Raw genomic sequence first — 72,089 nt, 5'->3', positions numbered from 1 at the left:
TCCTGAGGGGAAAACACATTGTAATACAAGCATCCATTCAAAAACTGGAAAGAACTCAAATACAAAAGCTAACCTTACACAAAAAGGAGCTAGAGAAAAAACAGCAGATAGATCCTACACCCAGCAGAAGAAGAGAGTTAATAAAGATTCGAGCAGAACTCAACGAAATCAAGACCAGAAGAACTGTGGAACAGATCAACAGAACCAGGAGTTGGTTCTTTGAAAGAATTAATAAGATAGATAAACCATTAGCCAGCGTTATTAAAAAGAAGAGAGAGAAGACTCAAATTAATAAAATCATGAATGAGAAAGGAGAATTCACTACCAACACCAAAGAAATACAAACGATTTTAAAAACATATTATGAACAGATATATGCCAATAAATTAGGCAATCTAGAAGAAATGGACTCATTCCTGGAAAGCCACAAACTACCAAAACTGGAACAGGAAGAAATAGAAAACCTTAACAGGCCAATAACCAGGGAGGAAATTGAAGCAGTCATCAAAAACCTCCCAAGACACAGGAGTCCAGGGCCAGATGGCTTCCCAGGGGAATTCTATCAAAAGTTTAAAGAAGAAACCATACCCATTGTACTAAAGCTGTTTGGAAAGATAGAAAGAGATGGAGTACTTCCAAATTCGTTCTATGAGGCCAGCATCACCTTAATTCCAAAATCAGACAAAGACCCCACCAAAAAGGAGAATTACAGACCAATATCCCTGATGAACACGGATGCAAAAATTCTCAACAAGATACTAGCCAATAGGATCCAACAGTACATTAAGAAAATTATTCACCATGACCAAGTAGGATTTATCCCCGGGACACAAGGCTGGTTCAACACTCGTAAAATAATCAGTGTGATTTATCATATCAGCAAGAGAAAAACAGGAACCATATGATCCTCTCATTAGATGCAGAGAAAGCATTTGACAAAATACAGCATCCATTCCTGATCAAAACTCTTCAGAGTGTAGGGATAGAGGGAACATTCCTCAGCATCTTAAAAGCCATCTATGAAAAGCCCACAGCAAATATCATTCTCAATGGGGAAACACTGGGAGCCTTTCCCCTAAGATCAGGAACAAGACAGGGATGTCCACTCTCACCACTGCTATTCAACATAGTACTGGAAGTCCTAGCCTCAGCAATCAGACAACAAAAAGAAATAAAAGGCATTCAAATTGGCAAAGAAGAAGTCAAACTCTCCCTCTTCGCCGATGACATGATACTCTACCTAGAAAACCCAAAACCCTCCCCGTGAAGATTGCTAGAACTCATACAGCAATTTGGCAGCGTGGCAGGAAACAAAATCAATGCCCAGAAATCAATGGCATTTCTATATACTAACAATGAGACTGAAGAAAGAGAAATTAAGGAGTCAATCCCATTTACAATTGCACCCAAAAGCATAAGATACCTAGGAGTAAACCTAACCAAAGAGGTAAAGGATCTATACCCTAAAAACTATGGAACACTTCTGAAAGAAATTGAGGAAGACACAAAGAGATGGAAAAATATTCCATGCTCATGGATTGGAAGAATTAATATTGTGAAAATTTCAATGCTACCCAGGGCAATGTACACGTTTAATGCAATCCCTATCAAAATACCATGGACTTTCTTCGGAGAGTTAGAACAAATTATTTTAAGATTTGTGTGGAATCAGAAAAGACCCCGAATAGCCAGGGGAATTTTAAAAGAGAAAACCACATCTGGGGGCATCACGATGCCAGATTTCAGGTTGTACTACAAAGCTGTGGTCATCAAGACAGTGTGGTCCTGGCACAAAAACAGACACATAGATCAATGGAACAGAATTGAGAACCCAGAAGTGGACCCTGAACTTTATGGTCAACTAATATTCGATAAAGGAGGAAAGACTATCCATTGGAAGAAAGACAGTCCCTTCAATAGATGGTGCTGGGAAAATGGACATCCACATGCAGAAGAATGAAACTAGACCACTCTCTTTCACCATACACAAAGATAAACTCAAAATGGATGAAAGATCTAAATGTGAGACAAGAGTCCATCAAAATCCTAGAGGAGAACCCAGGTAACACCCTTTTTGAACTTGGCCACAGTAACTTCTTGCAAGTTATAATCATGAAGGGAAAAGAAACAAAAGCAAAAATGAACTATTGGGACTTCATCAAGATAAGAAGCTTTTGCACAGCAAAGGATACAGTCAACAAAACTCAAAGACAACCTACAGAATGGGAGAAGATATTTGCAAATGACGTTATCAGATAAAGGGCTAGTTTCCAAGATCTATAAAGAACTTCTTAAACTCAACACCAAAGAAACAAACAATCCAATCATGAAATGGGCAAAAGACATGAAGAGAAATCTCACAGAGGAAGACATAGACATGGCCAACCAGCACATGAGAAAATGCTCTGCATCACTTGCCATCAGGGAAATACAAATCCAAACCACAATGAGATACCACCTCACACCAGTGAGAATGGGGAAAATTAACAAGGCAGGAAACCACAAATGTTGGAGAGGATGCAGAGAAAAGGGAACCCTCTTACACTGTTGGTGGGAATGTGAACTGGTGCAGCCACTCTGGAAAACTGTGTGAAGGTTCCTCAAAGAGTTAAAAATAGACCTGCCCTACGACCCAGCAATGGGGATTTACCCCAAAGATACAGATGCAGTGAAACGCCGGGACACCTGCACTCCTATGTTTATAGCAGCAATGTCCACAATAGCCAAACTGTGGAAGGAGCCTCGGTGTCCATCGAAAGGTGAATGGATAAAGAAGATGTGGTTTATGTATACAATGGAATATTCCTCAGCCATTAGAAACGACAAATACCCACCATTTGTTTCAACGTGGATGGAACTGGAGGGTATTATGCTGAGTGAAGTAAGTCAATCGGAAAAGGAAAAGGACATTTATATGTTCTCATTCATTTGGGGAATATAAATAATAGTGAAAGGGAATATAAGGGAAGGGAGAAGAAATGTGTGGGAAATATCAGAAAGGAAGACAGAACATAAAGACTCCTAACTCTGGGAAACGAACTAGGGGTGGTGGAAGGGGAGGAGGGCGGGGGGTGGGGGTGACTGGGTGATGGGCACTGAGGGGGCACTTGATGGGATAAGCACTGGGTGTTATTCTGTATGTTGGTAAATTGAACACCAATAAAAAATAAATTTATTATTAAAAAAAAAAAAAAGAATGTGCCATAGAATTTATGCTGCTCCTTGGTGGGGGAATCTTTTTCAGGTTTACTCAGATTTGAGTTCCTTTTCTTACTATAAGAGCAAATTTAAATTTCACCCCCTGCCAGGATCAGGCCACAGCAGCAGCAAGAGGTGTGAATGTGGAGAAAGAAAAGGCCAGAGTGTGAGGCCCACAAAAGAAACACCTTTGGGCACTGAGGACATGGCTTCAGGGATCTGACAAATGCCACGACCTCGAAGTAACATAATTCAAGAAGTAATACTGGAAACCTTAACTTTGAGTAATGACGTGTGCAATGTGAGACATCTCGATAACCAGTAATGCTGTTTTTACCAAGAAAAGACATAGTACTGGCCAGTCTCACAACGGCATATACAACATCCCAGGAAGGAGCAAGTTTATGTGGGTGTCAAGATAAAACATAGGCAACACACGATAGAATATCACCTTAGCCACGGTGGGCTAATTCTTAATGGGAAACCTTATGCTAAGAGAGGCCTACCTCCATATTGTTTTAAATGTTTGTACAGAATTACATTTAGCCAAAAAATAAACTATATCCCATTTTCATTCCAATGGCAACATTCGTGTGTATAGGCATTTTCAATTTATTCTTTGATTTTATGGTATGTGTTTATGACTATGATTGAAAACTGGCCTTAAATTAGCACAAATAATTATTTCAATAAGCATTTCCATGTATGGAGTGTGTAGACCAAATAAACACTTCTCTTTATTTTTTTAAAAAGATTTTATTTATTTATTCATGAGAGACACAGAGAGAGAGAGAGAGAAGCCAGAGAGCCTGACATGAGACTTGATCCCAGGATGGGTCCCTGGGCTGAAGGCGGCGCTTAACCGCTGAGCCACCCTGGCTGCCCAACACTTCTCTTTTTTTTTTAAGATTTATTTATTATGATAGACACAGAGGGAGAGAAAGAGAGAGGCAGAGACACAGGAGGAGGGAGAAGCAGGCTCCATGCTGAGAGCCCAACAGGGGACTCCAGGATCACGCCCTGGGCTGAAGGCAGGCACCAAACCGCTGAGCCACCCAGGGATCCCCCCAACACTTCTCTTTAAAGGTGAAATTAACCAGGCTTCTTCCCAGCTAATTGGCTACACCTGACATTAGCATGTCATACCCCATATTAACTAATTTATTCCGGAAGAGGCCCTATTAATAGGCCTCTTATGTGTGTTGACACATTAATAATAAGAGTAATAACCAGTCTGAGAAATGAGACTGCTTTTAAGACTTTATTATTTATTCATGAGAGACAGAGAGCGAGGCAGACACAGGCGGAGGGAGAAGCAGGCTCCCTCCAGGGATCCCGATGCAGGACTTGATTCCAGGACCCTGGGATCACGACCTGAGCCAAAGGTAGATGCTCAACCTGAGCCACTCAGATGCCCATGAGACTGCTCTTTCAAACAGCTACTGAGAAAGTTCCACAGGAGAAATTAATCACAAAATTACAAATCCAAATGCTGAACAAGGGTGAAAGCCGGGTCAGTTGTTTTTTTTTTTTTTAAAGAAAGCAATATGGGGGTGGGGGTGGGGAAGAGGCAACACCTGCCAAACAAAAGCACTTTATTTCCTATTTCTATGGTAATTCAGGGGGTTTGCAGAATAAAGAGCATCAACAGGGTGTTTCCCTCAGGAGAGAAAAAACACAGCCACTTCACTACCAAAAAGAAACTACAGACCCACAGAGGATAAAGACTTTTATCTTATGCAGACTTTGATGACAATATCACTTTGTATTTTAGCAAATTTTAAGTTCACAGTTGTATCCTTAATGATTTTGCTAGTGAAAATGTGCTACTCAAAGGTAATCATTCCATCATAACCTGAATTAAAACCTGCTCTCTGAATATTATTTTTTACAATGTGCCACAGTGACAAAGTCATTGGATGGTTGCATTTCAGACCTTTTGTTTCATATTAAAAATTTTTTGAAAAGGAAAAGATAGAACATTCCAATACAATGAAATTCTCTGAAGGAAAATTCTGCAGAGACAATTGATATTTAATTTAGTGAATCCTGATCATTGTTTATCTTTAAAGTTTGAACAGTAATTACAATACACCAGATACAAATTGAAATCTTAAGCAACTGCCAAAGGGAGAATAATTGACAGTTGAATGTATTAAGTGTGGTATCACCTTTGTTTCAATGAAGTAGAAATTTAAACAACTTAATCTTTAAATGTTCAAATTAGATTATTCACATATAGTATCTAACTACACGTTTACCATCCAAGTTACCAGAATGTGGAAATTCAAAATTGCTAGTCATTTGTACTTTTTTTTAATATAGTCTCTCATTTCTACTGAAAAAAACTGGTAGCAATTTAAACTAAGATTGTAGTTGGGGAAAAGCTGAGTACAATTTGCACCATAAGTAGAAAAAATGTAATTAGAGATACCCAGAGAAAAATGCTGACAGGTCATCTGTCTGTGTTAGGTTGATGTCATCTAAAGTAGTGCAACTTGAAAGCCATAGGCTATTAGTAAGATGCTTTACATCATTTGTATTGGAATAAAATAAAAAATGGAACAGACAACATAAACTCAAAGAAAGATGAACCTCCATATTGCATTATATCTGTGCTTTAACACAATAAGAACCAGTCAGGTTATGATTTCCAAACCATTAACCTTATAAAAATAAATGTCATATGTTGTGTATGAAAGATAAATCTCCATATAAGGCCCATTAATGGACTCTTCTCCCAATCCTATCACTTCTATCCTAGTACTGTGTTCTCACTTTTGTGGGATATCATATCTATAATGCTTTCAACAGCCAATAGCTTGCCATTGGCTCTCAGATCAATATTCCCACCACCGTTCAGTGTCCTGAAATCCTGGAACATACATCCAACTGCTCGGCACATGTTTCCTTGTGGATGTGATGGAAAAACCTTAAGTTTTTCTGCCCCTAAGTCAGTTCCCTGACCACTCTTTCCCAACCAGCTCTGCTTCCTTGTTCCCATCCCACCACCTACTCATTTATTCTTGAATCATCTTGGACATATCCCCCCTATTTTCCCTTCACATTTAATCTACTGCCAGTCTTTTGGATCTACCTCCAGCATATACCTCAATGACATTTTCTTCATAACACCTCCATGATCACATTCCTTGTCCTAGTCATTATCATTATTTGGCTACACAGATGTGATACAGCACTCCTGTTCCTTTCCAAGCCATTCTCCGCAATTAAGCAAGAGCAATACCTAATGAAACAATACCCTCATGAGTGCTTGAAAATCTCAGTGGCTTCTAATTAGTCTGGAATGAGATCTGGAGGATACAAGTCATTCTTAACCTTATAAAAAAAAGTCATAGTGAGTCAGATAGGATGACAAAGAAGAGCAAAAGTGTCCAGCTGGCCTCTGATCATTTTCTCTTCTCTGTTCCATGTAAATTTCCTTAAAGATTTTATTTATTTACTTGACAGAGAGAATGAGCAAAAGCAAGAGGGGAGACAGAGGGAGAAGCAGGATCTCCACCAGGGAGGAAGCCTGACACAGGGCTTCATCTCAGGATCCTGAGACCATGACCCAAGCTGAAGGCAGACGCTTAGCTAACTGAGCCACTCAGGTGCCCCTGTTTCATGTACACTTTAATCATCACCTTCTAGACTTATTGACCAAAAACAGCTCTTGATACTCCACCAGGCTCACAGAGACAATGGATTCTCATAACCCTTCCTGCAATCTTTCCTTTTTCGTCTCATCTGTAGTGGCTAAACCTGGTTGATTTCTCAGATTTTCTTATCATTCAACTACTAAAAGCCAAAATAGAGGGCAAATCTAGAAACAGCAAGGGAAAAATGAAAGATTGTAGAGGAACAATGAGCAAATTAGTTTTTTCTTATAAGAAGCCATGGATATCTGAGTATAGATCCATTCCATGCAATCCCTCTCAAAATACCATCAACTTTTTTCACAGAACTGGAACAAAGTATGGTACTAGCACAAAAACAGACACATAGATCAATGGAACAGAATAGAGAACTCAGAAGTGAACGTCAACTTTATGGTCAACTCATCTTTGACAAAGTAGGAAAAAATTTCCAATCGAAAAAAAGTCCCTTCAACAAATCGTATTGGGAAAATTGGACAGCCACATGCAGAATAGAGAAACCAGAATATTTCCTTACACCATACACAAAACTAGACTTAAAGTGAATGAAAATCTAAATGTGAGACAAGAATCTATCAAAATCCTAGAGAAAAACATAGGCAGCAACCTCATTGACCTCAGCCATGGCATCTTCTTGCTAGACATGTCTCCAAGGCAAGGGAAACAAAAGCAAAAATGAACTACTGGGACTTAATCAGGATAAAAGGCTTCTGCACAGCAAAGGAAACAGTTGACAAAATGAAAAACAACCCAGAGAATGGGAGAAGATAGTTAACAAATGTCTTATCAGATGAAGGGCTAGTATCCAAAATCTATAAAGAATTTATTAAACTCAACACCCAAAAGACAAATAATTCAATCAAGAAACAAGCAGAAGACGTGAACAGACATTTCTCCAAAGACATACAAATGGCCAATAGACACATGAAAAAATGTTCAACATAACTCATCATCAGGGGTATACAAATCAAAACCACAATGAGACACCACCTCACACCAGTCAGAATGGCTAAGATTAACAAGTCAGGAAATGACAGATGTTAGTAAGGATACAGAGAAAGGGGAGCCCTCTTACACTGTTGGTGGGAATGCAAGCTGGTGCAACCACTCTGTAAAACAGTGAGGTTCCTCAGAAAGTTGAAAATACAGCTACCCTACAACCCAGCAATTGCACATCTAGGTATTTACCCCAAATATACAAATATAGTGATCTGAAGGAGCACCTGCACCTCACTGTTTATGGTAATAATGTCCACAATAGCCAAACTATGGAAAGAGTCCAGATGTCCATCAACAAATGAATGGATAAAGAAGATGTGGTTTATCTATACAATGGAATATACTTAGCCATCAAAAAAAATAAAAATAAAAAATAAAAAAAGGAAGAAGGAAATCCTGGCATTTGCAATGATGCGGAGCTAGAGGATATTATGCTACTGAAATAAATTAATCAGAGAAAGACAATTATCTTTGTCTCACCATATGTGGAATTTAGGAAACAAAACAGAGGATCATAGGGAAAGGGAGAAAAAATAAAACAAGACAAAATCAGAGAGGGAGACAAACCATAAGAGACTTTTAATCATAAGAAACAGGTTGCTGGAGGAGAGGGGGTTGGGGGGCTGAGGTAACTGGATGATGGACAGACATTAAGGAGGTCATGAAGTAATGAGCACTGGGTACTATATAAGACTGATGAATCACTGAATTCTACTTCTGAAACCAGTGATACATTATATGTTAATTGGATTTAATTTTTTTTAAAAAGTAGAAATCGAAAAGAAGAAAAAAATAAGTCATAGGTATCAGCTTAGAGTAGAACAACAACTATAAAATACTAAAAGAGGGGTGGCTGCTGGCTCAGTTTGTAAAGCATGCAACTCGATCTCAGGGTTATGAGTTCAAACCCCACATTGGGTATGGACTGGTCCAACAGGAATGATCTGGGTCTTAATTGTAGTCAGAGGCTGTGGCTGGGGCTGGGGTGAGAGTCACTGAGCTCCGGCAACTTTTGTGAGTTTTCAGTTTCCCACCTGCACCAAAGAGGAAGCACTCAGGCTTGCTTTTCTCTAAGGAAAAAAGAAAAATTGAACATCAGTGCTCTGTTGACCACCCTAAGAAATTGGAAAGAGAAGAAAAGGTATACCCAAAGTATGTTGAAAGTATGTTGAAAAGCACAATTCTGTCAAAAAGAAAACAGAAAAATAAAGAAAATCAATGAACCCAAAATTGGTTATTTGAAAAGTTTACTAAAATTGATAAGCCACTAGCAAGACAATCTAAAAAGTAAATGGAAATAAGGCAATTTTAGGAATAAAAGGGGTACACAACTAGCTATCTTACATACATTAAAGTGATAATAAGGGAGGATTATTAAGAACATAGTACCAGTACATTTGACAATGTAGATACAATGGACATTTTCCTCAAAAGGAAAAATTATTGAAACTGACTTTAAAAAATAGAAGACTTACAAAATTCTCTATCAATAAAAAATATTCAATTCAAAATATAATATCTTCCTCAAAGAAAATTAAAATATGGCTACATTAGTGTGTTCTTTCAAATATTTTAGGCAGAATTATTACTCTTTTAATACAAACTTGCAGAAAATAAAAGTGGAAATGCTTCATAGCTCACTTAATGAGGCCATTATCACCATGATACCAAACCAGAGAGAGAAAAAAAAGAAAGCTACAGATAATTATTCTTCATGAATACAGATCAAAAAACATTTAACAGAATTTTAGTAAAGTGAATTTAACAATATGTAAAAAGAATAGTATTTCATGACCATGTAAGATTTGTTTCATAAGTTAAAGTTTTTATGACAATTAAAATCATCAAATGTAATTCTCCATATTAATGGAATAACAGAAAAAAAAAACATAACACATAATCATTGTAACTCCCGTTTAAGATCAAACCTCTCAGGAAATGAGGAATAAAAGAGAACTTCTTTCATCAAATTAAAGGCATCTGTGATACATTTGAAACTAGCATCAAAATACCAAAAAGGTTTGGTTTTCTAGTTAAGACCAGGATTAAGGCAATAATGTCTGCTTTCAATTCTTCTATTCAATACTGTACAGACGACCCTAACCAGTACAGTAAGACAAGAAAAAGATATAAAAATTTGCTAGGGAAAAGTAAAACTCTTAACTTGAAGTGACATACTCAAAGAGGTAGAAGTTCTTAATGACTCCACACAAACACACACACACACACACAAATTACTAGAATTTAAAAAATTAAGTTGGGCAAGTTCCCAGGATGTAAGATAAATGTACAAAGATAATTAGTATTCACATACAGTAGCAACGAACAATTAGAAAAGAAAATTACAATTCCGTTTATAACAACATCACAATACTTGGAAGTAAATTACTGAAAAATACAAGATAAATATACTGACAAGTATAAAATATTGCATATTTTGGAAAACTCAAAAGTGTTAAAATAGCAATTCTCCCCAAACAGATCTACAGAGTTCATGCCATTCCAGTTAAAGTACCAGCAGGATTTTACTTTTAAAGAAACAGACAAGTTGATTTTATTTTTTTTTGTTTTTTGTTTTGTTTTGTTTTTGACAAGTTGATTTTAAAATTTATATGCAAATACAAAGGACCTCAAAGAATTAAAAGGAAAAGAGGACCAGATTTGAAGAATTAACATCCTCTAATTCCTAGAGTTCTTACAAAACTACATTAATCAAGTCAATGGGGCATTAGCTTCATGAGAGAAATATAGACCAACGGAACAGAATAAGGTCAATAATAAACCCATACTTACATGATAAATTGATTTTCTCCAAAGTATAAATGTAATTCAATAGATAAATGTAGCCTTTACAACAAATGACATTAAAACAATAGGGTATGTACTTGGAAAATAATAATACTCCCTAACTGCACACCAGAAATAAAACTTAACTCAAAATGAATCATAAACTCAAATATGTTAGCTAAAACCATAAAACTTATAGAAGACAACAAATAACAAAATCTTTCTGAAATTGGGTAAGGAAAGGTTTCTTAACCACAATACACCCCCCCAAAATAAAAAAAAAAACATAAAAGAATAAACCAATTAATAAATTGAACAGTAAAAATTAAAACCACGTCCTTTGTATTAGGGTTTTCCAGATAAAACAGAACCAACAGGATATGGTTAGATATAGACAGAATGATAGATAGATGATTAGATAGATGGCTTATAAATATAGATAGATTATAGGTAGAGGATTGATAGGTAGATGATGATGAAAGATTTTTAGATGACAGAGAAGAAAGAAGGAGGAAGGTGGGAGGGAGGAAAGGAAGGAAGGAAGGAAAGAAGGAAGGAAGGAAGGAAGGAAGGAAGGAAGGAAGGAAGGAAGGAAGGAAAGAAGGAAGGAAGGGAGGAAAGAAGAAAGGAAGGAAGTTTTAAGAAATTGGCTCATGTGATTTGTGTAGGCTTGACAAGCCCAAAATCTGCTCCTAGGATAGGCCAGCAGACTGGAAACCCAGTGAGTTGCCATTCAAGTCTTTGGGCCACCAGTTGGAATGCCAGTTTAATAAAAACAAAACAAAATAAAACAAAACAAAACAACAGGCAATGTATTTCTAGAAATATTTCAAAACATGATATGCAATGCCCATTAAACACATGAAAAGATGCCCCAAATCACTACTCATTAGGAAAAAAACATTCTAAAACTACCCACTAAACAATTTCTTTAAACATAATTTTGCCATTTGACCTAGTAATCCTACTCATGGCCCTGCACAATACAACAGCCACTGGTCCAAGGGGCTGTTTAAATTTAAATGTAAAATAATTAAAATTAAATAATACCCAAATTTAGATTTCTCAGTCACATTAGCCACATTTCAAGTTCCAAAAAGTCACATGTGGCTAGGGACTATCATATTGTACAGTGTGGCTACAGGGACATCTCCGTTATCTCAAAACATCATGTTACATCATGCTTCACTAAAGAAATTATCCAAGAGAAACCCAAGAAAACATGTCTCCACAAAAACTTATCTAGTGATATTCACAGCAGTGTTATTCATAATAACACCAAGTTAGAAGCAACCCACTTGTTCATTAACTGATAAATGAATAAGCAAAATGAGGTATAACCATATTTTGGAATACCAGTCAACAATACAAAGAACCAGATATTAACAGACACAGCAGTAGGGATAACTTTCAGAAATTTCTTACACAGGACATGAAAATAAATAATCATAAATAATAACAAAAACTTTAATGAGTCAGAACATATTGTAATTAAGGACTATTATCACTAGAGAGAAAAAGACATGCCATAGAATGGGAGAAGATACCTGTGATATCTGACAAAAGACTTGTATCCATAATATAAAGGATTTTTACAAGGTGATAAGAAGTCAAGATAAAATTTAAATATTGTCAAAAACTTGTTCAGAAAATTCATACAAGTATATTCAATTGGCCAAAAGTTACATAATGTGTGCTCAACACATTATCTTAGATGTTAGAAAAATGCAAAAATCATTCCATACAATTATATTCCTATTAGAATGGATACAATCAGAAAAGAAGATGAAGGAAATGGAGAAGAAAAAAAATACCAAGCTTAGATGAAAAAGTAGTAAAACTATGACTCTCATATATTGCTGATGGTTTTATATTGATATATTCACTTTGGTTTTGCTTTGATTTTATTGTCAGTCCTAAAAACTAAAAGTTTTCTCTATCTTCTCACTGCAAATACTCAAGAAGTACACATTGGTATCAAATGGCTGATAATGTGGGAAGGTATAGGAACCTCTTTCCCTTGATAGTAACATCATGTGAATTGCAAACAAATATCTGCTTATTTATCTCTTTGTGCAAAGTGTTTTCAATTCCTTATGATATTTTTTTCAAGTTAGAATTTCCTTTCTGTAAGAGGCTGGCAAAATCTGGAAAACAGGTCTGAAACAGTATGGCTTTCAACCATTCACACCTTATACAGTAAAGAAACAAAGAAAAAATCTGCCTTAGATTGAGTCATTTGCATGATGGTATAAAGAGAAAACTCAGAATCTTATTCATGAAAAGTGAAGGATCACTGAAAATAAATGAAAAGGGCGTGTAAGTTAAATGAGCTAAAAAAACATAATGAAAACATACTAACCAAATACAATGATTCCTATAAATAGAACAAAGCCAAATGAATTCTCCCCCTGTGAAACTGATATAGCAGATTTTCCACACAAATGGGAATCACATGTATACTTTAAAGTTGATGAATAAGATAAAATATTAAAATAGGGACAATCCACAGTAAAAATCAAATGGCAATGCTATTTCTGTTAAGGTAAAATGTCTTCCAAATTGCATGTGAATTAATGATGGTAAAGAAGGGGAAAGATACACACAAAAGAAAAAGTTGCCTTGATGTCCATTACCTGCACAAGCATGGTTCCCAGTTTTTCTGTAACCAGCCTTCCTGTTAAATCATCAAACACTTGTCAGATGATACAAAGTTTAATTTGAGCACAAGTCGAGTACCTATAATTCCTATACTAATGTCTTTGGCAGAAATACTCAGATTATTCCCTCCATTTCCACCCCTTACTCACTATCCAGTACTTTGAAGCCTCCTTCAGAAACAAACTTGTAAGGGTAATTTTTTCGGAAAGATTTTCCCCATCCAAAGTTTTTCTCCATCAGATATTTAGCAATTAAATCTTAGGAAAGTAAATGTTTGGCCTACTGAAAATGAATTACACAAAACAAAGGAGCAGTGGTGCATAATTCTTGAGATCCTCAAAGGAAAAAAAAAAGCAAATAATAAAAGCAATCCCTGAGGGAAAAAAAAATCAGGGTAAGTTTCAAGGAGCCATACAAGAATTTTTAAGGTATTTTATACTATTTTTTTCCATCATGGTGATAGAATTTTTGAGAACTTAAAATTCAAGGTAAGCCCCCTCAGTTCAACTTCATCAGTTTAAACAAGTGGAAAATGGAAGACCAACAGAGGTGAATCAAGTTCTCAAATCACATAATAAGCCTGTTTGAGAGGCAGCCCTGGTCCCCAGTCTCCTGATTTTCTCATCCATGATTCATTGACTCTTTCACATCTTGTCCTTTTAAGAGTGTTCCTTCCAACGGCGAGTTCCAGCAGCTTGCTACACATGGCTGCAGGAAAATTAATGTAATTTTCCAAAACTCCCAGTGCCCTGGATTAAGCTTTGCCAGGTATAAAAATCAAATTATTCTCCCCAGGTGTTGCCTTCATGACATTAACTAGAATCACTGTGTGTTTTTTCGCTGTCATTCTTGGAAGGTCAATCTCCTTTCTTGTAAATAATTCTTTAAATATGAGAGTCCTTTATCTCCAGTATGTCAACCCACTCTATCATGTCTTCAATAATATATCTGTGAATGTCTGTGAAATCCTGTTTTTATTCCTTAAGCAGTCCTACACCAACCTGAGGACAAAAGCCGACAGGAAGGTGGAGGTTAAGTACCAGTGTTTGAGTTTAGGCTAATTGAACAAGAAAGCCATCTACTGGATGAAGCATTGCATTAGAGATCTAGCCCCTTCTTGCCAATGAGTGACAGTCCCCTGAAGCAGCTCTCTTTCCCTCCTTTCTTCCCCAGATAAATAAGATTCACTAATAACATATGAGAGCATAATAGCAAGGAGTAAAGAAGCAAGCAGTTCCTTTTATGTACTTCTCATTTATCAAAGATATAGGGAAGCTGGCATAAATAGTACAATTTCGGGATTCCTTCCACATGAAATGAGCAGGAATAAATAACAAATAGAATCTGTGTTCACCCTCAATTCTTTAATCTCTTCTCTAGATACCTGGAACACCCCAGAAGTATGTCTCAAACTCTCAAACTACCTTTCTGTTGATGGTGACTATTCTGCCATTCCCCTCCTAAGTGTAGATACTGCTGACTGCTCTCCCCTAAACAGTCCCATGTTATAAGGACCAATAGAAATATATCATCGAAAAGAAAAAAAAAAAAAGAAAGAAATATATAATCGCCGTGCTCTAAGATTATTGAAAGTCTGCTCATGGTAAAATACAGAACAAAGTCATTGGTGTGGCTTTCAAAGCTGTCTACTGTTGTGCCCAAGATTACATATCCAGGAAACCACCAAGTAGCTGACACCGATGCAAACACACGAGGACTTATATACAAGCTCGAGCTTGGGTCCAAGTGTACCCGACACAGCCACAGCGGAGCAGGGACTTGGACCCTGAGGTGGGTTCCAGCTGAGTTTTATGGGCTGGTCTAGGGGACCTCCAGAAGGGCTGGAGCAATTCCTCAAGTTCTGTTTACATTCTGGTATGAGGCTTTCAAGGGCATTGAGCTCTGTTCTCATTCTAATATGGGGCTTTCTAGGGCATTAAGCTGTAAACTATTTTTTTGTTTTTTTCCTATAACTGAAGTAATGTAAAGTTCAGCTCTTCTTCACAGGGGCCTGGGATGGCTGGGCGTGTGCTAACGCTGAACTTAAAGTGGAATGGCCTTAATTTTCTCGGCCTCCACATTTCCCCCTCTCAGAGGAACCTAAGGAAGGACCCATGATTGGGTCCAGGTTGCTCTCAGAGTGAGCCGGGGGGAATGATTAAACCAGGATTCCAACCAACCTTGTTGCTGTTCTTGCTCCCGTTTACATCCCAGTGAAGAAGCAACATCCTACCTTTAAGGCAGCACATAACCCCCCCCCCCCACACACACACACAACCTTTGTTGTAAGAAGACTAAGTCTAATCCCCTTCTATTTTGAAGGACAACCTCAGACTAGGGAGGCTTGGAGGTGGGAAATAAGTGAGAACGGCGCAGTCTTAGCTTTAGGGGATTGTCCTTGACCGGTTGGCTTTTCCATTCTGGAACAAAGTTCTTGAGAACGGTGTGTGGGTCACCTGGCTGATCGTGGGCGTAGTGGACCCAGGGAGTAATCCCGTCGACCTTGAGAGCGGTGGGAGTGGTCAGGTTCACGGTGTAAGGTCCCTTGCAGCGAGGTTGAAGTGTCTGGTGTTGGTATCTCCACACGTACACACGTACACCCAGTCACCCGGCCGATATCGATGGGGGTCCGGGGGTGGCCCAGTCTCATAGAGGGCCCTCAGCTTAGGCCACACCTGCTCATGGGTTCGTTGTAACATTTTCAGGGAGAAAAGAAGTTGGTGATCATCAAATTCAGGAAGCCCCTCAGGTTTTAAATTGGGGATAACAGGTGGAGGGAGACCGAACATGATCTCGTAGGGAGTCAGTCCCATCTTATATGGGGAGTTCCTCACCCTATATAGGGCGAAGGGGAGGAGAGTCACCCAGTCCCCGCCAGTCTCCAGGGCTAATTTAGTTAAGGTCTCCTTTACTGTTCTGCTCATCCTCTCTACCTGTCCTGAGCTCTGGGGCCTATATGCACAATGTCATTTCCAATCTGCCCCAAGTACTAGGGCCACTCCCTGTGTTACCTTAGAGAAGAATCCTGGGCCCTTGTCTGACCCAATCTTAACAGGAAAACCATACCTCGGTGCGATGTCTTCCAGCAGATTCTTCTTGGTCACGGTCTGTGCCGTTTCATGTTTGGTGGGAAATGCCTCTGTGCATCCTGAAAAAGTATCTACAAACACTAATAAATACCTGTATCCGTATTTTCCAGGTTTTACCTCAGTGAAGTCCACTTCCCAGTAGGCTCCTGGGCGGTCCCCCCGGAGCCAGGTGCCTGGGTTAGATCCATGGGCGGTGGCATTAGTTAACTGGCATGAGTGGCAGCTTGCCACGATCTGCTCGATCTTTGCTCGAGAGTCTTTAATAGTGATCTTTGCATGTCGTAGGAGGTCTTCCATCTTCCTTGTTCCCGTGTGAGTACTCCGATGTGTTTTGGATAGGACTCGCCGTCCCAGTTCCTCTGGCAAGATGATGCTGGAGTCTGTGGCCCTCCACCAGCCACACAATCACTGGGTCATAGGCAAGTGTTTGATCCAGTGTAAGTCAGCATCACTATAGTTGGGGGTGTCCGGCAGGTTCCGTTCCCCCAGATCAGGTAGCGTGGTTGCTAAGACCTGGGTCACCAAAAGGGACACCTCCTTTGCTTTTAAATCGGCTAGCCGGTTTCCCCTGGCTACTGGTGTGTCTGCCTTTTGGTGCCCCGGACAGTGGATGATGGCTAGGGCCTTGGGCAGCCAGAGGGTCCTCAGGAGTTCAAGAATCTCCGTTTTGTTTTTAACAGTCTTTGTCTCTGCTGTCAGAAGCTCTCTCTCTCTCTGTAAAGGGCTCCGTGAATGTGAGCGGTGGCAAAGGCGTACCTGCTGTCGGTGTAGATGTTTATTCGTTTACCTTCCTCCATGGTCAGTGCCTTGGCCAGTGGGATCAGTTCTGCCCATTGAGCCAACATTCAGGCTGTCAATGGCTCCGCCCAGACGGTCTCTGTCTCCGTGGTTATGGTATGGCTGCCCCCGCAATTCGGACTCCTTCTCGGACAAAACTGCTGCCGTCCGTGTACCAGGTGGCATCGGCGTTCGGCAGTGGCTGGTCCTGGAGATCAGCTCTGATTCCGTACACCTGTGCCCAAATTTCTTGCTAGTCGTGCAGAGGGGGGTCCCAGTCTGGGTTAGGGAGTAGCGTTGCCAGATTCAGGGTTGTCGGTGGCTTAAATAAAATTCTGGTGGAGTTTAGCAGTAGGCTCTGATAATGGGTCAGATGGGCATTGCTGATCCAGCTGTCTGGGGGCTGTTTGAGGACCCCTTTAATAGCGTGTGGGGTGGTACCATGCAGTTCCTGCCCCATGGCCAGCTTGTCTGCGTCCTTGACCATAGTGGCCGCCGCGGCAATAATTTTTAAGCCTGGGGGCCATCCAGCGGCCACCGTGTCCAGCTCTTCGGAGAGATAGTCTATGGGTCTCTTCCAGGGACCTATATACTAGACAAGGACCCCTTTTGCCACCATGTCTTTCTCATCCACATACAGATAGAAGGGCTTGGCTAGGTCGGGCAACCCGAGAGCCGGGACAGACAGCAAGGCCTGTTAATGGTCATTAAAGGCTCTGTTCATGGCCTCTGTCCCTTCAAAATTTTGCTGGTGCCTGGTGGCCTCATAGAGGGGTCTGGCCATCTCGGCAAAACCCGGAATCCATAATCGACAGAACCCTGCTGACCCCAGGAATTCACGTACCTGGTGGACGGTTTGCGGCTGTGGATTCTTAAGACAGTTTCCTTCCGTGCATCCGTCAACCATCTCTGTCCATCCTTTAATTTGTACCCAAGGTAGCTCACCTCTGCTCTGCAGATCTGGGCTTTTTTAGCTGAGGCCCAGTATCCTAGAGCTGCTATGGTCTGGAGCAAGTCCCTGGTGCCTCGCAGTCATGTGTCCTGGTCCTCCACCACCAATAGGATATCATGTACATATTGTAATAAGGTCAAATGAGGGTGCTTGGAATGGAACTCACCCAACTCTTTGTGTAAGGCCTCATCAAAGATGGTCGGTGAATTTTTGAATCCTTGTGGCAGTCGAGTCCAGGTGAGCTGGCCATTGATGCCTTTCTCTGGGTCCGTCCATTCAAAGGCGAAGAGGTCATGGCTCTTGGGTGCTAAAGGCAGGCTGAAAAAGCCATCTTTTAAATCTAATACTGTATACCAAGTTTTGTCTGGAGGCAGGGTGGAGAGGAGGGTGTATGGGTTTGGGACCATAGGGTGCATATCCTCTACTCGCCGGTTGACTTCCCTTAAGTCCTGGACTGGCCTGTAATCGTTAAGAGTGTGGTTTCCGAACCGGCAGCAAGGGAGTGTTCCATGCCGATTGGCAAGGCCTCAATAGAGTCCAGTAGTTGCCATATGTTGGGTGTGATTCCCGTATGCGCTACGAGAGGCATAGGGTATTGGGGGACCCTGACAGGGTCTGCCCCCGGCTTTAGTTCTATGTATATGGCCAGTCGGGGCCAGGCCAGCCCAATTACCCCAGTTTCTGCCCAGGCTTGAGGAAATTCCCACAGCCAATGGTCAGTGTCAGCCATTGGGGCTGAGGGCATTTGGTGGAGACAATATTCATCTTCTAAACTCAGGATAAGCACCTGAATAGGGTGCCCCTCCTTGTTTAGGATTTTTGCCCCTTCGGGGTGGAAGCAAATTTGTGCCCCCATCTTGGTGAGCAAATCCCGACCTAACAATGGGTAGGGACACTCAGGGATGCATGAAGGAATGGGATACCCGGCTCATGCCGAGATCCACAGTTCTTCGGGTAGTCCAAGAGTACTGTTTGGTGCCCGTGGCCCCTTGCACCCATGAAGTCTTGTTTGCCAATTTCCCTTGGGGTTGTAATAAAACCTAATGTTGTACCCCAGTGTCCACTAGGAATTCAACAGGTTGCCCCTCCACTCTGAGAGTTACCCTGGGCTCAGGGAGGGGTGCCAAACCCCGACTCCCCTAATCGTCCAGGTCCTCCATTTCCAAGATCTTGGCAGGGGCCTTGGATCTTTTGTTAGAGCAGTCTTTTACCCAGTGGCCCTTTTCTTTGCAAAAAGCACATTGGTTTTTGTTCAGCTTAGGGTGCTCCCGAGGGGACCAGGGCCATCCTCCTTACCTGTCCCTGAAGCCAGCTTCTTGAGGTGCCTTCATCTTTCCTGTGGGTCATCCATGGTTGTAGCCAGCAGGATCTTGGCCAGGTTTCCAGTCTGCAGGTCACGGAGTTTGGTTTGTTGTTCTTCTGGACTTTCTCTATTATTATAAACTCTTTCTGCTACTATCACTAAGTCCTGCAAGCTCTTCTCTCCTAGTCTCTCTACTCTTTGCAATTTCTTTTTAATGTTCAGAGCGGCCTGGTTAACAAAAGCCATGATAATTGCAGCCTTTGTTTCCAGGGCTTCTGGGTTCATAGGGGTGTACTGCCTAAAAGCCTCTATGACTCCCTCTAAGAAGGCTGCTGGACTCTCATCCTTACCCTGCCTCACATCATAGACCTTGGCCAGATTGGGAGGCTTGTGCGTGGCAGCCTTGGGACCTGCCATTAGAGTCTGGCGGTGGACCCGGAGTCTCTCCTTACCTTCAGCTGAGTTGTAGTCCCAGGTGGGGCGGGATAAAGGGAAGGCAGCATTTATGAGGTCTGGGTTTTCAGTGAGCTGTCTGTCCTCTCCCAGGACAGACTTCGGGCTTCCACCTGAATTCGTTCTCTCTCTTCAGTGGTGAAGAGAACCTGCAAGAGCTGTTGGCAGTCATCCCAAGTAGGCTGGTGGGTAAAGAGAACAGTATCTAAAAGCTTGATTAGATCTCTCGGATTATCAGAGAACTTTGCATGTTGGGTTTTCCAATTATATAAATCACTGGTGGAGAATGGCCAATATAACATTAGCTGTCCACCAGTCTCGTCGGTGGAGCCCCATGGCAGAGAGGAAGGGCGATGGAGTCCGTGGGCCCTGCATTTGGAAGTGAGGCCATCTGGTGGGTCCCACCACTGTCCCCACTGCTGGCCCATGCACAGGGACTCCCTCGTCAGGGAGGGCAGACACCCCTTCTGCAGCCCCCAACGCCTCCAATGGAGGGGTGGAAGGGGGAGGGGGTGCCTGGTAGGACGGCGGGAGGATCAGGTCCTCTGGGGAGGAATCCTGGAAGACTGGATAAAGGGGCACTTGGGGCATAAAGTCAGTCTCCTTCTCGGCTTTCTGCAGGGCTAGAATCTTGGTAGGTCCTGCTTTGGGGGGAAAATGGTTTTAGCCAAGGGGGGGGATTCTTGATCATGTCCTGCCAGATCAGGATGTAGGGCACCTGGTCAGAGTGGCCATCCAGTTTGTCCCTGAAGATCATGACCTTAACCTGTAAGATCATGGCCGTCCAGTTTGTCCCTGAAGATCATGGTCTTAACCTGTAAGATAATAGAAGGTAAGAACCTGGCCCCTTCTTGGGGCCATCCCACGTCAAAGGTTGGCCATTCTGATATGCAATAAATTTGAAATCTCTCTCTCCCTATGTCTGTGCTCAGATTACGAGCTCTTTCCCTAACATCCGAGAAGTGAGAGAGCATAAGAGACAGGGGAGTGGTTTGTGTCTCCCCCATTACATCCCCAATCCACACAAAGACACAGATAGTAAAGATGATTAACAAGGACCCAACAACACAGACAAACATTCCAATGCGGCCGCAGAGACAAAACAGAAAGTAACCCAAAGGGCTGGCAGTCAGCCCTCCTTACAGACGAGGACTTCCGTCCTCCTTACAGCTGAGATCCCCGTCCTCCTTACAGACGAGGACTGACTCCCATCCTCCTTACAGATGAGGAGTCCTCCGGGCGGGAGCAAGGGATGTCTCTTCAAAACCCCTGGTCGAAGGCTCGCTGGCACGTCTACCTAAGCCAATGTCGAGCCAATACAGATTGGAATTCCTACAGGTAAAAGTACAGTTTAGAGCTCTCAGAAAATATGCACACAAAAGGTGGGAAAAGTTGAGTGCACTCACTACGCATGAAACCCTCCGGATGGGGGTCCTGGGGGTTTCTTGGATCCCGGACAAGCCCCCAAATGTTGTGCCCAAGCTTACATATCCCAGAAACCACCAAGGAGCTGACACCAATGCAAACACATGAGGGTTTATTTACAAGCTCAAGCTTGGGTCCAAGTATACCCGACACAGCCACAGCAGAGCAGGGACTTGGACCCCGAGGTGGGTTCCAGCTGAGTTTTATGGACTGGTCTCGGGGACCTCCAGGAGGGCTGGAGCAATTCCTCAACTTCTATTTACATTCTGGTATGAGGCTTTCAAGGGCATTGAGCTCTGTTCTCATTTTAATATGGGGCTTTCTAGGGCATTAAGCTGTAAACTGTTTTTTGTTTTTGTTTTTGTTTTTTCTGTAACTGAAGTAATGTAAATTTCAGCTCTTATTCACAGGGGCCTGGGATGGCTGGACTTGTGCTAACGCTGAACTTAAAGTGGAATGGCCTTAATTTTCTCAACCTCCACATCTACCAACTGGTCCCAATGTCTTTCTTTCTGCCAATATATCATCAAACCACCAAGAAAATTCAAATTATTTTATGAGTATTTCAAACACTTCTATAACACTATCCTATTGAATTCTTTTTATTTTATTTATTTTATTTTTTTAAGGTAGGATCTATACTGGGCATAGAACAACATGGGGCTTGAACTCATGACCCTGTGATCAAGATCTGAGCTGAGATCAAGAATTAGATATTTAACCAACTGAGCCAACCAGGCACCCCCTTCCTTTTCTTGAATTCTAACTATATCCCTTGGTCAGCTTCTTAACAAATAAATTCTATGTTCCTTATGAAACGTTCCCATACCTCCCTCATTCCAGTATTTTAAATTTGTATTTGTATTCCCTCTATTTTGCTTCTCAGATCATGTCAGAGTCTATCTTATACAAGCTGTGTGCTTTTTCTCTTTCAGCATGAATTCCTAAAGCTACTGAATCTTATTTATCTTCATGCTTGAACTGTACCACAGGCAATTCTCTTCATAATAGTACACACACACTATGGCAACTGGAGAGGTGTGTATGTCACACTAAATTGAGAAGTGAGGGCAGTCCGGGTGGCTCAGGGGTTGAGCGCCGCCTTCAGCCCAGGGTGTGGCCTGGAGACCTGGGATTGAGTCCCACGTCAGGCTCCCTGCAGGGAATGGAGCCTGCTTCTCCCTCTGCCTGTGTCTGTGTTTCTCATGAATACATACAAAAAATCTTTTTTAGAAAGAAAGAAAGAAAGAAAGAAAGAAAGAAAGAAAGAAAGAAAGAAAGAAAGAAAGAAGAAAGAAAGAAAGAAAGAAAGAAAGAAAGAAAGAAAGAAAGAAAGAAGAAAGAAAGAAAGAAAGAAAGAAAGAAAGAAAGAAAGAAAGAAAAAAAGAAAGAAAGAGAATACAATGAGGCCTCATCTGACCTGGCAAACATAGAATGATTTACTCTAGAATAATATTTGAGGTCAGTTTTTTTTTTTCAGAAATGGAGAAAATGAGTGTATCACTGTTTCATTAGGGAAACAGACATAACAGCAGCTATTTCAATAAGGTAGGTATTCAATGCAGAAAATTAGCAGCTCTCAAAACCATTTGGAGACTTAAGCAAGGGCTGGAAAAAAATCTATTGACGTTCAAGAAATCAGGAACTGCAGGAGACCCGCCAGAGAGCTCAGCTACGTGCCGCCCTGCTCGAGTAGTTCACTCAGAGGAGGATGCCCAAAATCACTGGAAATGCCTCCTGGCTTTGAAGGCCAAGGTCCACACTCCTGCCCCAACCTGCGAAGGGCAGCATGCCTTCTGTTTGTTTTCTGCCTCTCAAATTTCATACAAGTGTTTCTAATTGATGCCTCCGAGTGCTGGCAGAGGTTCTGAGAAATGTAGTTACAGGATTCTAGGCCCTATTATGTAAGAGGCAATATTGAAAAGGAAAAAATATTGTTAAATATTTAATGGCTAATTTGGCACACAAAGACCCACAGGTCACCATGAGTCAGGACTGTTTTTCTGAGCTGTGGAATTTAGATCCAAACATCCATGAATAAGTGAGAGAATTATATGCGACTATCCAGAACCTTAACCTAGTTTGGCTAAATGAGTTGACCCAAGGTATCAAAGTATACTTATTTAGCTGACAGAGACCAAATTAAAGACTCAAATAATAATACATTATGTATTTCTTGAAATGTATCTTATTGCAAATTCTAAGTGATACCATTGTAAAAGAGGGAAAATAAGATTAATTGATAAAAAGAAAATAAAACTTAAAATTTCATCATTTTCATTTGAAAGAAAAATCGTTTTTACCATAACAGGGATCTTGATATTTTAAGAGGCTGAAAAAGTTGCCAAATCGGTAGTAAAAACTATGACTTCTATGTGGAAGAAAAAATAGAGCCCCTGGCATAAACTCCACTAGGAAGCTACCAATGTTGCATAATTGGCTAGAAGGAACCAACATTTTCCATGCTTCTTTCTCTCACGCACATTACTTTTATATTTTTAATGCTGCAACTTCTGAAACATTAAAATTCTGTCAGTTTTCACTCCTTTCCTTAGCCTGCCTTTTAAGTTCTCTGTTCTTCAGTATTTGCATATGAGTGTGTTTTAGAAACAAATAAGACCTGGATTATAGGAGGAGCATGAAACCCACAGCTGTGAAGTTAGGCAGGAGTAAAATTGGAAGCAAATACTGCCAACATATAGGATGGCAATTTTTTAGGAAAATTGTCCCCTTGCCAAATAGAATCAGGATGATAAAGGCATAGAGAGAGAAAAAATGAGAAAGTATATATATGGTGTACATAAATCTGTAAAGCATTATAGGATGTTGTGGTTATGTTGCTAAGAGCTATGTGATGTTTGATGAATTGTATAATATCTCTGTTCCTCCACGTTGTTTGTTCCTTAACCATATCAGTGATGTGAAAATTGTGTTGCTAATAGCCCACTCAGGCATTTCTCTGACTGGGAGGACCCCAAACTTTGAGGTTTGTGGCCTCCAGTCTGTTTCAACCTGAGCAATCACTCTCCCTAGGAAGTCTGCAACAGATTCCATTGGAGCAGAGGATTGCTAAACCACAGAACAATCTGGGATCCACTGGTTTAGTGAACTACAAAAGGTGATGCCTTAGGAATGTGATGTTTTCTTTCAGTCAGGTGGCATTTGATGAAACCTCTCCAAGGATATAAACATCTATCTATTTTAACAAGTGTCCAGGAAGGAAGACTTCACTATGGCTTTCAAGCTATATTCCTCAGATTTACTTTCATCTTAAATTCCTCTTTGGGGGATTTAGTTCAGCTTCACCAGTAATCAAAGAAATCAATTAATGCCCATATAAAAGACCATTGTCTATCAGGTTAGAAAAAACTCAAAAAGAGTAGTCTTTTTAAGATGTGTATAGGTGACAATTTCTTATGTTTCCAAAGAGGCTCTAAATTGAGATGGACTTGGGGGAAAGAAAAGGAATTGGCAGTATATGTCAAAAGCATAACATGTTTCTGCACTTTGAATCCATAATGTCACTTCTACAAATGAAATCTAAAAAGAGTCCAATGAATAAAATTATTAATCTACCCAGATATTCCTTTCTGCACTATTCTCCAGCAGGTATATCAGACCCAATATAGATTAACAACAAATAAGTAACAAATACAGGTTTTTGAGAATTATTATTGACACAGGAGACTCTTTTGTGATATAATGTTAATTGTAAGAAAACAAAAAATGTATAGCAGAAATACTACACTATATTAACAGGGGCTAACTAAGGATGGTAAATATACATAGGATTTTCCATTTATAATATGTTCTGTATTTTCCAAAGGAAAAATATTAAGTTCATCATAAACAAAGACTATTTACATAGAAAGCTGAGCAATGTTATATGCAGTGGAGTTGCAGAAAAAAATGTTTGCTGAGATAACATTTTATGTAACAAATGTATTTTAGACTGTGTCTATCCATGCAAGTAAAACTGATGAACATTGGTGGTATACTTTATATTATCTCAATTTCAATATGGTGCAAATCATTCAGCAATCTATTATTTTACATGACAGTTGACATTTCACCTCATGGTACTGACTAATCTAGATTCAGTTTCCCTGTATCTGAGTTTAAAGATGATCATGTGTTTGCTAAACTATTGTCAAAGATAAATAAAGCCAGACACCAGTAAAAATGATAAGAACAGATTTTAATCAGTAATAACTATTGCAATGGGGAAAAGAATGGATCTTGCACTGAATTCCACTTTGATTTGTTGAGGTGACTGGACATTTTGAAGGAAGAATGAAGGAGTAGAGAGGGGTGCTCAGTAGACTCTGGGAAGTGAAGAATCACCAAGGGTTGGTCAATGTAAATGCGACTCAGCCAGCTATGTCTGCTAGCTGGCAATTATGAAAGTTAGGATTTTATCCTCCCACAGAGATTGGGAGACAGAGGCCATATTCTTCTTGATGATTACATCTGAAACGGTGGCTTCCAGATCCTTGAGAAAGACACTCAAGTAGTAGATACAGTAGAGACAATGAAGTAGTAGATACACATATATCTCAAGCAGTCAAATGAAGTGTTCCCTTTTGAATAAATGCTTCAAGAAAACATGGTCAGAGGTGTATTCTCATGTGTGGCTAGTGTTCTAGTGTCAATTATTCTGCTGGTTTGGAGCTTTCTCAGGCAGACACTTCATGGAGGCTGGGGTCAGTCTAGGGATGCGACCTCGAGCTATTAGAAACTATGTCCGTGTTTGTTCAAGTCACTGTATGGTAGACTTCAGACCTAGTGGAGACAAGAGCTCAGAGAACCCTGGCTAGAATTTGCTCAAAGAGAGAATCAGTACCAACATCTTCCAAGTGAAATCCAACCACCTCAAGTACATCATACAAGAAAGAAGAAAGTTTTTGCCATTTAGTTCTTGCCATGTATTTATTCCCTTATCCTTATAACTAGCAGTAGTGTTTTTTTAGCTCCCCATGATCTGACATATATGCTAGTTGAGTAATGTTGAGAGCTTGAGTATGATCTATTTAAGAAATTATTACTCTTTGTTTTTACTAGAGAAGCCCGGATAAAGTACTTCAAGCAATCAATAACATATATTAATTAAGTTCATACTACAAGTTCAGCTATGTAAGGGCAGTATTTATATATAAAAAAGTGATTTGGGGAAAATAGCCAAAGTTCTAAATCACATCCCTCTGTGTAATTCATCCATTAGATTCAATTCAATAATAATTTCTTGAGGATCTGCTTATAACAAGCAACATGTTTCATAACTCACTCACTACTCATTTCAACAAGCTCTTCTTGCCAGCCAAGACAGTAATTGAAAATGAACGTTTTCATGGAAGATTTTTCAGGAATCTTTTAGAAATAAAATTAGTTGTGGAACAGGCTTCATCTTGATCTTTAGTGTGAATATTCCCATACATATCTGTATTTTCAATAAAGATAAATTAGAAACTGACTAAAGGCATGTGTAACATCTAATATTGTGTTTAGAAGAAAGGTCTTTGGGGTCAGGTAAACCAGGGATTGATTCCTCAACTATTCTCTAGCTGTGTGACCTTGGACATGTCACTAGGCTTCTCTGGAGCTCCATTTCATCTGCGAATTAAGGATAATTCTTATCACATAGAATGTTGATTTAAGGTTAGATAATATAATGTAAATACAACTACTAATACAAAATAAACTCTCAGTAATAATTGCTATGTAAAGTCTCTTTTTATCATTACAAGGCATGCCTTGGAGATATGCTGGGTTCAATACCAAACCACCAAAATAAAGCAAATATTGCAATCAAGTGATTCAAATTATTATTTTTTGTTTCTCGGTACATATAAAAGTTATATTTAAAATACACTGTATAGTCTACTAAGTGTACAATAGCATTATGTCTAAAAAAGCAATGTACATAACTTAATTTTTAAAAGACATTTTACTGCTAACAATGCTAACCATTATCTGAGCATTCAGGCAGTTGTAATCTTTTTGCTGGTGGAGGATCAGTCCTTGATGTTGATGGCTGCTACTGATCAGGCCAGTGGTTGCTAAAGTTTGGGATGGCTATGGCAATTTCATAAAATAAGACAACAGTGAAGTTTGCCACACTCATCGACCCTGCCTTGCATGAACAATTTCTTCGTAGCATGGGATGCTGTTTGACAGCATTTTACTCACAGTAGAACTTCTTTCAAAATTGGAGTCAATTCTCTGAAACTCCACCGCTGCTTTATCAACTAAATTTATATCAGATTCTAAATCTTCTGTTGTCATTTCAGTAATTTTCACAGCATCTTGACTAAGAGTAGATTCCACCTCAAGAAATTGCTTTCTTTGCTTATCCATAAGAAGCAACTCCTCCGTTACAGTTTTAGCATAACATTGCAACAATTCAAGTATAACAATAATGAAAGAAACTGAAATATTGTGAGAATTACTGAAGCATGACTCAGAGACAAAAAGGGAGCAAACGCTGTCAGAAAAATTGAGCTGATAGACTTACTAGACACTGGGTTGCCACAAACCTTCAATTTGTACAAAACACAATTTCTGCAAAATGTATTAAAGTAAAGCAGAATAAAATAAGGTATACCTGCAATTGGGCTTTTTTTTTTTTTAATGTAGGCTCCAACATAGGGCTTGAACTCATGACCCTGAGATCAAGACCTGAGCTGAGATCAACGGTGAAACACTTCCTTAACTGACTGAGCCACCCAGATACCCTTGTAATTAGATTTCTGTGGGACCCCTGAATTAGAAGCATACCATGAAGTAGAATAGACAGACCAACTGAACAATTAATATAAATATATGAAAACACAAATGTGCTAAGTGTTCAAATGGAAAACAAAATATTACAAGATAATATTTAATTTAAATCTAACCCCACCAGGGATGTCTGGGTGGCTCAGTGGTTGAGTGTCTGCCTTAGCTCAAGGTGTGATCCCGTAATCAAATCCCACATGGGGCTCCTCGGGAGCCTGCTTCTGTCTCTGCCTCTCTGTCTCTCATGAATAAATAAGTAAAATCTTAAAAAAAAATCTAACACTACCCAAAGAAATTCCAGAAAGATCAGAGGAAACATAATAATTAAATTTAGTCTCAAAGAATAAATCTTCAGAAATGGTGGAATCTATTCCCTGGCTGATTCCAGCTGGGGTGGAATTTGTTCTAACAGGCATGGTCCCAAGACTTCTGATAATTATCCTGTCCATATTTATGTTTTGGTTGTTTTTTGTTTTTGTTTTTGTTTACTACAGTTTACTGTGTTTTTTCCTGATTCTTAAATGTTTCTGCACAGATACTCACTCAACTGATGACCAAAATCCAACTTATAATGACAGAAGTCTCAAGAAGCCCTGACAGTAGTCATGCCCCCTAGTCTGGGGTCACACTGGACAAAAGTGAGGTAGCTATTTCAGAGATCAGATTAGAGCAACAGTTTCCCTGTTGACCAAGAAGAGCCCATAAGAGACCTTGAAAGACTAAAACTTTCTACTGTGGCACTAGTATTACTTCGACCCCTGGAGCTTTCACTTTCCACCATTTTTATATATGACTTTGGTCCCTGCTACATTTCCTACTCCACCTTCTTGCTTAACCTAAACTGTGTAACCAGCAACTGCCAAATGTAAGAGTAATTCCTCCCTTTTCCAAAAACCATTTTGACCTACTCTTCCTTAAGCTAGCTGAATTTCCGCTTATGTCTCTGGCTAACACTCTAAAAACTCCACCTTTCTTTCCCAAGATAGAACACTATTTCAGAGTTCTCATGCCAGAGTATTACAAATAAAGTCTTAGGTTCAGTGTGCCCTTGTTCATCTTCTTCCATATTACCTTGCTCAAATCAAATAAGAACTACCTGTCAGAGCCCCAGCTCACTCAGGTCTTCTGCCGACCAACATACTCCTCTATATATGACACTGACTCACACTCACAACTGTCACATGAACACAAAGAGAGAGATTTTTTTCCTGGTGATATGTGATGGCATGGATGCTTAGGAAAATACAAAAATCAAGCCTTATGCTCTGGAGCTAGCCTTCTTAAAGACATGTATGAAACAAACGGGAAATTGAAAATTTTTACGAAGCAAACTATGGATATTTCACAACACCGTGTCCTTATTTACACTCATGGAGGAGGAACACTATCTCTTAATGATATCTTCCATTTAAGAATTCTGCTTCTTTGTTTTTCACCTGTAGAGATAAGGAAGAACTTTGCCTTTAGTGTTCAAAATAAGCCAAAACAATGTTGACATTTCATGTCTTCAGGGATCAACAATTTATGCTCAAAGCAATGGAAATAAAGGTTAGGACAGTCTTGCAACTTGCTGAGATGGTCACTGGCTACTCTAAACAGGAACTCAGAGGAAGCTTCTGTCTAGAATATTCTATTGTCTCTCCCATTCCCTATCACCATCACTACGATCAAGTTAAAAAGTACCAACTGTAGAGCTCAGGGGTGAGGACAATTAAAGTTTTCTACCTTCAGGATAATCACTAGAAAAAAAAGGATAATCACTAGAAGCAGAACAGGATAAGCATTAGTGTGATGGAATAGATGCTCTTTATTAGCTGATGCATTGCTTTTAATGTAGAAAGACCTTTGATTTTCTAGCTTTTGGTACCCTTGTATTTTAATTAAAGAACCAAAGCACAGCAAAGTTCAGAGAAATAGGAAGTACTAATCAACAGACTAAAGATGTGGTTAGAAAGAAAGCATATACAGAGATGAGAATGATGCCTGAGCCTTTGGCAGACTGTAAGGAATAGTTAGTTAAGCAGGGCAGTTTTTCACAGTTGGATATAGAGTAACATCTCTGGAATGAAGAGACACACAAGAGCATAAGTGCTATTTATCACCTCTGCTTAAAATTACGACTCAGTGAGCAGCTGTGTTGGCTGTTGTGCTGCCTGGATTCCCTCCTTGGGACCAAGACACTCCTTCTCCAGCTGGTGAATCCCTCTCTAGGTAAGGTCTTCAGGCCAAACAGAGCTGCCTTGATGGAGATTCTAACTTTGTCCAGGACACTCAGCATCCATTGACTAGTGGATACAGAGTATGAGGGCCACATCTTATCTCCAATCAGAGCAAGTCTGAAATTGCTGGGAACTTTGCTCTCATTTTGGTATAGGTCAGTGTCTCCATCAGTCTAATCCTTTGTCCTTTACTACCTTATGTTAAAGCACCTATAGAGTACCCCACAATAAACCTCCTGCACACACCACTTCTCAGGAAATCTGGCCTAAGACAACAGCTTTCCTGGGGACAAATTTCTCAAATGACCAATTCCTTCATAGATGTTATAAAACCACCAGGGACAGAACCTTTGATTTTAAAGAAAAGACAATTGGATGCATCATCAGAATACATTTAACTCCAATAGAAAAATTTGTGACTAATTTTCTTGATCTTACTTAGGACATTCTGGGACTCTTGCTTCTATTTTTAGAGCCCAATGATTTAGACAAATGTGAATAATTTGGAGAGGTTTCAAAGGCAAGTCAAATGATTAAGTAATGAGAATGAAATTAGTATAAAATTGCTAGGAATATCTGGCCTTTTGAAAGAAAAGGGAAGGGGCTATCTTAACAATAGCCTTCAAATAATGGTTATTTATTCAAGTGAATAAGATTGTGATTTCCAACTGGAGGAACAGGCAAAGATGAGGATTATCATTGATCCAGATTTTTGCACTGGCCTTAGGACACATCACCCAGTCTCCAGTCTTGACCCCTCATATTTCATTCTCATCCAGAGTGATCCTCTAGAAAGCATCATGACAAATCATGTCATTCTTCCCCTCAAATCTGTCTCTTTGCTCCCCATCACACCTAGAATAAAATTCTAGGTCCTTATCATGACTTAGAGATGTTCAGCGATCATACCCTGGCTATGTGTGTGGCCTGTTTCCTCCCATTGGCACTACACTACCTCCCCTGCACTGGGGCTTCGTGTGGTCCTCAAACAGACCAGCACCAGTTGGGCTCAGGGATGTTCCCATGGCTGTGCCCACAGACCAGGTATTCTTCCCACAGCCACCATAAACCTGCCACCCTGCCACATTCTCCCTGCAGAGTGTCTCCTTAGAAGGAATTGAAAGTAGGACTGCTACTTAGACTTTATTCTCTTACCCTGCTTTACAATTCTTCAGAGAATGTATTAGTTCTCTAATAAACCCATTTATTACTTCTTGATCTTCTAATATGTATTTATATATTTCTTTTATATATCATTATAGATTAACGTGTATATATTTTAACTGCATATATATGTATATATGAGTATATATGCTCATATATACATTTGATGCCCGCACCAAAATATAAGTTTCCTAAGGGTAGAGTCTCTGACTCTTACTTAACTACCGTGTGACCAGTGTCTAGAAACATGCCACACATTTGGTAGATAATAAATAATTGGTGCTGGATGAATGCATAAATGTGATTGGTATAGTCTGTATCCTTATTGTACCAACTCCCTTAATTATCCAGTAGATAATTAACCCAAGTTCTTTTTATTTACTCAAGTTGGGTGTAGGGCCTGGTCTTTCTCTCCTCTTCAATCTAGTACCATGGATAGCCAAACAGTGGTCCTACACTGCCGGCCTCCTTTTCTGTTTGCTGGAATAGAAAGATTATTTATAAAAATGACCTAGTCCTAGCATCTTTTGAAAGGTATAGTACTAAGGGTGAGATTTTATAAAATTTAAAACTATATTCAATCTATAGTTAGGAACACCTTATCATGTGTTTGTTTATTTTTACCATCTGTTTTCCCCCTTCCTTCATTAGAATTTTTATCTATCAGGGCATCTGAGTGGCTCGATTGGTTAAGCTTCTGACTCTTGGTTTTGGTTCAGGTCATGATCTTATGGGTCCTGAGACTGAGCTGGGCACTGGGCTCCACACTCAGCTGGAAGTCTGCTTGAGATTCTCTCCCTCTGCCCCTTCCTCAACTCATGCTCACTATCTCTTTCTTAAATAAATAAATCCTTTTAAGGAAGAATTTTTATCATTTATATTATTTGGGGGTTTTAGAAGATTTTATTTATTTATTTGAAAGAGAAAGTAAACGAGCATGAAGAGGGGAGGGGCGGTAGGAGAGGGAAAGAGAGACTCTCAAGCTGACTCCCTGCTGAGCACAGAGCCCAACTCAAGGTTCCATCCCATGACCCTGATATTATGACCTGAGCTGAAATCAAGAGTCGGCTGCTTAACCAACTAAGCCACCCAGGCACCCCTGGTTTTGTTCTTTATGTTCTTTTCTCATTTCCATTCTAGTGTAGAGTTTATTTTTGGTTTTCTAACTTCTTGAATGGAACACTTCATTAATATTTGTATATATATATATATATATATATGCTCTCATATATATTATACATACTTATGCTTATGAGAGTCTATGTTATTTAAGTGTACATAATATATATTCTCTTAGATGAAAGATAAAGATATATATTATATTTCATATATCTTGGTAATTTTTAATATAGTTAATTTTTTTAAATGTCTTGTATTTTTCAAAAGAATATACAATTGTTATTTATTGGGAGCAAGTCTCTGTGTATAGTTATTAGATCAAGCTTTTTAATTGTGTTTTGCAATTCAATTATGCACTTAACATTTTGTGTTTACTTCATCAGTCTCCAGTAGACTAATGTTAAAATCAATACTGTAAGAAAATATGTTCTCAGGTGTCTGCAAAGTTGATCATTTAAAAAAAAAAATACTTACACAGTATTTATTATGGCCCAGACACTCTTCCAGAACTTTGCAAATATTAATTCACTTAAGGCCATGATCATTGCATTTCCTTGAACAATTTTTCCAGTTGTTATTAAGTACTTTTCCTATCAGGATTGAAATTGTTAGATATTTTTTTATGTGATGCTTAAAGTATACTATTATCTCACACATGATGCCTTTATTTTAGCAGTAGCTGTAGTTTTAAAGTGAAGATGTTTGAGTATGTTGGTGTCTTTTGCTCTGCCTGCATTATTAAAGGGTATTTTACCTGCATATACATTTCTAGACTAAAGATATAATTTTGTTGCCTTTTAATGTTAAGTCTACTAGCACTATAATTGCTGTGGATCTGAAGATAATCCTTTTTCCTGGAAGCTTTTGAGAATTTTCTTTTCTTATCCTTGATATTGTAAATTTCACTGTATTATGTATGTGTGGGTTCATTTTATCTATCCTATGTGACACTTGTATTACTCAGTTACCATTATATAACAACGACTCAGTGGTTTCAAAACATCACTCATTGATAATCATGCAGCTACAGCTAGGCTTGGGATTAGCTGACCTAATGGGATTTGGCAAGATGGAGCACCCAGCTACAGGCTGGGCCCACATAGTACACTCTCACTGCTGCCCACATTCTGTGCTGAAGCCAGACACATGACCAAAAAAGAGTTTCAATTAGAAGACGAAAATTCATTCAACCTACCTAATCCTGTAGGTTATTACGAAACTGAAAACTCTCCTACCAATTTATTATAAATATTCTCAGACTTCATCCTTTAGAATATTGTTTCCAACTATTCCTTCTGTTTTCATCTTCTATAGCTTTCTTCAGAAATGTGCTGCAGGCTGACAAGCTATCCTCTAAGTTTCTATTTTATTTTTTGCAATTTTTTCTATTGACTGTATATCCCTTTTCTATTCCTGTCAAGAAAATTGCATTCTATCAAGTATTTTTTTCTATTATTTGGATACCTAAAAATATGTTTTATTTCAATTACATTAATTACACAGTAATATATGTTCATTCTACAGAAATCTTATGATACATATATAATGTTACATCCTAAAACATCTTCTACCTCTACATAGACTCTGAATGTTAATTCCCAACTCCAAAAATATTCATTTTTGTGTATTTAGAGTATATTCTTCCTAATCTCTTTGTTAGGAGAATGTATATATACATGAATATGTAAAAATACATCTTTGTTTTATGAAAGCCTTTTTTTACACATTTGATATTATAAGGTACATATTTTGGGGGGCAGATCCAGGAGTTGGACAGGCCTCATGCAAGTGAAGTGCTCTGCTTCTCATGCTTCCTTTGCTTTGTTGTAAATCTGCCCATCCATATATACAACAACTTGCTTTTTTTTCACTGAAACATTTACTTGGATATATTTTCATTGCAAAATAATACATAGCTTACATAGTCTATTTTAAATACTGCATCTAATTTTTATTTTAATTTTATTTTTTTTTACCAGTAAACTCTTGATTTTCTTTTCTTTTTTTTTACCAGTAAACTCTTGATTTTCTTTTCTTTTTTTAAATAATAAATTTATTTTTATTGGTGTTCAATTTGCCAACATACAGAATAACACCCAGTGCTCATCCCGTCAAGTGCCCCCTTCAGTGCCCATCACACATTCACCCCCACCCCCCGCCCTCCTCCCCTTCCACCACCCTTAGTTGGTTTCCCAGAGTTAGGAGTTTTCATGTTTATCTAATTTTTATATTAAATCATATTGTAGCATTAATCAAAATGTTCACCAGCCTTGGTGTTAATGGGTAAATATTTCTCTGGGATGCAGAGCAAAAACCCTAGTCTTTGCATAAGAGATACACATATTTTTAACCTGAGTATGTATTGTGAAATTATCCTCCAAAGAAACTGTTATAATTTGTACACTTTTTAAATAAGTGGTATTATTAATCATTTTGCCCATTTGTAAGCATTGTCTTCTTTGGTATATCTTAATGTTTTGTATTTCATATTGATGAGTTTGAATTTTTAAAATGTGTGTTTTTCATTGTTAAAGAGGATGAAACTCTTGAGGGATCATATGGAGAATAAAAATTAAATATCACTTAATGAATTTAAAAAACAAAACACCAAATGAGACAAGCCCCATTCTACTACATCAAAGAAAATATGAATCAATGGAAACAGCTTTACATACACTTTGAAATAATAATCTGGCATTATTTGCAGACCTGATGATGCATGTAATCATAGGTTCCCCAAATAGCCCTAATTACCTGTTGCTCCAGCATCCTGTTCCATTTAGTACTAATGGTTGGAGTGCCATTGTTTCCCTTGCCAGCCACTTGCCTTACCAGCCAATTGTTCCTATACCAGCACACAGTCTGCAAGATGTGAAAGCTTCCAGGCCACCAATTAGGGGTTCAGTAGAAATGTAAGAAATTAGAGTTAAAATAGATGTGAAATATATGTTTTTTTAAAAAAAAGGTTGAGCCATCATGCCATAGAATTTTTTTAAAAGACTTATTTATTTTAGAGAAAGAGAGTGTATGCATGCAAGCAGGGGGAGGGGCAGAAGGAGAGGGAGCAAGAATCTCAAGCAGACTCCCCTGCTATACACCAAGCCTGACACGGGACTCCATCTCAGGATCCTGAGATCATGACCTGAGCCAAAATCAAGAGTTGGATACTTAACTGAGTGACTCAGCTGCCCCAAGAATTTCTAAATAAAAATCTGAATATTTTTGCCATAGTACTTTTGGTATTTATCATAAACTGCAAAATTATTTTATTTATTCTGATGCTTGATAATATTCCTTTTGTTTTGTAATAACCTCTTTCAGAATAAATGGCTCAAAAGTCAAAAGCTACATACAAAATGCAAGTAATGTAAACTGAAAAAATGAACTATAGGAATTTCATTTCTTAGAAAGCTGAAATGGACAAACATTTCACAAAATGCTTATGACATTTATGATATTCTTATGTATTAAAGTGATACTCTTGTCAATATTTTTTAAGAAATAAATAAGACACAGTCCTGTGGAAGGATACTCAACATCCACTTTAAAAGTTAGTAAGTTAACACAACTACCCCCCAAATAGTGATTTAACACACAAAACTGAAGGAAATGCATTTTCCATTTGAGAGAGAGAGAGAGAGTGCACATGTGTGGGGACCCAGGGGTTTGTAGAGGAAGAGAGAACCTTAAGCAGGCTCCATACCCAGCATGGAGCCCAGCATTGGGCTCAATTTCATGACCCTGAAATCAGTACCTGAGCCAAAATCAAGTGGGTCGCTTAACAAAAAGCCACCCAGGAGCCCCAGAAGAACCCTTTCCATGTGAAACACGTAAGCCTATGAAGCATGATTTTTCATTTAGATCAGATGACTAATCTCTTAGTAAATTTTTCTCACATAAATGAGTTATTTTGAATAATTACAAAATAAGTTGACACCTGTTAATTAATATGGTGACTCCAACAGTTTCATCAGATGCTTCAAATAGAAATCATTAATTCCAAAAACATTTTTTCATTGAAATTAAGGAGTCAAAGTGTTTAGAAATTCATTCTGACAAAGGTAAAACATACTTTATAATAAATGTTTTGTGAATTTATTAAAAAGTTTAAGATTAAAGACAAAACTGTTTGCTTTATGATGATAATAGAAGTACAATTTTTTAAAAATTTTATTTATTTATTCATGAGAGACACAGAAAGAGAGAGTCAGAGACACAGGCAGAGGGACAAGCATGCTCCATGCAGGGAGCCCAATGTGGGACTTGATCCTGGGACTCCAGGATCATGCCCTGAGCTAAAGGCAGACGCTTAACCACAGAGCCACCCAGGCACCCAGAAATACAAATTATTAGGGAACATAGCATCATGCTGAACACAAAGTTTTCACAAAATTAAACAAATCTGGGTCACAGAAATGTACTCAGATGTATGCTGCATACAAAAATTCATAACTGCATCTAAATCAAATTGTAATATCCCAATGACCTAGACAGAGGCTGTAGTTGTCAAGTTTTACAATACACATGATTTGAGTACATAAACTATAAAGTTTTTATAATAAAGTTATGTTGAAAACAAACCAAAAAATCTTTCAGCACCATAGTATTTTAGAAATGTCTGAGCCTTTGGGGCACCTGGGGGGCTCAGTCAATTAAGTATCTGACTCTTGATTTTGACTTTTGACAGCGGTCATGATCTTCTCAGGGGTTGTGAGATGAAGCTCCATGTCAGGCTCTGCACTGGGCATGGAGCCTACTTAAGATTCTTTGTCTCCTTCTCTCTCTGCCCCTCCCTCCCCACTCTGTCTTCCTTCCTCTCTAAAAATATAAATAAATAAAATTTAAAAAAAAAGAGAAAAATGTCTGAGCCTTTGAAGAATTATTTGGTAAATCAACCTAAATGTATTATAATTGTATTGAATTTTTTTTTGTAAATGGGTCCTCTGAAGTTATGGAGCTGTTGTTTCTCTAACACTAGTAAAAATATTCCATCAAATTATTTAATAAACACTATCAAAAATCTTAAAGATTTCACTGAGTTAGTTATGGGGAAAAAAAGTATATAGATAGTCCACAATTTATAGTAGTTGGATTTAAGATTTCTGTCTTTACAATGGTGTGGAAGTGATATGCATTCAGTAGAAAACATTCTTCAAATTTTGAATTTTGATCTTTTCCCAGGTGAGTGATATGCAGTAGGATACTTTCTTGTGAAGCTGAATGGCAACAGCTCCCAGGCAGCTGTGCCATCATGAAGGTGAACAACTGATACATCTAACAATTCTGCACCCATACAACCATTCTATTTTTCACATTCAGTACAGTATTTAATGCATCACATGAGATACTCATCACTTTATCATATCAGCTTTGTGTTATATATTTTGCCCAACTGTAAACTAATGCAAGTGTTCTGAACATGTTTAAGGTAAGTTAAGTGTATTAAATGCATTTTCAACTTCTGATATTTTCAACTTACAGGTGTATCAGGACATAACCCCATCGTTAAGTCAAGGAAGAGCAACACAAACAAAAAATATATTAAGATCAAGAGATAAACTGAATAAATTAAATAAATCACAACAACCTGCATAAAATTTCATTTTTAAATTATATAATCCCTTTCTATAGGATGCAGGAGAACATTTTTCATGGAGCTTGTATTTTCAAAAGGATAGGTGTATTTTCTTTTTTACTAGAATGGAATGAAATTAAGAAAGCCTATAATTTTGCAACATAAACAATTCAAGAGTTTTTTTTTTTCCCTAATGAAACTATTTGGGAAAAGAAGAAAATTCTTAGTAGAGCCTAAAAGACATATCTGTGAAAATACTTAGTGTAAAATAATGAAAATTTTCAATAAAAATATTCTCTAGTGAACAAAATTTGTTCTGAGTTTAGATTTATGTTTGCCCTTTCAGATAGTATATCTTTCTTAATTATAGAGAAGAATGGAAAATCAAGATTCATTAATCCACTAAATAAAATTTCAAGGAACACTTATGGCAATTGTGGAAGAAATTTGAAAATATTAAAAATACATTAAAAAATACATTCAGCATGTAAATAGTGACCAATTAATGAAGTAGTTAATAAGTTATTTTATCTAAGTCTAAGATTATTCCACTTATTTATTTAAATGATCAGATAATAAGTACAAAGGCTTTTTTCAATTTTTTATTCATTGTACCCAGATATTATGCTTTTTCTCAGAACTAATTTGATTTCTAAAAATTATTTTAGGATAGGACTGTTTAATTAGCCAATCAGCTATTATAGCCTATTTGCCACTCAATTAATATTAAAAATATTAAAATTATACAGTGATGTTCATTCTAGAACACCTTTAACCCCCAAAGTGTCCCAGTATCTATAATAACTTATATGGTAACACTGTCTGTGACTAATAACTTTCTTATTATTTACCCAAAAGAATTCATGCACAAGAACCCAAAGTGACAAGGACACCTGGGTGGCTCAGCGGTTTAGCACCTGCTTTTGACCCAGGGCATGATCCTCGTGTCCGAGGATCGAGTCCCACATCAGGTTCCCTGTGTGGAGCCTGTTTCTCCCTCTGCTTGTGTCTCTGCCTCTCTCTCTCTCTCTCTCTCTCTTTCTCTCTCTCATGAATAAATCAATAAAATCTTTAAAAAAAAAAAAAAAGAATCCAAAGTGACAGATTAAAAGATATCCACAGCTCTAATGTAATGTTGAAATAAAAAAACAATCCAATTACTTGAATTGTGTGATATGCAGAAAAGTTGTGAAGAGAGTGTACCCTAAGAGTTCCCATCACAATAAGAATATTTTTTCCTTTATTTCTTTTCTCCTTTCTTTCTTTTAAATTGTATCCATATGAAATGATGAATGTTGGCTTAACCTACTGTGATAATCACCTCACAATATATGTAAATTATACCATCATGCTGTATGTCTAAACTTATACAGTGATGTGTGTCAATTATTTCTCAATAAAATGGGGAAAAATCCAATTGCTCAAAACCAGAAGGATTAATAAATACAGTTTGTTATAGATTACTATAATTACTAATGAAAATGAAATAATGCAACAACACAGATGAATCATACCAACATAAAACTAAGGAGGAGACATACATAAGGGGATATATACTCTAGAAGTATACTTACAACACATCAAAAGCAGATTGAACTATCATTATCAGCCAGATAATCACTGGAGTCAAAACTATAAAGAAATTTCAGAAGTGTTGTTACTTATAAGGAGAAGAAAGAGTTTCTGGGGTTCTGGAAATATTCTATTTCTTGACCTTGATGGAGTATAGATAACTGTCTTTCTTATAATAATTCATAAAGCCTACCTTTGGATTTCATTTGTTTTACTGCATATGTGTCAAATGGTCATTTTAAAAAGGTATACAGATAAACATTCTGAAAAATACTTAGAAAAATTTTATTCTAAAAGCCTCCTTTTGTCATTTGCCAGAATATTTGATACTTTCGAAATATAAAGCTGTTAAAAACTGTAAAATATATTTACATCAACGTGACTTTCCTAATCTAAGTGACCATGTGTGTGTATGTACGAGTTGTGTTTATGTGTTTCTGTATGTGTGTATGTGTGTACCTCTGCATGATGTGTGTTTGCATGAGTGCGTGTGTCTGCATATGCATTTGCATGAGAAAGTGGCTTGTATGCTTTGAGGTAAGGAAAGGATACTTTTTTTTGGCAGTATAATAGGATTATCAAGAAAGATTAAGATGAACTGGGAATTTGAAAATGAAAACCTCAAAAGAAAGAAAATTTCAAGTAAAGGAAATAAATGGAATAAGTATATTGTTTTTATCAACTTTGCTGTTTTAAAATATGTATTGTAATATTAGCTTATTCCCAGATTATTGTTTTCTCAGCATATGGTTCATGCAACTATAATGACTTTGTGAAAATAGAGCCCTTATCTAAGAAGAGAAAGAGCTCCACCTGCTCCTCTCGGATTACTCTCGTTTCACACTGCTTTTCACTACCTCCTTATGAGTATTACCTTAAAACAAAAACAAGAAACACCTACTGTATTATATACAATTTTCAATCAATTTATCAGTTGCTTTAGTGTAAAAGAAATAAAAGCAAGTTATTAGTCTGGGAACTGTGAGAACAGATTTAAAGAATGTATTTTCATTTCATAGTAGTTTGGTTTCTTCGCCTTTTGTAATTATAGAGCACCAAATTCTTTTTACCTTGCCAGTTATAATTTTAATCATTGCCTTTTATAATATTTATTGAAAAAGTCTCTGAATATTAGGCACCACCAAATACAAAGACACACACACACACACAATCCTACATACACAGATTACATGGTCTAGCATTTTCTAAGAGATTCAAGTTTCATTACAATCATTCTGCCATTCCCTCAAGTTCTGAATTCACTTCTTTAATCCTCTCAATCTTTGTTACTTTGATTCTCAGGTAGCAAAATTCACTTAGATTAAACAAAGATTTATTGATTGACTCTTATGTAATATATTGGATAAGGGCGCAAACTCTGAAACTTACAGATCTGGCTTTAAATAGTTAGTTAAGATTATAGTTAACTGTACATTTGGGGCACATTAGTAAACCCCATGCAATTCCACTTTCTCACCTGTAAAATGGTCATAATATGCTAGGATAAAACTTTAGTAATGTAGAAACCAGCTATCAAAATTAAGAAAAATGAAGTCATTATTAAAGGCAGTCAATTAAGATTATTGAACAATTATGTATTGCTTTGTCTAGTAATGCAAATATTTGTCTAGTAATCCAAATATTTGGTGAACACTTTTTTGGTTGCTTGGTTTCACCCTAAATGAATGGAATGCATATCAAACTATTTATAGGATTATATCAAATTTTATGTGTCTTTTGCAAAAGTTGAAAAATAATAATTGACTTTATCACCAAAACAAGTGCTTGTATTGCATTTTTGCCTAATCAAATACACGTACAAATGCAAACCATTTGGCAATAGTAATAAATACAGTACAGCAAATAGCCTCACTGCTCCTTTTCAATCTCCAGGTTGAAAGCCTAGGGAAAACATACAAACCATTTCATTCTATAGGATTGGCTGAGTGAAGAAGAGAAGAAGAAAAAGGGAAGAGAGAGAAGAAAGAAGAAAGAAAGAAAGAAAGAAAGAAAGAAAGAAAGAAAGAAAGAAAGAAAGAAAGAAGAAAGCAAACTAAGTGTTTTCATTTACTATCATTAAGTACTACTTTTTTAATTTTTAAAATCTTTGGAGGTTCATTTAAAAAAATAGTATGATCTCTCCACAGGATAGTAAAGCTAAAATAAAATAATTGTCTGTGAATTGTATTATCATGCTAAAGGTAAACTTTGAGTTTGAAAGTATCTGGCCTGATCTCTCTAGTCATATACGCTATTTACTATAATAGTCTAAGTTATTAGTACCTCTATTCCTTTGTACAGCACAATAGATCCATAAAATGGTACAAGTTTGGGTAGCAGGTGAAGGAAGTTCAGTGCAGGACTGTAAGCACCAAATGAATGAACATCATGATGAATTGAGAAATGCTGGGAGCAAAGAGATAACTTCCCTTTTCTTTCCCTTTTTATTTTTACTTTTATTTTTATTTTCTGCAAAGAGGTAACTTTTCACTTCCCCATATCTGTGAGAATAAGTCCAGCTAACTCCTTCAGGTCAGTGGTTTTCTCTGTGAAATTAACAGGAGAAATATGGTGGCAGTAGTATCCATTGAAAAGTGAATTTGTTACATTCAGGGAAATTATGGGTTTGGTGCTTGGGACTGTCGACAATGGGACACCAATGCAGATACAAATTAATGACTTCTCACAGGCTGGGGCATGGCCTGAAGGCCCAGGGAGCTAAGAATGCACATGGATTTATGGAAGAAGAAAGCAAGTATGAGGCAATATGGAATCCAGTGTTCTGACCCTATACTGGAAAAAAAGAAGGTATAGGAATGGAAGTAATTCTTCTAGAGTCATGGCAAAAGAATAGTTTGAGTGACCCTATTGTTCCTGCGTGATCCCATAGAATGAACCTCTAACCTCAGTCCCCAAGGAATACAATAAACAAGGAATCGTCAGATGTAGCCAGTGTCTAATCCCTTGAACCGGGATCTGTCATGGATCATCCATTATACAAAGGATCATCTATCTCACTGAGAAAATATCACACTTCAGGGAATTAACCAAGACCTGCTCTCACTGATGTATGGAGGTGAAGAGTTGTTTGTTTTCTCTCCAATACTGGTTGGTTCACAGTTCCCATTCATTTATTCAACAAATATATATTTAGAAATGGCCACACCAGGCTTTGATTTAGGTATTCAATTGTAGGTGAAACTGACATATTCTTTGTTAGAGCTTACTATCTAAAGAAAGAGAAAAATAACATACAGTAAACAATCAAACACAAGTATGAAATGATAATCTGAGAATGATGTTATGGGAGAATCAAATTAGACATTTTAATAATATGAATTCTTCCAATTCATGAATACAGTATCTTTCCATTTTCTGTGTGACCTTCAATTTCTTTCATCAATTCTTATGGTTACAGAGTACAGGTTCTTCACCTTCTTGATTAAATTTATCCCTTGGTATCTCATTCTTTTTGATGCTAAAAGGGGTTAATTTTTTTTCTGCTAGTTTATTATTAGTGTATAGAAATGCAATGCATTTCTGTATATTAATTTGTATCCTATAACTTTACCAAATTCATTGGTTAGCTCTAATAGTTTTTGGTTGAGTGAAAACAAGTTTTAGTTTGAATGTTACTAATTTTTCAAAGCTTCTGCTAATTTTTTATACTTCTTTATTTAGTTTAGAGGATCCCAAACTAGCCCAAAGTTAATTTTTTGCTAAAATTTTTAAATTTTGTTTTTACATTTGTCTTTAACCTATCTGGAATTTATTCTTGTGTATTGTATGAAATAAAGACCCCATTAAATAATTCTTTCAAAGTGCTATTCTTGAATAGTCTTCCCAATCACTACTGATCTGCAATACCATCTCATTCTTATATGTGCCTGGATCTGATCCTGGGACCTTTTTCTGCTCCATTTTTTTAAAGAGAGAAAGAGGTGGAGAAGGAGCATACAGAGAAGGAGAGAAAGTCTCAAGCAGGCTCCATGCTCAGCCCAAAGCCTAACACCGGGCTCAATCTCACAATACTGAGATCATGACCTGACCCAAAATCAAGAGTTGGACACTTAACCAACTGGGCCACCCAAATGTCCCTGTTTCATTTTTCTCTTTTCCTGTCATTTAACCAAAAGGGCACACCTCTAGTTGCTACAAATAAATATATTAGTGTATACACACACGCACACACACACCATGTACATATGTCTCCCCTACTCACTCTTACATATACATTTTAGAACCAACTTTTCAAATTGAAAATAAATATTATTGGCATTCTCATTGGAATTATACAAAACAAATTTAATGTTTTCAGAAAAATTGGTTATGACACCTATGAGCATTTTATACCTCTTTACTCAATTTCAATCTTATTTAATATCTTTCATTAAAGTTTTCCAGTTTTCTCCATAAGGTTTACATAAATTTGTCATATATATTCATAAATACTTGTTGCTACACAAAATAGATTTCTTATTGAGGAACATTCACATGCTTTTAATAGCATTCAGCTACAATGTTTAGTGCTTTAGAATTCTACTGTCATTGCTATGCTAGGTAAAATTTTTCTTTGGATAACAGAAGAAGAAATGAACTTCATTATTTTAATCCTGCTCTTACTCTCAGTCAATTTGCTATCTTATTAATGTCACTGATTTCTAAGTCCTGCAGAATTTCTCTTGGGAGTGTTGTTACATCTGTCCCTTCCTCATGCCCAACTAGCTTGCACACATTAGCACTTTCTTACCCCAGCTCCCCATTACATCAAGCCTGAATTTCCAAAATATCTTCTCAAAACGATCCATTGTCTAGAGCTCCACCAAATCCCAATGGAGACTATGGAGAATTTCTCAATGAAATGGGCCTTATTTCTTAATAAAAATGTTCAATGGCTAAAATTCATATCCTGCTAGATTTTCCCTGCCTCTCATTTAACTTCTTCTAGAAGAGTTTCTGTAATGTATACTTACAATATGCTTTTCCATCTTATCTTTTTTTTTCCATCTCTCTCCGTTTATTTCAACATGCTACGTTCACTTATCTCTGAAAGTTTCTGTTGTATCTGTCCCTGTCTTCTACTGTTTTCTATACTTCCCATATAAAAAAAAAAGATACTTTCACCTTTGATATCTAAGTTAAGCCCCACTTTGAATTTAGGTTTTCTCTTGTTACTCAACCCACATTCATAGTGCACTATCCTGAATTCCTTAATAATTATTCTTTGCATGCTCATATTGTTAGAATAACACATAATGTGTTGTTTTCATATTTTCATATTTCATCTGTCAGCAATTATGGATTGAGTTTGTAATATGGTCTGACACTGTTTCTTTGACCAAACCTTTTTGATATGTTCCATACGGGACTTTTTGCATCCTCAAAAGTAAATGCATTAACCTAAAAAGTAAGGGCTGCTCAATCAATATTTGTTTATTAATTTCCCTTATGTAATCTTCAATTCCTATAAGAGGGCAATTATGCACATATTAAACATTGAATATACATATTTATGTGCATGATTAATTATACTTCTCCTGATGATAAAGTGTGTAGCATTTTTTTCTAATTTAAGAATTTTTTATAAAAATGGTGAAGTTTCTATTGAAAAATCTGTATATAGTATAATGAAAATGCTAGAATCTTAATATAGGTTTTGTCTGATCTGCCTAATCTTTATTATTTATAGCTTGCCTTATTCCAAATCAACTAACAGAATAAGAATTCAGAATAAAGCATCAGCACTTTAGTGTTAACATTAAGTGGGCTACATTAACACTTAATTATAAGTATATATTTCTTATTTCTCTCTCATAATTGTACCTCATAAATGGTTAGTTATCTGTAAGGTGTTTAAAATATCCTCTTCTATACAAGGTGTTTAATAATCATAGATACTCATGACTATTTCTGCAGCCCAGTTACTTACTTAGAAGTCAATTTGCTTCCAATCACCTCCTTAAAAAATGCAGTATTTCTGGGTATCCCAGGTGGCTCAGTGGTTTAGCACCTCCTTCAGCTCAGGGCGTGATCCTGGGGACCAGGGATCAAGTCCAACATCAGGCTCCCTGCATGGAGCCTGCTTCTCCCTCTGTCTCTCTCTCTCTCTCTCTCTGTCTCTCTGTCTCAAATAAATAAATAAATAAATAAATAAATAAATAAATAAATAAATTTAAATGCAGTATTTCTACCTTGATCTACAGTTTAATCTGTTTGAACTTTAAGTTGTGAAAAACTGTCATGACTGGAGCCATTTTAAAAATGGAGTTGGAGAAACCACTACAGAGAAACTGCTTTACCTACCTTTGTTTGAACTGGGAAAAAAACCTTTAGGCTGGGCAAAATGGCAATTGTTTTGAGCAATTTCTTGAGAAGTCTGTAGAAGAATGGACATCCCGGTCACAAGACAATAGTTATGGAATTTCTGAAGATAATGTGAGTTATCAATCAATGTCTAACCCAGAGTTAACTTCTTAACGCTAAAAGAAAAACTTATTTTCTTCAACTTATGTAATTAATATCCTTCCTTTTCCTCATTAAAAAATCCATTGCCTTCACTCTAGAAGTAGAAACACATTTGGGTAACCATCTAAATCTGTGATCCCCAAATTACAATGCTTACCCCCAAATAAACACATATTTGCCTCTAGTTGTGGCTCTTTCTCTCCAGGTTACAAAGTAAAGATAAGAAGCAGGCATTAATGGGAAATAATTATGAAATTCCAAATTCCAGGTTTGTAGTTTAATTGAATGACCAGTCTTTTTAAAGATTTATTTATTTGAGAGAAAGAGAGAGAGAAGAGGGAGGGGTGAAGGGAGAGGGAGAGAGAGTCCTAAGCAGACTCCCTGCTGATCACAGAACAGATCCAGAATTGGGGTTCCATATCATGACCCTGAGATCATGACCTGAGCTGAAACCAAGAGGCAGATGCTTAACCAACTAAGCCACCCTGGAGCCTCTTAAATGACAAGTATTTGAACAGATGAAGGAAAAATAATCCATTTCTTCTGTCTATTTTATTTCAAGGAAGTAGTAGATGCTAAAAATGTATGTTTCCAATTATAGGTCCTATTATTCTAGGAAATATGGATAAAGATAGATAATTAAGCTCTTTATAAATACCCTTACAAGTCCCCAAAACTTAAAAACTACCAGTTTATACTAATAGCTTCCTATAATCTGAGCTTATCTTTTTCCAGAATGTATTGACTATGATATTTCATCATGTTTTTTGCCAGTGATATAATTTCTTGTAGTATTGTGGATAGTAAACATTTCCTGCAATTTTCCTTCCATCCTTCAAAAAACATGCCATCCAAAAAAGACCTAAAATTGCAATAAACCACCTTTGAGAAATTCTGACAGAAACAAAGTTCAAACAATTCCTTAACTAAAAATTTTATCAGAGCTTTCTGCCCATGGATGATGATGCGATGTAAGTAAGCATCCTTAAAATCTCCTCTCTCATCATTATTATACCTAAGTTAGAGACTCCCAAAGAACCTGAACAGCTGTGGAAGCTCTTCACTGGAGGTTTGAACTTTGAAGAAATTGATGAGTCTATAGAGCCGTTAAGAGGCATACCACTTACAGACTATGTGGTAATGACAGATCCAAGCACCAAGTGCCCCAGAGGTTTTGGGTTTGTCAGGTATGCCACTGTGGAAGACATGGATGCAGAGCCACACAAGGTGGATGGAAGAGATGTGGAACTAAAGAGGGCTGTCTCAAGAGAATATTCTCAAAGATCTGATGCTCACTTAACTGTAAAAAAGATTTTTTTTGTTGATGGCATTAAAGAAGACACTAAAGAACATCATTATTTTAAACAGCATTGGAAAATTGAAGTGATTTAAATCATAAATGACTGAGGCAGTGGCAAGAAGACAGGCTTTGCTTTTGTAACATTTGATGACCATGACTCCATAGACAAGACTGTCACTGAAAAATACCATATTATGGGACACCTGGGTGGCTCAGTCAATTAAGCATCTGCCTTTGGCTCAGATCATGATCCTGGGGTCCTGGGATAGAGTTCTGTGTTGGGCTCCCTATTCAGCAGGGAGTCTGCTTCTCCCTCTCCCTCAGTGCCTCCCCCTACTAGTGCTATCACTCTCTCATGTAAATAAATCTTTTTAAAAACAGATACTATGAAGCAGCCCGGGTGGCTCAACGGTTTAGGGCCGCCTTCAGCCCAGGCCCTGATCCTGGAGACCCAGGATCGAGTCCTATGTCGGACTCCCTGCATGGAGCCTGCTTCTCCCTCTGCCTGTGTCTGTCTGTCTGTCTGTCTCTCTCTCTCTCTCTCATGAAGAAATAAATAAAAAATCTTTAAAAGAAAAAGATACTATGAATGAAAACAATTGTGAAGTAAGGAAAACCCTATCTAAGCAAGAGATGGCTAAGGCTTCATCCAGCCAAAAAAGTATAAGTTCTGGAAACTCTGGTAGTGGCCATGGAGGTGGTTTTTGTGGGAATGACAACTTTAGTCATGGAGGAAACTTCAGTAGGTGAGGTAGTTTGGGTGGCAGTCAAGGTGGTGGTGAATATGGTGGCAATGGGGATGGCTCTAATAGATTTGGTAATGAAGGAAGCAATTTTTTTAAGTGATAGGAGCTAGTGACCATTTTGGCAATGACAACAATCAATCTTCAAATTTTGGATCCAGGAAAGGAGGAATTTTGTAGGCAGAAGCCCTGGCCTTTATAGTGGCAGAAGCTAATACCTCACCAAACCACAAAACCATGTTGGCTATGGTCATTCCAGCAGCAGCAGTAGCTACAGCAGAAGGTTTTAATTACTGCCAGGAAACAAAGCTTAGAAGGAGAGGAGAGCCAGAGAAGTGACAGGAAAGCTACAGGTTACAACAGATTTGTGGACCCAGCCAAGCCTAGTGGTGTCAGGGGCTAGCTGCTACAAAGAAGACATATTTTAGATAATACTCATGCGTATGGGCAAAAAACTCGAGGAGTATATTTGTAATTAACTGTATAACAGGTTAGTTTCTATTCTGTGAAAAGTCTAAAGCATCCAAGGAAAGGTTTTAACATAGTTTTTGTTTTTTGCACCCATGTTATTGGTTGCTAAATGTAATAGTCTGATCATGCTGAATAAATTGTGTCTTTTAAATAAATAAATAAATAAATAAATAAATAAATAAATAAATAAATAAAGTTTTTTTTAAGAATAAAACTTTTATCAGAGATTTAATATTTTAATATGCCTTACGAAATTTCAGGAAGGACAACACACTATACAGGACTTCCTGAAAATCTATAACCATGAAACTGAAGGACAGAAGATACGCTTTTTGGCATACTGATTATTTTAAGCTTTTTTTAAAAAAAGTAAGCTCTATGACCAACATGGTGTTTGTACTCATGATCCTGAGATCAAGACTTGCATGTTCTACTGACTGAGCCAGCCAGGCACACCTTAAGCTGGTTATTTTTAAGAAACTGCAGACATGGGAATCCCTGAGTGGCTCCGTGGTTTAGCACCTGCCTTCAGCCCAGGTCATGATCCTGGAGTCCCAGGATCAAGTCCCACATTGGGCTCTCTGCATGGAGCTACTTCTCCCTCTGCCTGTGTCTCTGTCTCTCTTTGTCTCATCATGTCTCTCATGAATTAATAAATAAATAAAATCTATAAAAAAGAACTGCAGACACAAGAGAAGCTCTTAAAATTGAGTAGAAGTTACTCTTTTGTAAGAAAGATATTTATAATGGAAATCTCCACTTATAAAAGTGTCTCCCTCACTATACCAAGAAAAAGAAATGGCTCAGCCTCTAGAAATTTATCTATGAAGATAGATAACAATAACTGGAAATCTCTGTAAGAACCTTGAATGTGCTTTTCCTGGTAACCTCCCAAAATGAACTCCCTACTTCCAATACCTTCTTTTGTCTTTAGCTGAAGATGGTATTTAAGGTGATGGCTTCAGTCATTTTCAGATGTTACTCAGTTTTTGGGCCTTTCCTACATATACAGGAGGTACACATGTTATCAAACTTGTGTTTGTTTTCCTCCTGTTGATCTGTCTCATGTCAATTTAATTATTAGATCAGCCAAAGAATCTAGAAAGGTGGAAGAAAAATATTTTCCCCAGCAGAACTGTTTCAACTTTACCATAGATAGGACTGAAGACACATTTTGAAAAATCTTGGTATAGTGGAAACATGGGTTTGGGGATTCCTGGAGACTTCATTTACATCCCAATCCCTTCCAGCTCTGCCCCTTGTTAATTATATATTTGAGCCTTGATATCATCATATATAAACAAGAAATATTACTGACATAATAGAGTCATTATATAAATGCAATAAGCTAATTCAGTTGACTCATTTCAATATTTACTTAGGTCCTAGGCAAAGATCAGCACTTGATTAAGAGCTAGAGATAAAGAGATAATTAAGACATAACACCTAACTTTAAAGAGTTCACTATTTTCAAACCCACTGGCCATTTATTACTATGGAAGTTCTCTTTGGCCACATTCTTTTTAAAAATATTTTATTTATTCATTCATGAGAGACATACAGAGAGAGGCAAAGACATAGACAGAGGAAGAAGCAGGCTCTTTATGGGGAGCCCAGTGTGAGACTCGATCCCAGGACCCTGGGATCATGACCTGAGCCAAAGGCAGATGCTAACCACTCAGCCACCCAGATGCCCCTCTCTGGCCACATTCTTCTTTGCTTTTATTTTCTATATTCTTCTCTGTATCTACCAATCACTCTTTTGGGGCTGCCGGCTCCAAACTATCACATTCCTAATCAAAGCATTTTAGCTCTCCATTCCCCCACATCAACTATTCTTGAACATCCAAAGCCCATAGATGGAATACAAAAGGCCATATATTCTGGGTACCTATCCTTACAAGAACAAAGGATGGAAAAATGTTTGAAATCAGAGATTTTTCTTGAACAGACTCCAGATAGGATTCTTAACAATTATCTCATCTTGACATAGGTAGTGAAGCAATTGCAATGTTTATTCTTAAAGGCCCCGAGATCATCTGGAGTGTTTGTTACTATTATCTTGTCCAACTTCACTTAGTTATTCTTATTTAAAACAAAATTTATTTCAAAAAAATAAAAATAAAAGCTTTTTCAGCCAAATAATTTACATAAAAAGAGAAGGTCTCATATCTTTAAAAATCAGCAGTTGTTCTCATAAACACAGCAGTACATTCAAATGAGGAAAGAAAAGATATAAAACCACAAATTCACAAAAAGAACATATTAATATGAATATTAAATGTTTCTTTTTTAAGATTTTATTTTTTTATTGAGAGAGAGAGAGTGCACAAAAGCAGGAGGAGGGGCAGAGGAATAGGGAGAGAGAGAGAATCTCAAGCAAACTCTATACTGAGAGCAAAGCCTGAAATCTCACAATCATGACCTGTGCCAAAATCAAGAGTTGAACATTTAACCGACTGAGCCATCCAGGTGCTGCAAATATTAAATGTTTCTTAAGTAATAGATTAGAATGGGCTTAGCTAAAGAAATCCTAATTCATTCTAATTCAAAATAAATGTTTGAGTAACCAGTACATCAAGCAATAAAGGCAGTTGCCAAAAAATGAAAAAAAAAAGGCATAACCTCAGTATTAAAATAATTTAAATTTTATACCAATGATAAACAATTAAGCATTTATTAAACCCCTGCTGTGTGTTTAGCATTGTTATGGGTCTTTCTGTTTTTGTTTTGTTTTGGTTGTAAAGGAAACGATGAGACGCTGAAGCTTCAGTTTAGAATTTGCAGAAAGGAAAAAAAGATTCCTGTAATTTTGGGCAATGTTTGCTTCTACCTTTTAGATAGCGATAATCATAGAACACTTTAGATATAAATCCTAAAGGAAAAAAATTCACTCAGCTAGTAAGCAAGTTTGATTTTTGTTTTCACAGTTGGTTATTTTAACTGACTGTAGTAAAGGCAGGTCTTTTTTAAAATTATGATTTGCCAGAAAAACAATAAAATAAGGTAAAATGAAACACATGAAATAGTGAGTATCGAAGTTAAAGTTTCGAATCTGGTCTGAGTTGGCACAAAGATATTTCCAACAGTGCTTTCCTTCTATTGCTATTTCATAGCTTGCTTTGAATTTGGGTAGCAGAATTAGCCTTGGGCACTATCTTTTTATCTCAATCCATAAAAATCCAGAAACAAGACTATATAGAAGAGGTAAGATTATAAGGGCAAGATTGGATGTTTGAATCAACTAAGGATTTAGAAGATATGGGTGGGTTTTTTTTTTTTTTTACATTTCATGAATAATTTATCCCCCCAAAAAAAATAATAATAATTTATTCCCAATTCTATAGAAATGTTGTAACATCATCCTATCTTAAAATTTTTCATCTTGCAAAAAGGAAAATATTATTACTCATTTATTTCTATGGAGGTAATAATTGGACAGAAAACCTCTTCTCCTCCCTGTTAACTATAATGTCCAAGGCCTATGAATTCAATTGACAAAAGACAGATTAACAGGAGAAAGGGCATGCACATTTCATTGATGTTACTATTTTTTCCATGCATGGGAATTTCATAGAAAAAAGTAAAAACCCAAAGAAATGGTTAGACCTGAGAGCTTATATACCATTTTAACAAAAGGAATAAATTCTGGAGAGGTACCTAAGAGAAAGGGGTTTGGGGGCTCCTGGGGACAATAAATTGTCAGAAAGTAAATAAACAGAGAAACTAATGGAAAATAAGGGTGATTTTGTGCAGAATTATTTCACTGTTTTCTGTCTTCTCCATGGCCATAATATTTGCCTAGAGAGGGGATTTATGGCAGTCTTCATGTCTTAGAAATTTCTGCTTTTCATCAGATAAGGGAAGCTCCAAGAAGACCTTTCTGACTCTGCTAATTCTCATTTGACATGAGTTCAAAATAATCCACATTCCAAAGTGGCATATTTCAAGGTGGCATATTCAGATCCCCTTCAGTGGCAGCCTCAAACAAAAGTGTTATCACTATACTTTTACAGTTTCTGTTACTGGGACCTATAGTTAATTAACTCTTGATCATGAACAGTTGTCAGGAGTCATCCCTACTCAGATTCCAGCTGTAGTTTCATCTCCTGGAAGAGCTTTAGCTCAAGGAGAGACTCCCTCCAGCACTTGGAAGATTCTGGCTACCTTTGGCAATTCTAAAGGTTCCTTCCCCCACAAGTTTCACTTATATCTTCAAAGATCTTATAATGAACAAATGTAACCACCTCTTTAGTACATAAGCTCCCAATTTGTGAAAATGCATTATTTGTGTGATGTAAATATCCAGGAAAAGGAGCCTACTCTCTCTTTTTTCACACATCCTATGTAATGCTGTGGATTCTAGAATAAGTCTCATTCTTCAAATTGGTTACCATGTAAAAATCAGAGACTAATAGCTTCCCTTTGTCTTTCATCTTTACATCTTGCTCAAATGCCTAATGCCTCCTGTCAACAAAATCCAGGTGGAATACTGCTGGCAAGTAAATCAGAGAAAACAGTTTCCAGGGTTTACCTTCCTTTAATAAAAAGAGAGACTTTAAAAATGTGAGAGTAACAAATACATCGTGATATGTTATATGTAGATTTGACTTAAGATTATCAGAATAATTAAAAAAAAAAGATTATCAGAACAATTCACAAATAGTTTCAAGTAGCTTCCTTGACATTTTTTTGTTCTACTCAATGAAACATCAGAGTTATTTTCCTTCAGACTGTTTTGTCTGCTAGGGAGTCTTTTATTTTCTTTAATTGTATAATCACCAAAATAAGATTTCCAGAGTTAAGTTCTTACTAATAAGATTAGTAAAATGACTAAAGCATTCTGTACATTTACCCTAAAAGAGTACTGTATCTTTGGACCATAGAAACAAGATTTACATGCCAAAAAATTACACACAGGTTTCAGAGATGGCTAAATGTAGCATGTAGCTAAGTACTAAATCCAATGTCCCCCTACTTTGGGTAACAAGTAAACCAAAGGATAGTGTTTTTCTAGATGGTCCTCTTCAAAACTTTCCTTGTCTTAGCATTAAGACGCAAGTTAAGTATCATCTATACATCCAAAATATTCATCTCCAAATTTGCTAAAACACTATTATATATTAGACTGTAAATTTAAGAAGTAAGGGTAATTCCATAAATAACTATATCCTGTCATATTGGGCTGTCTTGTGTGTCTTATCAACAAATGTGAAAACTGAAAAATGATGCTTGAATTCAGTTTTCTCTTATCTTCAGGTCAAAGGAGTCTTTCTCAGGCAGCTCACTCAAACTAAAAATGATAAAAGGGTAAACTCCACTCATTCCTTTTTTGTATATAGGAATGAAAAGTAAACTACAGCTCCCAGACCAGGCCACAGTGTATATTTCACTCATATGTCTAGATAGGTGCACTGTACATGCTATATGATATGATACAGAATTTATCACAGTATACATTTTTTGAAATACTCTTTGTTTTATCTTAAATCCAAAAGTATAGAAGCAGGTGGGCAATTGTTTTGGATGACAAAGAATATCAAGTGCAGAATGAATTATCAGTCTGACTACAGGGGTAACACTCTGCAAAACAGATGCCAAATTTAGTTTTTGGTAATGATTTTTCTACTCAACCTACATTTTTGAATTTAGGCTATATGGTGTTTTTGAGGTTAAGTTATTGCTTACACTTTAAGACTGGAACATTGAATCAAATCTCCAATAAATTCAGTTGGATAATAAAAGTGTTGCTAAGTGAATTGAGCATAAATATGAATAAGAACAGAGGCATTTATTCAGCCTAAGAGTGTATTATGTGTTCGTTAGAAATTACAACTCATTTTATCAAAGTTGCCCTTAGCAACTTCCACCTTGCAGTATTTGGCAGTCAAGGTTATCAGCTGCTCTTCACAACCAGCCAGGTTAATAATTTTTTCCCTGTTGTATAACAACAGAAAGTGAGATAGGTTGTATAAACCTCAGAACAAATACAAAATAAAGAGTGTTTATTTTAAGTATTTTGAAAGCTAAATATGCATGCAGTTCGTATAAAGTATCAAATGAAGCTAGGTAATTATCTTCTTAATTTGGGCCATTTAATCAAGCTAGAAATTTTGAGCAGTATCAGAGTATCACTATTTGAGATTTGGGGATTAACTTAACTGAAGTAGTTGTGTGAGCTCTACAAATTCATTTTACTACATTGATGTGATTGCAGGAAAATATATAACTTTAAAGTAAATTTGTAATCATGAATAAGGTAAATATTATCTATGTTTTTTTCAACCCAAATATGATGGTTATTAAATCTCTTATTTATATTCTGGTTTTAGAACAGCCACATAAAGATATCAGCCACATACCCATTTTTACGAAAAGAAAAAAGCTAAACAACCTGAAAACCAATGACTTTTCTTAGATCCATCAGAGAATTGAGGTCACATGGGTGAATAGCCTCCTAGAATTCCAGAGTAGCAGGTATATTCCCGATGTGCCACAGATCAGAGAATCACAGACTAGATCAGCTTACCTGGAGCTGAAATCACTTAATCCAGACACAGGTAAGAACATTGAAATGGTAACTTTCATGAATTACCAAAGGCTGAATGTGGACTAGCTCAAGAGAAAAAAAAATCTAAAGGCTTTAGTTTTATGAGAACCCCTCCAGAAAATTCTCATGGTGAAGAGCCAGGAAAGATCTCATGGTTCTGGTAGGGAGAAGCAGCCATTTTCCATGATGAAGACTTGCTTTCCAGTAACAAACAAAAAGAAAAACAAAAACCACCTTAGTTATACTTAGAAGTAAGCACAAATTACCCACCTGGTGGTCCCTCTAGGTTTCCTGTGTCACCTAAGGTGGGAAAGGAAAAAAAAGTGCAGCGATGCACTTGCATTGCAAAGGTCATATTCCGGGCACACAAGCTACAAAAAGATTGAGATTTAATCAAGAGATTACAGAATATTGGGGATCCCTGGGTGGCTCAGCAGTTTAGTGCCTGCCTTTGGCCCAGGGCACGATCCTGGAGTCCCGGGATCCAGTCCCGCATCGGGCCCCCTGCATGGAGCCTGCTTCTCCCTCTGCCTGTGTCTCTGCCTCTCTCTCTCTATGTCTATAATAAATAAATAAATAAATAAATAAATAAATAAATAAATAAATAAATCTTTTTAAAAAGAGAGAGAGATTACAGAATTTTTCCCATCCCCTACTCTTTACAACCACATAAAAGGCTCTAGGATAATAACAATGGATGCAGCTGAATGAGCTGCAAAACAGGGATCTAAGTTCTAGGGGAAAATTAGAGACAATATGGGAGACAAGGATGCCAGAGGAATTTGAAGACCCTAAAAACTGCACTAATAACAAATAACTCACAGCCCCCAACTTCTAGCTCAATTAATGTAAAACTTCACATTCATTGACCTCATTTCTATTACTCAATGCTATGTCCATTTTTCAACAAATTTACAAGATATGTTAATAAGCAAGAAAAAATAAAATCTAAAGAGTCAAAACAAGCATTAGAACCAGACTCAAGGGATCCCTGGGTGGCGCAGCGGTTTGGCGCCTGCCTTTGGCCCAGGGCGCGATCCTGGAGACCCGGGATCGAATCCCATGTCGGGCTCCTGGTGCATGGAGCCTGCTTCTCCCTCTGCCTGTGTCTCTGCGCCTCTCCCTCTCTCTCTCTGTGTAACTATCATAAATAAATAAAAATTAAAAAAAAAATGTTTAAAAAAAAAAAAAAAAAAAAAGAACCAGACTCAAATATGACACAGAAGCTAATACTGTAATTTATGTTACATATTAAGTCTTGATTTGAGACAATGGTTTAGCATAAATCACTCCATTTGGGGTCTGTTGTCTCTTTTTTTAACAGTATGAATAACACATAGTAACTTCCTTCTTACACACAAAAGTATATATGAAAAGGGAGAAAAAATATAAACTTTACAGTGGAGAAAACTGATAAAAATTATGTCAGCTAGATGGCCAAAGTCAGTATCAAGAGTGATATGTCACAGTGATAGTTTGTGTCTTTGATATGATGTTAACATAGTACTTGACCTCTACGGTCTTTCTCTTAAACACCCACAATCCCCGTCTAATTGTGAGGAAAAATCAGGCAAATTCCAACATAGAAGAATCCTACAAAATACTTGACTAGTACTCCTTAAAACTATCAAAGATGAAAAACAAAGAAATTTTGAGAAACTATCTCAGCCAAGAAGAGACCAAAGCGACAAATATTGTGCTATACCTGAGATGGGATCTGGAAACAGAAAATAATGTTAGATAAATAAGGAAATCCGAATAAACTATGGTTAATAATAATGTATCAATATCTGTCCATTAATGATAACAAATGTTCCACACAAACATAAGATGCTCGTTATAAGGAAAACTGGATGCAGGCCATATGAGTATATGAGAATTCTAATACTGTCTTATCAATTTTTCTGTAAATTTAAATAAATTAAAAATAAAAATGTTCTAAAAAATTAAATCCATTATTTTAAAAATGTTTTTATTATATACTAGTAACTTATTACAATATCCTTATTGGCACTCTTAAAGAATATATGCCTTTTGAAGGCATACACTGGAATTATGTTTGAATACTATTTTCAAGTGATTAATATTGCTTATCCATATAAGCATAATTAACATAAAAATTTACTTAAGAAATAAAAGGGGGCAGCCCGGGTGGCTCAGCGGTTTAGCACCACCTTTAGCCCAGGGCCTGATCCTGGAGACCTTGGATCGAGTCCCACATCGGGCTCCCTGCATGGAGCCTGTATCTCTGCCTCTCTCTGTGTTTCTCTCATCAATAAATAAATAAAATCTTTTTAAAAAATAAAGAAAGAAATAAAAGAATACCTGTTTTTATACGTTCCTCCATGGTCCAATATGCAAATTCAGTGAATATTAGGGGAAGAGCTCACATTATGAACCTAAGAACTATTGTTGAAATCTGAGTGAGCAGGAAAACACATGTACTAGTTTTGGGGGTTTTTTGTGGGGTTTTTTTTGTTGCTGTTGTTGTTGTTATTTTGTTTGTTTGTTTGTTTTTAACATTTCACCCATTTATTGATGAGAGACACAGAGAGAAAAGCAGAGACACAGACAGAGAAAGAGGCAGGCTCTTCGCCCGGAGCCCGACATGGGACTCGATCCCGATGTGGGATCATGCCCTGAGCCAAAGGCAGAGGTTCAACCGCTGAGCCACCCAGGCATCCCACACATGTACTAGTTTAAGAAGGATGGGGCTTGGTGTCCTTGAAAGCACAGTCTTTGGGACTTGAGAGCAGGAAATTAAAGGAGTTAACCCTGGAAAGAAAATTTAAAGACACAAAGCACAGTGGTCCCACTTAGGTTCTCCCTTTCATATAGGTGGACATAAAATTCTAGAAACTCCTGAGACAAACTCTGATTTTCTCCAGACCAGAAGCTGTATATGCATCAAATTACAATCTGATGTCCTTGATGGTACTGAAAGTTCTCAAGAAATCTTTCTTTAATGTCTGCCTCTTTGAAAAGATGACTTTTTCTTCATAGCAGCCATAAGAAACATGAAAACACAGGACAGAAAATATTTCGTTTATAGTGCTTTACACAGGATCACAGTGTTTATACATACACACACACACACACACATACACACACACGGCATCCAACAAAAGACCAGGTATAGTAGACAGCAGACATTGAAGAAATGTAGTTATGATTAGTCTTATTATTGCTTCACGTTATTTTTTCCAAAATGACAGGGGTTATTTGTTATCAAGGGTAGAGGAAATCTCTGATCCTTTCTGTCTGTTGCAATGTCCTAGCTAAGTACACAAATGCCTCTATTAAACGAAACCTATGTAACTGAATAAAACTATTTTTACTACAATATAAAGTTGATATTCAAAGCATTCAAAACAAACATGATGGCACAAAGTATATCTACCCATGATACAGGGAGGATACATATCAATTGGTACCTAAAGACTCACAGTGTAACTATGCATTCCAGAGCTCATCTATTTCATTGGCTAATCCACTACAATAAAGGTTGAACTGTATTCAACCAGTTATTTAAATTAAAATTTTGTCATTCTCCAACTATCAGTCTGATAGTTAGCCATGATTTCTAGAAACAGAACGAGCAGTTCCTATGTCTTCTTCAATAAATAAAGTATCCATCTAAAAAAACAAAGTACCCATCTAACAAACAAAGGTTCATTTAGTCATCATTTTCTGTCCATGTTAAAGAAAAGTCTTTGAAAATTCATTTATTCCTACCCACCAAGGAGGGATGATACTAGCTACCTACTTAATACAATATTATCTTCCCATGATTATTAGTAGTAAAAACAATGCACTTCCACTTTTAAAGTTCGTTCTGTAATAAAATATGTAAAGAATAGTAGCAAATTTTATATTAGCTTCGAGTAGGCAATTTTTTAAAAATATTTATTATTGTGCTTGCATTTAAAGAAAAATCAGGGGATCCCTGGGTGGCGCAGCAGTTTAGCGCCTGCCTTTGGTCCAGGGCGCGATCCTGGAGACCCGGGATCGAATCCCACATCAGGCTCCCAGTGCATGGAGCCTGCTTCTCCCTCTGCCTGTGTCTCTGCCTCTCTCTCTCTGTGACTATCATAAATAAATTTAAAAAATAAAAAAAGAAAGAAGAAAGAAAGAAAGAAAGAAGAAAGAAAGAAAGAAAAAGAAAGAAAGAAAGAAAGAAAGAAAGAAAGAAGAAAGAAAGAAAGAAAGAAAGAAAGAAAGAAAGAAAGAAAGAAAGATCAGAGACTGAAGGAAAACCTAGCAAGTCTCTTCTCTTGCCCTCTCACTCATCATTTTAAATAGCTTATGGTATCTTTTCAATGTTTATACCAATTAAAAAAATAAATCTAGGGAATATCTAGCCCTTTTTGGACAACTGCTTTCTCTCATATTCAAGAAAGAAAGAAAGAAAGAAAGAAAGAAAGAAAGAAAGAAAGAAAGAAAGAAAGAAAGAAAGAAAGAAAGAAAGAAAGAAAGAAAAAGAAAGAAAGAAACCACCTTGCCAATGAGGCTACCTGATAACAAAAGAAAACTGGTAACTTTGCTCAGTCCTTGCCTGCAAACATCCTTCCTCTCTGTTCCTTCTGCCACTCACTGTCAAGATACAATAACAGCTTGGGCTTTCTGAATCTTTTGTTAATGCTAAAGGCAGGGGCATCTGGATGGCTCAGTGGTTGAGCGTCAGTCTTTGGCTCAGGGCATAACCCCAGGGTCCTGGGATCAAGTCCTGCATTGGGATCCCCTCAGGGAGTCTGCTTCTCCCTCTGCCTGTGTCTCTCTCTCTCTCTCTGTGTCTCTCATGAATAAATAAATAAAATCGTTTTTAAAGAATGATAAGGGCAGGAGATGAAGGATGTTCTTGCCCTTTAAAAAATGAAATAGAAAGCAAGCAAACCAAAAGAAAGTATTAACAGTAATATTAAGAGACTCACTTCCGTTTCTACCTCTAGATAGAGCAACTGGATGAGATTTTTTAATTCCATATTTGTCTGCAGGATCAGGAGAACAATAGCCCATTATAGCGTGTGTATGTGTGTGTGTGCACGTGTGTGTTTAACTTATTCATGTGGTAAATACAATTCTTCCTTCTGATCTCAATGTGCATAATCTTTTTAAATATTTGAACTTTATTGATGGTTTGTTCAGCAAGGGTAAGACACCTTCACAATCAGGTTTGAATATAAAGTTCCCTTGACCCCCATAAAGAGTTCTCTATATGAATGTCGTCCACAAAGGTGTCAGTCTTATAATTAAAAGAAGTCAGATGTAAGTGCACAGTTGTTCTTTGTCTTCTCACCTGACATTAATCTTTCTATAATTTACTGGACTCATCCTATTCTTTTCAAATAATAGCTTCATTGAGACTATAGCACAGGGAGTGAGAATTATAATTCATATACTACAAAATTCGCCCTTTTAAAGTGCAGAATTCAACAGTTTTTAGTATGTTTCCAGAATTGTTTAAACATTACCATCTAATTTTAGAACATTTTTCATCCCAAAAAAACTTCATTAACAGTTATCCCTCATCTAGCCTCTGGAAATCACTAATCCACTTTATGACTCTGAATTTATCTCTTCCAGACATGGCATTTTCATATTGCTCCCTTTCTTTTATACCCTTACATAGATTTTCTCAATACCAGTCACTTGGCATGTTTCTCTTGGGCATTTAAATCAGTTATATCTCAGGTCCCCTGGGTGGCTCAGTGGTTGAGTATCTGCCTTTGGCTCAGGTCATGATCCCGGGGTCCTGGGATAGAGTCCCATATCGGGCTTCCTGCATGGAGCCTGCTTTTCCTTCTGTCTATGGCTCTGTGTCTCTCATGAATAAATAAATAAAATCTTTTTTAAAAATCAGAATTATATCCCCATAGAGAAATTATATCTTTAAAATCTCTTCCTTTTTTATTATTTGAGGTATAATTGACATATAACATTCCATTAGTTTCAGGTATACAATGTAATGATTTGATATTTGTATACATTGCTAAATAATCCCCACAATAAATCTAATTAACATCTCTTACCAGAAATAATTACACAACATTTTTCCTCTTGTGAAGGATTTTTTTGTGTGTGCGAAGGATTTTTAAGATGAACTCTCAGTGGCTTTCAAATATTCAAGACAGTGTTATTGACTTAGTCACCATGTTACACATGACATTCCCAGGTCTTATTTATTTTATAACTGGAAGTTTATACCTTTGGATCCCCTTCACCCATTTTACCCACCTGCCTCTGGCAACCACCTATCTGTTCTCTGTATCTGTTTTTCTTTAATTTTAAGAGAAGAATTCTCTTTTTAAAAAGAAGATTTGATTTATTTATTCATGAAAGGCACAGAGAGAGGCAGAGATATAGTCAGAAGGAGAAGCAGGCTCCCTGTGGGGATCCTGGTGCAGGACTCGATCCCTGGACCCCAGGATCATGACCTGAGCTGAAGGTAGACACTCAACCACTGAGCCAGCCAGAAGCCCCTAAGAAAAGAATTCTTTACTTGTTTCTTAAAGAATGATAAATTATGAAATGATTAAGCTCCTTAGATGAATTAATTAATTTCAACAAATATTTATTGAGGCATTTAACTAGTGTGTCTCAAAGTGCAGAGTTCACATGACCTAAAAAGAATCACCTGGGGTACTTTATAAGGAAGCAGAAATTTGGGATCCACTTTATATCTACTGAATTAAACTTTCAAGGAGGGGACAAAAGAGCCTTCACTTCACAGGGCCTCTGGTTATTCTTCTCCACACTAACATTTGTCACTTGGAGGCCTACTCTGAGGAAGGTCTGGAGATAAGACAGTGGTTAAGACACAACATTTGATCTGAGATGATTTCAATACATTTAGTCTATACGGTTTGCCAATGATATTTCAGTAAAATCATACAGATATGAAAAGGAGCACTGAACAAAGATTCCCAGGGACCAGTTACTTTCTGCTTTTTACAGAATATTTCATAAATACTATTTTTTCACTATTAAGTATATCATGTGCTATAAGATGCATGACATACCTTTTCAATATTTGATCTTATTAAATCATTAATTAATAAAATCAATCTAAATCAATAAAATTAATATAATTATTAAAAATACTTGTGTCAGCATGAATTCATTCACTTATTTATTCATTAAATGAATATGTATTGAGTTATTCATATGTGTCATGCAATATTAAAGGCAGTGAACAAAATAAACTCTTCAAGCTATAAAACTATAAGAAAAGGGTGTGAACATAAGAGACAGAGGAGAGAACACTGGATTGGCAAAGGCTCCATGTAAGAAAACAGGATTGTTTCTTTGAGGATGTATAGGAGTCCTCTGGGAACCAACAGACACAGGCTATTCATAAAGTAGATAATATGTAAATAAAAGTGTATATAGCACCAAAACATGTTACTCAATTCAAGTTAAATCAAGTTTGATTCCAGTTAAATCCAACAAATCAACCTACCTCTTTGGAATCAAATATCTGGTGGTACCTGGACTATACTATATGAGAAACTTGACCAAAATAACTGGCTCATGACTAACTGATATTTGGGCCAAGTAAGAACCTGGAGACCAGTATTGGGGGTACCCAACGAGTGACCCTTAAAATAGTATATCCTAGTGAAAACCGCTTTGTGCACTCAAGGGGAAAATGTGTCCATCTGCCAGTATGAGCTTGGTCTTCTCAATCTTAAATTGCTGAAAAGCCAAATGGCTATCTCAATCCCTTCTTCAGATAAAAGGAGAAGAGATAGAAGAAAAAAGAGTCAACCTTATGTCCTGTAATGGGGCATTGAGAGCCTGCTGCCACTCAACTGATAGCCCATAAGTAAAGAATCCTGTTGGGATCCCTGGGTGGCGCAGCGGTTTAGCACCTGCCTTTGGCCCAGGGCGCGATCCTAGAGACCCAGGATCGAATCCCACGTCGGGCTCCCGGTGCATGGAGCCTGCTTCTCCCTCTGCCTATGTCTCTGCCTCTCTCTCTCTCTCTCTCTCTCTGTGTGACTATCATAAATAAATTAAAAATTAAAAAAAAGAATCTTGTTAATTCTGCCAGTAATGTGGCTATTTCCTCTGGAGATGCCCTAGAAGGTGGATCAGGACATCAACATACAAGGAAAAAAAATAATACTAATACATCTAACACAGCCAAGCAAGTAAGAAGAGAGAAAGGGATACAAGTCTTAAACTAAGTGCTCAAAAAATAAAAAAAATTAAGCCACTATTAGAGATCACTAATAGTGTGATCTATGTATACATCTCTATACACTATATCTCTATCCTATTAGAGATAGACCAGACCATGAAGAATAGTATTTTAGGGAGTTTCAATCATGTTACAAAAGACTCTATAGAAATATAAAACTAAAAATATTCAATATATGTTGAAAAATAGGATGGTTACTGGTGAGATCAGAATTGGAGACCTAAGTGAAACAGCATAAGAAATATTTTAAAGCACAGAGCCAAAAACATAAAGAGATAGAAAATCATACTGAGAACATGAGAATTTGGAGGAGAGATCTGATAGATTTGCACGTGAATTGTTTTGGAGTTCTGGAGGAAGGAACAGAAACAGAGGATAGGAAATGAAATAAAATTAACAAGTATTTTTTTCACTTGAGCTGAATAAAAAGCCAAGCCTACAGATAAAAACTGTTCATTAAAGAACCTAGGCAAAGTTAACAATTAAAAAAAAATGCTTGGAGAAATTCCAAAACTTCAAAGAAAAGGAGAAAACACATACAAGCTTCCAAAGAGAAGAAACAAATTACCTAAAAGGAAAATGGATCAGAGGAGCCACAGGCAAGTTATCTGCCACAGTAGCAAAAACAAAGCAGCAGAAAATCATGTACAGAAGAATATTGAGAAGTAAGAAGGATAGCCTGATCCTTCCATTCCTAGTCAAGATACTAATCACTGACAGGGAAAAAAGAAAGATAGATGTGGATATGCCACACTTCAGGAAATATATACTATTCTTCTTCCTCATCTAACCAACACAATTATATCAGGGGTTTTCCTCAAGTGTCAAAAAGGTAGAGGAGGAGAGGACAGAGGTCAGATTTCATATATCTAAATTGAAGTGGATGTAATAAAATGAACATAAGAATGCTCAAGATAGAAGAGAAATCCTTGAAATCAAATGAATGTAAATCGTCAAAATTAAAGAGAACTGACACTGAAAGGAAAAATATAAGAATATGGGATTGAAAATATTAAATTATGCCAATTAAAATTCGGGAGATAGGGTGTCATAAAGGAGAGAGAAGAGAAAAAAAACGAAAATCTCTTTCAGGTTGTGGTGAAAAAGAAGACTAGGGAAATGACCACATTCCAAAAACCTCAGCTTGTGGAGAGGGTGCTGGAGAGCAGGGAGATAGAGTTCTCACAAGGGAGTAGCTAGTGACTTGTCCCCAAGCACAGCAGGGAAACATGAGTCGGCCAACGCTGCCAAGCCAGAGTTAATGACTACAAATGAAATAAAAGCTACAGGAAGAAATTGAGGAAGACACAAAGAGATGGAAAAATATTCCATGCTCATGGATTGTCAGAATTAATATTGTGAAAATGTCAATGTTACCCAGGGCAATATACACGTTTAATGCAATCCCTATCAAAATACCATGGACTTTCTTCAGAGAGTTAGAACAAATTATTTTAAGATTTGTGTGGAATCAGAAAAGACCCCGAATAGCCAGGGGAATTTTAAAAAAGAAAACCATATCTGGGGGCATCACAATGCCAGATTTCAGGTTGTACTACAAAGCTGTGGTCATCAAGACAGTGTGGTACTGGCACAAAAACAGACACATAGATCAGTGGAACAGAATAGAGAACCCAGAAGTGGACCCTGAACTTTATGGTCAACTAATATTCGATAAAGGAGGAAAGACTATCCATTGGAAGAAAGACAGTCTCTTCAATAAATGGTGCTGGGAAAATTGGACATCCACATGCAGAAGAATGAAACTAGACCACTCTCTTTCACCATACACAAAGATAAACTCAAAATGGATGAAAGATCTAAATGTGAGACAAGATTCCATCAAAATCCTAGAGAAGAACACAGGCAACACCCTTTTTGAACTCGGCCATAGTAACTTCTTGCAAGATACATCCACGAAGGCAAAAGAAACAAAAGCAAAAATGAACTATTGGGACTTCATCAAGATAAGAAGCTTTTGCACAGCAAAGGATACAGTCAACAAAACTCAAAGACAACCTACAGAATGGGAGAAGATATTTGCAAATGACATATCAGATAAAGGGCTAGTTTCCAAGATCTATAAAGAACTTCTTAAACTCAACACCAAAGAAACAAACAATCCAATCATGAAATGGGCAAAAGACATGAAGAGAAATCTCACAGAGGAAGACATAGACATGGCCAACATGCATATGAGAAAATGCTCTGCATCACTTGCCATCAGGGAAATACAAATGAAAACTACAATGAGATACCACCTCACACCAGTGAGAATGGGGAAAATTAACAAGGCAGGAAACAACAAATGTTGGAGAGGATGCGGAGAAAAGGGAACCCTCATACACTGTTGGTGGGAATGTGAACTGGTGCAGCCACTCTGGAAAACTGTGTGGAGGTTCCTCAAAGAGTTAAAAATAGACCTGCCCTACAACCCAGCAATTGCACTGTTGGGGATTTACCCCAAAGATACAAATGCAATGAAACGCCGGGACACCTGCACCCCGATGTTTCTAGCAGCAATGGCCACGATAGCCAAACTGTGGAAGGAGCCTCGGTGTCCAACGAAAGATGAATGGATAAAGAAGATGTGGTTTATGTATACAATGGAATATTACTCAGCTATTAGAAATGACAAATACCCACCATTTGCTTCAACGTGGATGGAACTGGAGGGTATTATGCTGAGTGAAGTAAGTCAGTCGGAGAAGGACAAACATTATATGTTCTCATTCATTTGGGGAATATAAATAATAGTGAAAGGGAATATAAGGGAAGGGAGAAGAAATGTGTGGGAAATATCCGAAAGGGAGACAGAACGTAAAGACTGCTAACTCTGGGAAACGAACTAGGGGTGGTAGAAGGGGAGGAGGGTGGGGGGTGGGAGTGAATGGGTGACGGGCACTGGGGGTTATTCTGTATGTTAGTAAATTGAACACCAATAAAAAATAAATTTAAAAAATAAATAAATAAAAAAAAAAGCTACAGGAAAAATAAATACAACTTGTTCAATTCTTTTTAAAAAAAATGTTTTTAATGATAAAGAGAAAAGAAACTGTAAGGAAACAGCTCTATTAGAGTACAAATAAATAAAAAGGAAGAAAACAATTGAATAAGTAATCAACAATGTTGAACATATGCCCAAGATATATATTAGAGAGAATGAAATATAGAGCACATTTCTATCCTAAACAAATGAAATTGGAAATAAGTTACAAAAACCATACCAACATAATCTGTCCTACTTAGAAATGAAGCGTAACAGTCCACAATAACTCTTGGATCAAAATAGAAAATGCACATCTTTTATAAATTTACAAAGGTATAGAAAGAACAAATCATACAAAACCCTTACAATCTGCCAAACTGTAAGTGGAGAAGTGGTATTGCCTTAAGTGCTTTAATTATTAAAGAAAATAGTTATAGTGCTAAAATTTCTCATTATCAAAATGTAATTTTCATACTTTATTTTGAATCTAATTCAAACTATCTTAACATTCATGGTTTTCAGTCATCTTAATATCTACATTTAATCAACCCCATCTATTGAATAATTTCAACAGAAGTCTTCTCTAGGGATCCCTGGGTGGCGCAGCGGTTTAGCGCCTGCCTTTGGCCCAGGGCGCGATCCTGGAGATCCGGGATCGAATCCCACGTCGGGCTCCCGGTGCATGGAGCCTGCTTCTCCCTCTGCCTGTGTCTCTGCCTCTCTCTCTCTCTGTGTGACTATCATAAATAAATAAAAATTAAAAAAAAAAGTCTTCTCTAAAGGCAAAAGAAAAGACTAATAGAAAATATTCCACATAGTAGATTATTCGATGAAAACTGAAACTTTCATTAAAATGTTAAAATAAGAGCATTTGGAATAATTGGATATTTTGATGGATTTTTAAAACCTGTATTAATCAGGGACACCTGGGTGGCTCAGCGGTTGAGCATCTGGCTTTGGCTCAGGTCATGATCCCGGGGTCCTGGGATCAGGTCCTGCATTGGACTCCCTGAATGGAGCCTATTTCTCCCTCTGCCTATGTCTCTGCCTCTCTCTGTACCTCTCATGAATAAATAAATAAAATCTTAAAAAAAAAAAAAAAACCTGTATTAGTCAGCTTGGGCTGCCATAACAAGATACAACAGATTGTCTGGCTACAATAACAGTAATCTATTTCTCACAGTTCTAGAAGCTGATAAGTTCAAGGTCAATATGCCAGCCAATTCCATTCCAGAGTGAGAGCTCTCTTCTTGACTTGAAGCCAGCTGCCTTCTTGTATCTTTCCCTACATGGCAGAAAGAGACAGCTTCAGTCTCTTCTCTTTGCAGTCTTATTAGGACACTAATCCCATCATGACTGTGCCTTCCTAATGACCTCATCTAAACTTAATTACTTCCCAAAGGTCCCATCTATAGATAAGATTGCACAGGGGGTCATGGTTTCAACATACGAATGGGGAGCCAGGGACACAATTCAATCCATCAAAACACCCATCACAGATTTTGTATTTTTGTTGTCTTTATTTAGAACTTCAATTTAAAATGAATCCAGTTTCATACTCAAGCACAATTTTGCAATATACTTCAATGTTATACAAATGTTTATGCATATAGTGAGTTGGCAGTCATTTTATTAGTTGAGTAATTCCTGGGGATGCCTGGTGGCTCAGCAGTTGAGCGTCTGCCTTTAGATCAGGGTGCGATCTTGGGGTCCTGGGATCGAGTTCTACATGGGGCTCCCTGCATGGAGCCTGCTTTTCCCTCTGCCTGTGTCACTGCTTCTCTCTATGTGTCTCTCATGAATAAATGAATAAAATCTTAAAAAAAAAAAAAAAGAGTAATTCCCAACTTGCTTCCTGCATATAGCCTAAGAAGGACTTTGATATCTAGGCAGTCACAGATCTATAAGTGCAATCTTTCTTCAAAAGCTTTCTAAAACCAGTGCACAAACTAAATACAGCCAGCTGTTGAAAGTATCTGTTAAACATTAACTATTCCAGGTAAAATTATCACAATCTATGCTTTACACATAAGAAGCTATCTCTAAGATTGTTACGGTAATACTTAACTAGACTGCTAACAACGGAAGAGAGCTTAACAACTAGTAAATTTGCCAGGTATTACAAAGGGAAGTTGATGTAGTTGAAAGGAGAGCAGAAAAACAACCAGGGCATCATAAAAGTAAGGTAAACAAAGGTGCCTGGGTGGTTCAATCGGCTGAGCATCTGACTCTTGATTTCAGCTCAGGTTATGATCTCAGGGTGGTGAGATCATGGCCTGTGTGGGGCTCCACACTCAGTGGGGTTCTGCTTGGAGATTCTCTCTCTCTCCCTCTCCCTCTGCTTCTCCCCCTGCCATGTGCACACACACACTCTCTCTAAAGTTAAAAAAAAAAAAATCTTTTTTAAAAAAGTAAGGTAAACAAAATCACACGATAGTAACTCATTAACACAACACATGCAAATCTTCAGTTATTTGCTGCTTCAAATTCTTTATATTAAATGATGATGTGAATTCTTTACATGAAATGATTTCATATAATCCTTTATATGAAATTTTCTTTTTCTGTTCTGCAGAAAGAAACAAAGCCCACCCAAATGAGAACAAGTTAAGGCTTTATGCAGAACTTGCTGTAGCAAGAGTCAGTCACCACCATTTGGGCCTGGCAGAGACTCCAAAGGCAGAGGAGTGGGAAAGCTTTATAGTAGGGAAAAAAGTGGAAGGTTTTGGGTCTGCCCTGATTGAAGGCTGGGGGAGTATGGAAACAAGACAGGCTAAATGGAAGTAAGGCATCTCTAGTAATTGGTTTGGGGAGCATGTTTGGCTTTCTTTGGTCATAAATTAGAAGTGGAAGCAAAGATTAAGAAAGCTGACAGTTATAGATTACTTCCATTTGGGGCTGATTGCTACAGAGGTTCTGGTTTGGCTTCCTGGACTCATTGCTACAGATTGTGGATGAGGGCTCTATTTTTATATGTGATCTGGCTCTGGCTGTTGTCCATTTGTATTTAGTCCCTCAGTTTCCATCCTGGTAAATATCTGACAAATATTTGAATTTGAATTTGAATTTGAATTTGGATTCAGGGGCACCAGGGTGGCTCAGTTAGTTAAACAATGGACTCTTAATTTCAGTTCAGGTCATGATCTCATGAGTCATGGGATTGAGCCCCATGTCAGGCTCCATGATCAGTGGGGAATCTACTTTGAGATTCTCTCCCTCTGTCCCTCCCACCACTTGTGTGCACTGTCTCTCTCAAATAAATAAATAAATCCTTTAAAAAAGAATTTGAATTCATAATGATTTGGGGCAGCGAAAGAAGAAATAGACATGTCTTACTTCATTTTTTTCAGATTTTATTTTTTTATTCATGTGAGACACAGAGAAAGAAGCAGAGACATAGGCAGGGAAAGAAGCAGACTCCCCATGGGAAGCCCAATGCAAGATTTGATCCTGGGACTCTCAGATCATGACATGAGCCAAGGCAGACAATCACTGAGCCACCCAAGCATCCAGATATGTCTTACTTCTAAGAAAATGCAAATCCATCTGATCATCTCTCATTTTAGATACATTGTTTTACAATAATAAGCTTCTTCCTTTTATTACTACATTTTGTGATACCTTCTATATTAACTAAATTGCTTTTCAATCATATAATTTTAAGTCCATGAAAATATATAGGTAGGGCTAAGATAGCCCTATTTCATTTTCCATCATATATATAAGTTGTGAAAATGTTTCAGAATATGTGTCATCTTGTCATTTTACCATTATTACAAAAAGAAAATCCTTAAGTACTAAATTATATGATACCTACTGATAGGGAATATATTATAGATGTAGCTTTTAGGTTCACTTGAATGAGGCTTTCAGTATCCCCAGGCATTCATATCAACACAGATATTCTACTCTATTACCCGTGGTCAAAGGGCTGATGTCAGCTTCAGGTAATAAAAGCCACCACCACCATAACAACAATTATTATTGACATTCATCAAGCTATGACTGTGTGCTAGAATTTCTGTGTATATTCATATTTAAGTTTACTTAATCTTTACAGCACTTTAAGTGTAATCTAAAATAGAAACCTAAGTTCTACTGACTCGTTTATTCATTCAAGAAACATTTATTGAGCCTCTCTGAGGCCCAAGAACAACTGGCCAAAGTGGACAAGTCAGGATTCAAATCCAATCATGTCTGCATCCACCTTCTGTGTTCTTATTCAAATGTCCCAGTCTTCTTTGTGAGCTGAGGCTTATTCAAAGGAAATAAATCTTTGAATTTTAGCCACTAAAGTCAGACAAGAATGTCCCTGAAAGTTTTTCTATCACTAAAAATTAAGTGCATAGAGCACATAAAAAGAATTCAAAAATCAAATTTTATACTTGGTCTTTAATATGTTCTTCTAAAGTTATGTTCTATAATTTTTTTCCACTTAGGAAATAGTAATCATGACATGTTGCTTGAGGATGTTAAGTGGTAGTCCATATGACATATGGTGATGAACAGAAGGAGTTCATAAAACAGACAAAAACATTCCATGTGATGGTTAATTTCAAGTGTCAACTTGATGGGGCCTTAGGATGCCCTGATATTTGGTCAAACATCATTCTGGGTGTTTGGGATTCATACCTTTGGGGTTTTTACAGAAGCTTCATCACATAAGTCTGATCTATCATTAACTCCAAGTTTGGTCCTTCTCCCTTCTCAAAAGAATAGAGTGAGAGGAGGCAAACACTTGGCAAATTCCAAGCTTCTGATCATCTTATGGTCTTTCTGGAGACCAGCCTTCATCCAAGAGCCCACTCAGAGTCACCTCATTAGAACAAAAGACACTGCTATCACTCTAGGAAATCTGCAGCGTTTCAAGAGTCCTATGAAAGGAACCCAGATCAAAGACTAAATACCAGAACAAAAAAATGTTCCTGGTGCTCTTGTTACTTAGGAATTTACAGGGGTTTTAGTTGCTCTGTGCCAGAAATATAGATTTCTTTTTTTTTAAAGATTTTATTTATTTATTCATGAGAGATACAGACTGAGAGAGAGAAGCAGAGACACAGGCAGAGGGAGAAGCTGGCTCCACGCAGGGAGCCCGATGCGGGACTCGATTCTAGGACTCTAGGATCACACCCTGGGCCGAAGGCAGGCGCTAAACAGCTGGGCCACCCAGGGATCCTCTAGATTTCTTATTATAAATCACCATATCACAATGTCTCTGTTAGGGGCCAATGTGATTTCTCTGCCCCCAAGTAGCTGTCTTTCCATTAGGGCAGGCAGCAAACCCAATGCAAAGCCAATGAGGGAATAGGGTAAGGACAATCTTGTTCCTGTGGTATAAGGAAGCCAGCTTTGAAGGGATCCTACCCCTGCACATATATGTGCAGGCCACAACTGCTAATGCTCAGGTTGGAAGGGGTAGCAGGACTTAACCAACTTACAGGAGCACAGAAAGCATTGCTGGCAGAAGGCAAAACATGAAGCAAAAACAATATATTGTGTAGGAGGAAAAGAAGCAGGACTAAAAACTGAGCAGTTGTCAGAACGTTTATGGAATGAGTCATTACGTAGACAGAAATGAGGCTGAAGACTTTAGCAAGTTGGACCCAAATCATAGAGGGCTTTCTAACCCTATGCTAAGTACT

General features: G+C 37.4%; 1 long non-coding RNA gene and 1 pseudogene across 3 annotated transcripts; both read left to right on the top strand.

The window, feature by feature from the left end:
• Nucleotides 1-29,737: 29,737 nt before the first annotated feature.
• LOC140631722 (uncharacterized) lies at nt 29,738-41,921 on the top strand. Of its 3 annotated transcripts, none has more exons than XR_012029216.1 (3): nt 29,738-30,288; nt 37,761-38,007; nt 41,663-41,921. It is a non-coding gene; the product is annotated as an uncharacterized lncRNA (long non-coding RNA). The 3 variants fall into 3 exon arrangements; XR_012029214.1 differs by having other exon boundaries at nt 41,620-41,921; XR_012029215.1 differs by lacking the exon at nt 41,663-41,921 and adding an exon at nt 38,061-38,445 and having other exon boundaries at nt 37,761-37,836.
• Nucleotides 41,922-42,044: 123 nt separating this feature from the next.
• Nucleotides 42,045-48,524, top strand: LOC140631690 (heterogeneous nuclear ribonucleoprotein A1-like 3; annotated as a pseudogene).
• Nucleotides 48,525-72,089: the final 23,565 nt, after the last annotated feature.

The sequence above is a fragment of the Canis lupus genome, chromosome 4 (assembly GCF_048164855.1).
Source record: "Canis lupus baileyi chromosome 4, mCanLup2.hap1, whole genome shotgun sequence".
Lineage (NCBI taxonomy): Eukaryota > Metazoa > Chordata > Mammalia > Carnivora > Canidae > Canis > Canis lupus.
The sequence above is the reverse complement of the archived record's forward strand: the minus strand, read 5'-3'. Positions and strand labels throughout refer to the sequence as shown.